At 35.3% G+C, this 71,194-nt stretch overlaps 1 protein-coding gene and 1 pseudogene across 3 annotated transcripts; both read right to left on the bottom strand.

Moving 5' to 3' along the window:
* Positions 1–16,332: 16,332 nt before the first annotated feature.
* LOC124960796 (uncharacterized) lies at positions 16,333–16,428 on the bottom strand (annotated as a pseudogene).
* Positions 16,429–17,329: 901 nt separating this feature from the next.
* Eed (embryonic ectoderm development) lies at positions 17,330–47,071 on the bottom strand. 3 transcript variants are annotated; one of them, XM_047519371.1, is made up of 13 exons: positions 46,379–46,989; positions 41,871–42,023; positions 40,012–40,104; positions 37,053–37,118; positions 35,926–36,051; positions 34,796–34,877; positions 31,221–31,312; positions 29,981–30,114; positions 28,039–28,144; positions 26,297–26,371; positions 19,648–19,806; positions 18,829–18,902; positions 17,330–18,322 (listed from the first exon to the last, which is right to left on the bottom strand). In XM_047519371.1, the coding sequence occupies exons 1-13, from the start codon at positions 46,490–46,492 to the stop codon at positions 18,196–18,198; spliced, it is 1,401 nt and encodes a 466-aa protein (XP_047375327.1). In that variant the 5' UTR covers positions 46,493–46,989; the 3' UTR covers positions 17,330–18,195. The 3 variants fall into 3 exon arrangements, with proteins under 3 accessions (XP_047375327.1, XP_047375328.1, XP_047375329.1); XM_047519373.1 differs by having other exon boundaries at positions 18,183–18,322; positions 19,737–19,806; positions 46,379–47,071; XM_047519372.1 differs by lacking the exon at positions 26,297–26,371 and having other exon boundaries at positions 46,379–46,966.
* Between the last annotated feature and the right edge of the window lie 24,123 nt (positions 47,072–71,194).

Raw genomic sequence — 71,194 nt, 5'->3', positions numbered from 1 at the left:
TATTTCATTGCTTGAAATTGATTTATTTAATTGTGTTTATCCTCCTCGTTCAGTTTAGGTAATTCATATGTCTCTAGAAACTTGTTGATGTCTTCGAGGTTTTCTGTTTTGTTGGAATATAGATTTTCAAAATAGCTTCTAATTATGTTTTGTATTTCAGTCATGTCTGTTGTGATATTTCCTTGTTCATTCCGAATTTTAGTAATTCGAGTTTTCTCCCTCTTTCTCTTTGTTAGTGTGGCTAAGGGTTTATCAATTTTGTCTATTTTTTCAAAGAACCAACTATTTATTTTGCTAATTTTTCTGATTGTTTCTTTTGTTTCAATTTCATTGATTTCGGTTCTGATTTTAACTATTTCCTGTCTTCTACTACTTTTGGTGTTGGTCTGCTCTTCTTTTTCTAGGGCTTTGAGCTGTAGTGTTAAGTCGTTTATTTGTTGATTTCTACTTCTTTTGTTGAATGCACCCCATGAAATAAATCTTCCTCTAAGTACTGCTTTCATAGTGTCCCAGAGATTTTGATATGGTGTGTCTTTGTTCTCATTTACTTCTAAGAAATTTTTATTTCCCTCCTGATGTCTTCTGTTATCCCTTCATCATATAATAGTGTATTATTTAATCTCCAGGTATTGGAGAAATTTCTGTTTTTTATTCTGTCATTTATTTCTAATTTCAATCCATTATGATCTGATAGAATACAAGGTAGTATCTCTATCTTCTTTTATTTGCTAACAGTAGCTTTGTGGCATAAAATATAGTCTATTTTAGAGAAGGATCCATGTGCTGCTGAGAAGAAAGTGTATTCGTTCTTTGTTGGATGGTATATTCTATATATGTCGGTTAAGTCTAAATTGTTGATTGTGTTATTGAGATCTATGGTTTCTTTACTCAATTTTTGTTTGGAAGATCTATCCAGTGGTGAGAGAGGTGTGTTAAAATCGCCTAGTATTATTGTGTTGTGGTCTATTTGATTTCTGGAATTGAGAAGGATTTTTTTGACGTACATGGATGAGCCAATGTTTGGGGCATAGATATTTATGATTGTTATGTCTTGCTGATTTATGCCTCCCTTAAGCAATATATAATGTCCTTCTTTATCCCTTCTGACTAGTTTTGGCTTGAAGTCCACATTATCTGAAATGAGGATGGATACTCCAGCTTTTTTGCTGTGTCCATGTGCATGGTATGTTTTTTCCCATCCTTTCACCTTTAGTCTATGGTGTCTCTTTCTATGAGATGAGTCTCTTGCAGGCAGCATATTGTTGGATTTTTCTTTTTAATCCAATCTGCCAGTCTATGTCTTTTTATTGATGAGTTCAGGCCATTAACATTCAGGATTATTATTGTGATATGATTTGTATTCCCAGTCATTTGACTCATATTTGTTTTTTGACATGATTTGGTTTCTCCTTTATTTGGCTATTCCTTTAGGCTAGTTCCTCCCTTTGCTGATTTGCATCATTGTTTTTCATCTCTTCCTCATGGAATATTTTGCTGAGAATGTTCTGCAATGACGGATCAGTTTTTGTAAATTCCTTTAGTTTTTGTTTATCATGGAAGGATCTTAATTTCATCGTCAAATCTGAAAGTAAGTTTTGCTGGGTATAAGATTCTTGGTTGGCATCCGTTTTCTTTCAGGGCTTGGTAAATGTTGTTCCAGACCCTTCTAGCTTTTAGGGTCTGGATTGAATAATCTGCTGATATTCTTATTGGTTTCCCCCTGAATGTAATTTGATTCTTTTCTCTAGTGGCCTTTAAAATTCTGTCTTTATTTTGTATGTTACGTATTTTCATTATAATGTGCCTTGGTGTGGGTCTGTTGTAATTTTGTATATTTGGAGTCCTATAAGCCTCTTGTACTTGGTTTTCCATTTCATTCTTCAGATTTGGGAAATTTTCTGATATTATTTCATTGAATAGATTGTTCATTCCTTTGGTTTGTTTCTCTGTGCCTTCCTCAATCCCAATAATTCTTAAATTTGACCTTTTCATGATATCCCATAATTCTTGTGGATTCTGTTCATGATTTTTTACCATCTTCTCTGTTCAACTTTGTTTTCAAGGTTAAATATTTTGTCTTCAATGTCTGAGGTTCTGTCTTCCAGGTGTTCTATCCTATTGGTTATGCTTTCTATGGAGTTTTTAACTTGGTTTATTGTTTCCTTCATTTCAAGGATTTCTGTTTGTTTGTTTTTTTCAGTATCTCTGACTCTTTATTGAAATGATCTCTTGCTTCCCGTATTTGGTCTTTTAACTGTTGATTGGTGTGATCATTTAATGCCTGCATTTGCTTTTTCATCTCCTTCTTCAATGCCTGCATTTGCTCTTTCATCTCCTCATTTTCTTCCCTAATTGTTTTAATTATGTACATTCGGAACTCCCTTTCTGACATTTCTTCTGCTGTGCTGTCATTGGGTTTTATTGATATAGTATCTAGGTTTGTTTGGGACATTTTCTTGCTTTGTTTTCTCATATTGGTCAGATATCAGTGGAACTCTGAGATATTGCAGATTTCCTCTGTTGGCTTATAGTGTCCCGTACATTTCCAGTATATCACCTCCCAGCCTTCAGTAGCCTGAAGTCTTGTAGGAACTTGATAATGCAGTGTTTCTGAAGAAAGCTAACCCTAGCCCACTACCGGTTCCAGGGTTTGGAGCTGGCTCTGTGCAGAAAGGCTCTCACTGGGCAACCTAACTGGAGAAGCTGGTCGCCACTGGAGGGACAGGGCTGCCTGGGGAAGACTCTAGCTGCCCTGCCCTGCTCTGAGAAGCCGCCCCTCTCCGGACCTGGTGCCCGGGCTGAACTTCACCCAGTGGGGGAGACTCACCCCATGGCTCTATGTTAGTCCAGGTCTCTCAATGCCTCCTCTTCTTGAATCCTGGGTTCTGGAGCGACAGGAGATGCAGTCACCCTCTAGTCTGCCATCCTGGATCACCCCGTGGAAGGAGCCTGCCGCCGGAGGGAGCAGGGCTGCTTGGAGAAGTTTCTGGCTGCCCTGCCCTGGTCCCAGAGGCTGCCTGCGAGCCAGAGCTCGCTGCTGGCTCTGGGACTTGGAGCTGGTTCTGTGCAGAATGGTTCTCACTGGGCGGCCTGCTCTGAGAAGCTGGCTGTGAAAGGATCCCACCACCAGAGGGAGCAGGGCTGCTTGGGGAAGTCCTTGGCTGCCCTGTCCTGGTCCCCGAAGCTGCCTGCAGGCCGGAGCTTGAGTTTACTTTTGAAATATACCAAATGATTTTTCAATTAGGACATTTGTAATGAAGTATTAGTTTCAAAGTCTGTGTATCAGAATCACCTGGAGGAGCTTTTTAAAAATTCTTAATTTTAATCTCTCAGGTTGGGATTTAAATCTGCCGTGTATCTTCCCTAAATGATTCTAGTACATTCACTTTTTTTTTTTCTCTGTACATAAGAATTGAACCCAGGGATGCTTTATCCCCAATCCTTTCTATTTTTTAAATTTTGAGACAGGGTCTGTTATAGTTTGCATGAGATGTCCCCCAAAAGCTCACTTGTGAGACAATGCAGAAAGGTTCAGAGGAGAAATGATTGGGTTGTGAGAGTCTTAACCCAATCAGTGAAATAATCTCCTGATGGGATTAATTGAAGTGGTAGGGTGTGACTGGATGAGGTTGGAATTAGGGTGTGGCTGTGTGGTATATATTTTGTATCTGGAGAGTGGAGTCTCTATCTTCTTCCTGATGATGTGAACTGCTTCCCTATGCCACACTCTTCTGCCGTGATGTTCAGCCTCACCTGGAGCCCAGAGGAATGGAGCTGGCTTTCTATGGACTAGGACCTCTGAAACCGTGAGCCCTCAAATAAATCTTTCCTCCTAAAATTATTCTGGTCAGATACTTTAGTCACAGCAGCGAAAAAGCTGACTAAAACAGGGTCTAAATTGCCCAGGTTAGCCTTGAACTTGAGATCCTCCTGCCTCAGCCACACAAGTTGCTGGGATCACAGGTGTGTGCCAACAAACCCAGTTCTGGCACATTCACTCTTTGTACATTTGAGAACCACTGCATGACAGATTTGCACAGGGGCCTATTAATGAAATGCTTTGAACACCTGGCAAATTAGATATATGCTACTGTGCACTAAATGCTTCTATGTTAAGGCAATGGTAAGAAAGTATTTTGGAGGGTCTTCATAGAGGGTTTTAACTTCCAAAAGTCACAAACTTCCTATTTCAGCCAGATTTACTCTGGGAATGAGGGGAACATGAGAACTCTTAGAGAAGTTGCTACTCAGAATTGCAATACTTTAAGCCTAATTTAATAACCAGATAGAAAAAATACACCAAACATTTTTATACTAAATTTTACATTTAAAAAGTGATTTTGCAATGAATAAATAAAATTAAATAATAGTCAATATATAGCACAGGATGTCAATTCAGTACTACATATTTCTTTTAATGATTTTCTGACAATTCCAAATTTAATGGTTTCAGAATTAAACACATGCACTCACTCATTACAGAGAAATATAACAGAATTCACCTAACATTTTTTATTCCATATCAGCCTGAGGTAACTAAAGATAGAAAGGTGAAATGAGTCTATCTCAGTCACTGGAAGTGTTCCTCTGCATTAGAAAACAGCAACAAAATACCAAAAATCTTTGTAGAAATCTACCAGCTCAATTCCAAAATGATAGTTTCCACAATTCACAACAGGGGAAACCCAGAGGTAATAACTGAAAGTAGGGAAAGTTATAAACTTTTCAGTGGTATCTGGTTAAAGAGATCACGCAGTATTTTTCATTTATGCTTTTATTTCTGACAGTATGGGTCCTGCTCCCAACGCCCTTGGAAGAAGCCATCTAGATCAATTCCCCCTAGATGGATGTGTTTCAAACTGCAGGTAGAGATCCATTAGCAGGTTTTGAAATCATTTTTTTGAATCACAAACAGCACTATGAAAAAGAAAAAAATTCAGGATGTATTATACATGGGAAGTGTATCATTTCATGGACTTTCTTTTGTGCATCTTTGTATGTATGATTGAGCTATTATGTCTTTCTTGCTGTGGGTTGCATTTGAGAAGAAAAATTTTTAAATTATTGTCCTGATGATACCTCCTCCAAGCCTGAATATGCAATTAAGCAGAATGACTGCCCCCTTTGCTTCAGATGAACATTTAAATCCTTAAGCATTTCTGGACAAGGAGACCATCAGTTTTTTACACTTCTACCCTTCTCAGGCATTTGCTTAAAGAGACCTTTAATATCATTTAATTTCTATGCAGCCCTTTTTCAACATTCTATAGTAGGATAAACCTGAAGTCACACCTTAAGCTTTTCTCACCCCATTTTTTCTTGTAAAGGCCTGAGACTTCATTTTATTTGTCATCCTTAAAATAGCAACCATCAACTCTGCCTCACAGATTCTTCTGGTCCAGGTTACTCCCACAGAGCACAATATGGCTTCCAGCTTGTCCCCTATTTCCTATTGCTGAAAAAAGGAGGAAATATGTGTTTGTATGTGTGTTGCTGGTGTGGGATGAAGATTCTTTTCTATTCATTTTACTTAAACTGACCAAAGAAACCCAGAGTCAGAGAAAGACTAATAATAAGACTTCAGGAAGTTTAGAAAAGAAACAAAAACCTATGAACAGATGTCAGTGCCAGATGGTGCTGCTGGGAAAAGGGAGGCATGGGATACCACAGGGCAGCTCTAGACAGGGTAAGCTTTCATGGGTACATGAGTAATGTAGGCAGTACAGAGCACAGAGCTCAGAAAGTCCCTATGCTTGGCTTATTTCTCTGCTGTCCCCATCTAGAAATTCTTAATGATTTTATCTTTGCTTTTGCATTTCATAAGTGAAATCTAAAGGAAAAATGTAGCATGTGTGTACATACAGGGGATACATGAAATATGAAGGCTTCCTGCTATCCCCTTTAATATACAGCACTCATAATTCCCCATGAGCACAGACTTCCAATGGACCCACAATGTGTGGAATTCAGTGAGGCTCCAAACAAGTGCAAGGTAAGCATGCTATCTCAATTTAGCAGGAAGAGGTGTTGACAGTTCCGAAAGGCCATACTTTCAGTTTGAACCAGAACTTAATTTGAATGCAGAAAGAAGATATAGCATTTTTAGTACTAGTAGAATGTGTGGTATAAAGTAAAAAACAGTTGAGCTATTTTTGAGCATCATTTCTACTGCACTGGTAAGAACAAAACACATACATGTACAAACACAATATAACTCTGTGATTTCTATGATTTTCACATAGGAGTTAGATGTTCTTATGTTTGCCTTTAAAACTGTCAAGACAATATAAAGATAGTAAACTGTGTGCTAATAACTTAACACTTAACTTTACTTAGAATGACATTAATTAACAAATTATAAGACACCATAAGTTAAGAAAGAAATTGTAGATGGTTCTAAATTGTTTTAGAACCTCTCACTTATTTTTTTTTTGTTTGTTTGTTTTTAAACAAGGGACTTGCACTTTCACTTTGTAACCTGCAAGTTATGTAGCTAGCCCTGTCTTTAGGACTAGGAATATGACCAGCAGCATCCTCTGTTCCTCCTGAATTATTCTTTCACAAATGAGCTGGGCATGGGAATCCATGAAGTTCAGGGGGCACTATAGGATGAATGCTTTCTGAAACCAATCAACAAGTCTCACTGTGCCCCTTATCCAGGCCTTGGCTCCTTTGGGGGCAAAGAACATGCTCTTGGCCTGAATGAATACTGACAGTGTAGGGGTGCTTAACACATCTGTTGTTCAGGGTACTGTTCACTTTGGAGTTGGAGGTCCAGGTGAACCACGTTGCACTTTCCAGTGTCCTCACTATCCCAGGTGCTGTTGTAATCCAGAAGGAAACCACTCCATGATGTATAACTACATGGAGAGCTAAATGGTTTTCACAGCGTTGGTACCTTTTTTTGTGTATGCATGTGTATGCTACCAATTAAACCCAGAACCTTGAGCATGCTAAGCATTTGATTGTGAACTATCTGGTTGACCTAAAACTTCAACAATTTTAGAGACCTACTTAAGAATTCTTTTGTTTTGAAAACTAGCATCCACCTCAGGGGTTATCAAACAACAGCTGGTGGACAGAAAATTGGCCCACTATCTGTCTTTATCATTGTTTTCTTGGTATACAGTCATGCCCTGTCATTTATATGTTGTCTATGGCTGCTTTCATGCTATAGGAGCAGACTCAAATAGTTATGACAGACTATATGACCTATATTTCTTATCTAGTTCTCTGCAGAACAAGTTTGTTGACACCTGACCTATAGAGATATACACTAATAAACAACAAAACTGAATTGGACACTAACATATAGTGTTGGGGCAACTATAATTTGGTACAACATTAACAGAGAAAAATCCCCTTTCATTTCAGTAACTAATTCTGATGAATGAATCTGAGGAATCAGAGACACACAAAGATTTGCATTCTGGGCTGTTAATAAAACATTATAACAAAAAAATGGAAGTAATGAATATGTCTAACACAAGGCAGTCAACAGATAATAGTGTATTCATGGATATGTATTGAAACATGCAAACAAATAAAATAATTTAATATTTGAAGAATCAGAAGCAATCTAAAACAAAGCATATAAACAACATTTTCAGTAATATCATTTGTTTAGAACTGTACACACAAAATTCCATAAATAAAAGCAATCATTTCTGCATAGTAAATTAAACAATGATTTTACTTTTTTCTTTGTTTTCTTTTTGTGGTGCTGGGGATTGAACTCTGGACCATTTGCATAATAGGCTACTCTTTATGCTTCTATACAAACTACACACGAGATTTAGAAATTTTAAACTGCAGCTGGGGATGTAGCTCAGTAGTACAGCGTTTTCTAGCCTTGAATTCAATCCCCAGGCACTGCAAAAAAAAAAGTGTGAGGATGGTATTGATTTTTTTTTTATCTTAACAAAATATAGATGAATCGACATGATGTGTTTCAAAATAATCTGGGGTGAATGTATGGACAAAACAAGATTAGCTATGTATAAATAATCTTAATACTATGATATTTTTTAAGAAATATGCTGAAAAATTATCGTGTCAAAGAAGGAACAGAGAATTAAAAAGGTATCTTGAGTCAACATACCAAAACTTACCAGATGCAGTAATAGTAGTTTTAAGAGGGAAGTTTATAGCATTAAATGCCTACTTCAAAAAAGATCTCAAACAACCTGACATTATACCTCAAAGAACAAGAAAAATAGAGAAGGTCAATAAAACTAAGAGTTTGCTTTTTAAAAAGTTAACAAGGCCAGGTGTGGTGACACAAGCTTACAATCCCAGCAACTCAAGAAGCTGAGGTAGAAAGCTTTCAGGTTCTAGGCTAGCCTTTGCAACTTAAGACCCTGTCTCAAAATAAAAAATGAAAAGAACTGGGGATGTAGGTGAGTGGTAGAGAGTCCCTGAGTTCAATCGCCAGTACTGAAAAGAATAAATAAAAATAAACAGCTGAATAAAATTGACAAACCCTTAGCTAGACTAAGAAAAAAGACAGAAGACTCATAAATAAAATCAGAAAGAAGAGACATTACACCGGAAACAGAAATGCTGAGCATCTTGAGACCACTATGAACATTTATATACCAACAAATTTGATAACCTCAAACAGATGAATTACTAGAAACTTATAACATACCAAGACTAAATTATGAAGAAACTAAAAATCTGATCAGACCAATAGTAAGATTTAATCAGTAACAGAAAGCCTCTCATGAAAAAATGCCCAGAGCCAGGCAAGGTGGTGCATGCCTGGAATCCCAGCGGCTCAGGAGGTTGAGACAGGAGGATGGAGAGTTCAAAGCCAGCCTCAGCAATGGCAAGGTGCTAAGAAACTCATTGAGACCCTGTCTCTAAATAAAATACAAAATAGGACTGGGGATGTGGTTCAGATGTCAAGTGCCCCTGAGTTCAATCCCTGGTAACCACCCCCCAACAAAAAAAAGCCCAGAATTGAATGACTTCAGTACTGAACCCCACCAGACATTTAAAGAACTAACACCAATTCTTCTCAAACTCTTCCAAAAACATGAGGAGGAGGAACTACTTCCAAACTCAGTTTACAAGGCCAGCATTAACTCTAATGCCAAAACCAGACAAGGACAAAAGGAAAAAGCCAATATCCCTAATGAACATAGATGAAAAATCCTCAACAAGACTAGTAAACCATACTCACAGAACATTAAAAAGATCATATGCAATTGTCAATTAAAAATAAAAACTACACTAAAATTAAAAGTTTAAAAATTGTCACCAGGAGCAGTGATTTGGGAGGTTGAGGAAGGAGGATCTTTAGTTTGAGGTCAGCCTAAGCAACTTAGTGATTCCCTGTATCAAAATTGAAAATGGGCTGGGAGTGTGGTCAGTGGTAGAGAACTTCTCAGTTTAATTCCCACTATGGGGACACACATACACAGCCATATGTAACTCAACAAAGGGCTACATTCTGAAGAAACTCATTGATTTTATCATTGTCCAAACATCATAGAGTGTGCTTACAGACAGCTACAATGTCACCAGGCTTTATCTTAGGGGATCACCATTATATATGTAGTCTGTTGATGTTGGTAAAGTTTTTGAGGCAAATGATCATATTTCATCTTGATCACCAGTTCCTGACCCAAGGTTCTAAAACCCTTGGAGTCAACTGAGTTTAAAAAAAATCATTTTGTATATGAGATAACTGGCAATTAGGGATTTCTGGATAGCTTCAGGATAGGACTAATCATCAGAAAACCAAGGCATAATTAGAAGGTGAGAATTTTCAGCTCTACCCCCAGACAGGGGCAGGAGATGGCCAATAATTTAACAAACTTGCTACTAATGGAACCTCCACAAAAAAAAAAAAAAAAAAAAAAAAAAAAAAACTCTAAGCAATGTGTTACAGAAAGGTTCTGGGTTGGTGAATGCACCTACATGCCCAAAGAGTGGTGCATTCTAATTCCTAGGACAGAATCTCCTTCCAGACCTCACCCAGTGTACCTTCTTCATGAGACTGTTGATCTGTAGCCTTCATAATATCCTTCATAATAAGCTGGTAGTACTAAGCAAGCTGTTTTCTTTCTTTGAGTGATTCTAGCAAACTATTAAAGCTGAGTGGCTTACAGTCAGAAGTATGGGAGATCCAGACTTAAGAATTGGCATCTAAAGTATGTGTGGTCTGGTGGGACTAAATTCCTAACCTGTGGGGTCTGATGCTCACTCCAATTCAGAACTGAATTGAATTGCTTGACACCCAGTTGGTGTCCAGACTGGTTGGTGGAGTGAAAAGCACCCACACATTTGGGGTCAGAAGTGTTGAAAATAGTTTGGTTATTGTGAATGGTGCTGCTAAAAACATGGGTATACATCTATCACTGTAGCAATATAACTTTAATCCTTCAGAGTAAATACCAAGAACTGGGTCATATGGTGGTTCTATGCCTAGTCTTTTGAGGAGATTCTGTGCTGTTTTCCGTAGCAGTTGTACCAATTTACAGTTCCACCAACAGTGTAAAAGTGTTCCTTTTTCTCCACATCCTTTCCAACATTTATTATTATTTATATTCTTTTATTTTATTTTATTTTTATTGTAAACAAATGGGATACATGTTGTTTCTGTTTGTACATGGAGTAACAGCATATCATTTGCGTAATCATACATTCACATAGGGTAATGAGGTTTGATTCATTCTGTTGTTTTTTCCTTCCCCCCACCCCTCCCACCCCTCTTTTCCCTCTATACAGTCCCTCCTTCCTCCATTCTTGGCCCCCTCCCACCCCCCATTATGTGTCATCATCTTCTTATCAGTGAGATCATTTGTCTTTTGGATTTTTGAGATTGGCTTATCTCACTTAGCATGATATTCTCCAATTTCATCCATTTGCCTGCAAATGCCATAATTTTATTGTTCTTTATAGCTGAGTAATATTCCATTGTGTGTGTGTGTGTGTGTGTATATATATATATATATATATATACATACATATATATATATATATATATATATATATATATATACCACAGTTTCTTTATCCATTCATAATTTGAAGGACATCTAAGTTGGTTCCACAATCTGGCTATTGTGAATTGAGCAGCTATGAACATTGATGTGGCTGTATCTCTGTAGTATGCTGATCTTAAGTCCTTTGGGTATAGGCCGAGGAGTGGGATAGCTGGGTCAGATGGTGGGTCCATTCCAAGTTTTCTAAGGAATCTCCACACTGCTTTCCAGAGTGGCTGCACTAATTTGCAGCCCTACCAGCAATGTATGAGTGTACCTTTTTCCCCACATCCTCTCCAACACCTATTGTTGCTTCTATTCTTGATAATCACCATTCTAATTGGGGTCAGATAGAATTTTAGTGTAGTTTTGATTTGTATTTCTCTTATTACTAAAGGTGGTGAACATTTTTTCATGTTTGTTGATTGCTTGTAGATCTTCTGTGAAGTGTCTGTTCATATCCTTAGCCCATTTGTGGATTGATTGTTTTTTCCTTCGTGTATTCTTCGTGTAGAGTTTTTTGAGTTCTTTATATAGTCTGGAAATTAGCGCTCTATCTGAGGTATGGTTGGCAAAGATATTCTCCCACTCTGTAGGCTCTCTCTTCGCATTGCTGATAGTTTCCTTTGCTGAGAGAAAGCTTTTTAGTTTGAATCTATCCCAGTTATTGATTCTTGCTTTTATTTCTTGTGCTATGGGAGTCCTGTTGAGGAAGTCTGATCCTAAGCCAACAAGGTGAAGATTTGGACCTACTTTTTCTTCTATAAGATGCAGGGTCTCTGGTCTGATTTCAAGGTCCTTGATCCATTGTGAGTTGATTTTTTGTGCAGGGTGAGAGATAGGGGTTTAGTTTCATTCTGCTGCATATGGACTTCCAGTTTTCCCAGCACCATTTGTTGAAGAGGCTATCTTTTCTCCATTGCATATTTTTGGCCCCTTTGTCTAGTACGAGAAAATTGCATTTATTCGGGTTTGTGTCCGTGTCCTCTATTCTGTACCATTGATCTACCTGTCTATTTTGGTGCGAATACCATGCCACTTTTGTTACTATTGCTTTGTAGTATAGTTGAAGTTCTGGTATTGCAATACACCTTGTTTCATTCTTCCTGCTAAGGATTGCTTTAGCTATTCTGGGTTTCTTATTCTTCCAGATGAATTTCATGATTGCTTGCTCTATTTCTGTAAGGTACATCATTGGGATTTTAATTGGAATTGCATTGAATCTGTATAGCACTTTTGATAGTATGGCCATTTTGACAATATTAATTCTGCCTGTCCAAGAACATGGGAGATCTTTCCATCTTCTAAGGTCTTCTTCAATTTCTTTCTTCAATGTTTTGAAGTTTTCATTGTAGAGGTCTTTCACCTCTTTTGTGAGATTGATTCCCAAGTATTTTTTTTTTGAGGCTATTGCAAATGGAGTTGTTTTCCTCATTTCCCTTTCAACTGTTTCGTCGCTTTCATATAAAAATGCTTTAGATTTATGCGTGTTGATTTTATAGCCTGCTATTTTGCTGAATTCATTGATGAGGTCTAGAAGTTTTCTGGAGGAGGTTTTTGCATCCTCTAAATATAGAATCATGTCATCAGCAAATAGTGACAGCTTAAGTTCTTCTTTTCCTATTCGTATTCCTTTAATTTCTTTGGTCTGCCTAATTGCTCTGACTAGAGTTTCGAGGACAATGTTGAATAGAAGTGGTGAAAGAGGACATCCCTGTTTTGTTCCCGTTTTTAAAGGGAATGGTTTCAGTTTTTCTCCATTAAGAATGATGTTGGCCATGGGCTTAGCTATTTGTATTCTTGATGATTGCCCTTCTGACTGTTATGAGATGAAATCTCAGTGTAGATTTGCATTTCCCTAATTGCTAATGATACTGAACATTTTTTCATGTATTTATTACCATTTGTATTTCTTCTTTGAGAAGTGTCTAATTAATTTGCCCATTTATTAATTAGGTTATTTGATTATTTGGTGTAAAGTTTTTTGAGTCATTTATATATTCTAGATATTAATCTTCTGTCAAAAGAGTAGCTAACAAAGATTTTCTCCCATTCTGTAGGTTCTCTCTTCACATTCCTAATTGTTTCCTTTGAGGCACAGAAGCTTTTTAGTTTGATGCCATCCCATTTTTTAACCCTTAGCACCATTTCCTGAGCTTTAGGGGGTCCTACAGAAAGTCGTTGCCTGTGCCTAAAACTGGAGTGTTGACCCTACGCTTTCTTTTGGAAGTTGCAATTTCTGGTCTAATTCCTAGGACTTTGATCCATTTTTAGTTTATTTTTGTGCAGGGTGATAAGGGTCTAGTTTCATTCTTCCACCTGTGGATAACCAGTTGTCCCAGCACCATTTGTTAAAAAGGCTCTTTTCTCCAATGTATCTTTTTGGCAACTTTGTCAAGGACCAGATGATTGTATCTGTGTGGGTTTGTCTGTCTTTTATTTTGTATCATTGGTCTATCATTGGTCTTTGTGTCTGTTTTACCAGAGCTTTGCAGTATAATTTGAAGTCAGGAATTGTTATGCCTCCAGTATTGCTTTTTTGGCTTAAAATTGCTTTGGCTATTCTGGGTCTTATATTCTTCCAAATGAATTTTAGAACTATTTTTTCTGGTTTAGTGAAGATGTCATTGGTATTTTGATAGGGATTGCATTGTATATTGCTTTTGGTATTATGGTCATTTTAATATTAATTCTGGCTATCCATGAACATAGGAGGCCTTTCCATCTTCTGAGGTCTTTTTCAATTTTTAGTGCTCTGTAGTGTTCATTGTAGAGGTCTTTCACCTCTTTGGTTAGATTTATTATTAGGTATTTTCTTTTTGTTTTGACTATTGTGAATGAAATTTTTTTCCTGATTTCTTTCTCAGAAGATTCATTTTTGATTATATGTTGATTTGTAACCTACTTTGCCAAATTTGTTTATGATATTTAGAAGTCTTTTGGTGGGGTTTAAAAATAATATTTTAGTTGTAGATGGACACAATATTTTTATGTGGCGCTTATGATCAAACCCAGGGCCTCACATATACTAGGCAAGCACTCTTTGCCATTGAGCTACAATCCCAGCAGTATACTGTTATGTTTTTAATCTTCTAATTATAGGATCATATCACCTGCAGTGATAATTTGACTTTTTCCTTTCCTATTTTTATCCCTTTTGCTTCTCTTGCCTAATGGCTAGAATTTCTATACTATATTAAATAGGAGTGGCGAGAGTAGACATTCTTGTCTTGTCCTAGATTTTAAATGCTTTCAGTTTTTCCCCATTTACTATGAGATTGGGTTTTTAACATAGTTTTATGATGTTGGGGTAGGTTCCTTCTATCCCTATTTCTTCAGTGTTTTTGTCATGAATGGGTGATGAATTTTGTCAAAGGACTTCTGTGCATCTATTGAAATCTCTAAGTGATTTTTGTCCTCAATTTCTGTTAATGTAATGAATTATTTATCGATTTACATATATAAAACTATCCTTACATCTCTGAAATAAACCCAACTTGGTTGTGGTGTACAATCTTCTAGATATGTTGAACACAGTTTACTAAATTTTAAGTATTTTTGCATCTAAGTTCATCAGGGATATTCATCTGTAGTTTTCTTTCCTTGATGTGTACTTATCTGGTTTTGGTATGAATGTGATACTGGCTTCACAAAGTGAATTTGGAAGTTTCCATCCCTATCATGGAATAATTTCAGGATTATTGGCATTAATTCTCCTGTAAAGGTTTGGTGGAATTTGGCTGAGAATCCATCTGGTCCTGGGCTTTTCTTTGTTGAAAGCCTTTTACTACTTGTGTCTTATCATAAATTATTGGCCTGTTTAGGTTTCCTACATCCTCTTGATTCAGCTTTGACAGATTGTATCCATTTCTTTTAGATTTTTCAATTTATTGGAGTGTTTTCAAAACAGTCCTAATGATATGCTGGTTTTCTAACATCTGTTTTGAGTTCTTCATCTCTAATTTTATTACGTTTGTTTTTCTCCCTTTTTCTTTCAGTTTGGCTAAGGATTTATCAATCATTTAAAAAAGAACCACTGATTCTTTGTATTTTTTAATTCTCAAGTTCATTGATTTTCAGCTCTGATCTTAATTACTTCCTTCTATTGGTTTTGAAATTGATTTTTTTCTTCCTTCTCAAGGGCCTTGAAATGCATCATTAGGTTGTTTGGGATCTTTCTGGTTTTCTTGTGGAGGTACTCATAGCTACAAACTTTCCTCTTAGAACTGCCTTCAGTGTCCCAGAAGTTCTGGTATATTGCATTTGAGTCTAAAAATTTTTTAAATTTCTCCCTTTATTACTTCTATTGCCCATTCATCCTTCAAAAGACTATTGTTCAATCTCCATATTGTTTACATAGCTTTTGTAGGGGTTGGTTGTATTGATTTCTAATTTCATCCCATCATGATCTGATAAGATGCAAAGAATTATAACATTTTTTGTATTTGGTAAGAGTTGGAGATGGTTCCATGAGCTGATGAGAAGGAAGTGTAGTTATTGTTGGATGAAATTTTCTATAGATGCCTGTTAGGTCCATTTGGCTTATATTTTTCAGGTACAGAGTCTTTACTGAGTTTACGTCCAGATGACCTATCTAATGGTGAGAGAAATTACCCAGTATTATTGGACTACGGTCTATCTGGGGCTTCAACTTGAGTGGTTCCTTTTATGTAAAAATTGCACCCACATTTGGGTTTCATTATTGTTTATCTTCTTGTTGAATTGCTCCCTTCACCAATGCAAAGTGACCCTTTTTTTTTTTTTTTGACTCTTCCAATTTTGGTGTGAAATCTGCTTTGTCATATGAAAGTACCTACTCCTGCTTGTTTGGGGCTCCATTTGCATGGTATATCAATTTCCTTTCAGTTTGTGGCTTTGATTATTTTGCAAACATATAGTTGGGTGTTGTTTTTTAATCCACTCTGCCAACTTAGTGTCTCTTAATTGGAGAGTTCAATTTGTATTCAGTGTTATTTTAGATGTTATTGTCATTTTAGTCCCATCTCTCATTTGCTTACTCTTCAAATGAGATGTTTTTTGTGAGCTCTGAAGCTTGTTTTTAAATTTGTTGTGTGTGCAGTATTTGTTAGTTCTGTAGTGCCAGTTTAGTAGACATGAATTCTTTTAGTTTCTGCTTTTCATGGAAGGTTTTTATTTCATCTTCTGTTTTGAATGATAGTTTTGCTTGATAACAGCAGTCTTGGTTGGCAGTTATATTCTTTCAGGACTTGGAACACATTGTTCCAAGCCTTCAGGGGTCGCAGAGTTTGTGCTGACAAATCAGAAGTGATTCTGATTGGCTTGCCTCTAAATGTGACCTGACCTTTTTTTCTTGAGGAAAAATATGGAAAGCTTCATGAATTTGTGTCATTCTTGCACAGGGACCATGCTAATCTAATCTCAATTTTAGTGTATGTATTGCCAAAGCAAGCACAATTTATCATTCTTCAATCTTCTTGACCACTCAAAATATGTAACCGTTTCTCAAGGTCTAAGAGGAGATGCCATCTTAGTGGTATGCTTTTAGCTTTCACTGAACAAAGTTGAGAATTCAAAATATTTCATTTTCTGCTCATGCAGAAAAAAATTGACAAGATATTTCCCAATTATTAGATGAGTCAGAAGATCAAGAGACAGACACAGCACTAGATTCCAGTGATAGTGACAAAGCTGATTGTATAAGTGAAATTTCAGTCTGTCTAGATGACCTACATCTTAGAATTTTCCCATTCAAGTAGTGAATAACATATTTCTATGAAGGGAAGATACTCTCACCCAGTCAGTCATGCAACAGGAAGGATTTCACCATGCAGTATTTTGACATAACAAACTGTACCACCTTGCTTTGCTAAGAGGATGTTACAGTATTTGTCTTTAATGTTCATGCATCAAAATTTACTTGCTTTTGGTTTGCTACTTAAGGTCATAAAAAATAAAGAAACTAAAGGATCCATTGGATGCCAAGATGGTAAATGTTGATAGTTTTCCTGTTACAGTTAAAGCACTGTATTTTCAGGGAGGTAAACCTTATTTCAGAGACAGTTTAAAAGGGGGCAGTGTCAAATACCATACAAGTATGCAATATCAAAACCAAATTTTAAAAATACAGAAAAGAAAATTTTATTAATCCTTTTAAAAACTTGACAAAATTCAGTCTTTCATATTTTACCCTGGCCTGGCTCACCTCACCTTACCTCTACCATAGCTTTATGACTACTCAGGCTTTCTTCATTCTTCATTCTTTGTTTCAAGTTAATTCTCAACATATGCTTGTGGTTCTCTTTGGGGATCCCCCCCCCCAAAAAAAAAACAAAAACAAATAAATGCAACGTGCCTTATGTCTGAGACCAAAAACCAACTACTTTCCACCTATGAGATCTACTTAATCTCTATTAGTCTGTTAGCTACCATTTTTAAAAAAGAGGCAGTAACTCACTACATGGACATATTTCCTGTATCTTTCCTTGTTTGACCAAGTACATTTAAGCAGTATGTCCTCTCCTTTGTTCTAATAACAACATTTGCACTGATTACTAATGGTCCAGTTACAATTCTAATGACAAGAAAACATATTATATGTTCTAACACTACTGAATTTTAAACATAATTACTTGTGAAACTATCACAGAAGAAATCATTAAAAATATAAAACCATAAAACACATAATATCCAATAATCATGAACAATTTAATATATTTTGGGCTTATTATTTGGCAAAAAATATTCTAAATGCCTCACATATATTAAATCATTTGATTTCATTGAGGTGGCAATATTATTCTTGTTTTACACATGAGCAAACACAGAGATGTTAGTTAACCAAAGTTACATAGTGGCAGTGCCAATATTTAAATTCAGTTTAGCTGTAGAGCCTACACTTAATCTCTAGATTTAATAGCTTTCTCCAGTCAAAAAAAGATTATCACAAAAAGCTATAATTTTATTACTTCCAACTTGCATTCATCACAATGAAAATAAAATAACACACAGTTTTACAAAAATAAATTTTTATTAAAAGCAGTAGAGTCTGAGCAGGAAGACAGTACAAAGAATGTAAACAATGTAAACATCACTACATTCAGCTCAGCCTGATTGAACGCTGAAAAACAAGTCTAAATGCTCTATGTGCCCTTGCTAGCAAGATACATTAATTCTATTTTACACAGACAACATATTCTAATTTTTATTCGGAAAAAATATTTTATCGAAGTCGATCCCAACGCCAAATACTGGCATCATCACAAACAGCTATAAGAATGCTGCTATCCCTGCTAAAACTGGTTTGTCGAATAGCAGCACCACATTTATGATGAGTCAGTGTTGTACATCTAGGGGAAAAAACATGACAAGAGGTTAAATATATTATGTGTCAGTATTTACCTTTAGAGTGAATAAGAAAATAAACAGATGTCCGTCCCAAGTCTCATAAAAAGCATTTAAAACCAAATACCTTCACTAAAAGCTCAATCTCAAATCTCATAAAATTTGGATATATTTTAAACTCAAGAGGCACCATATAATTTATATAAGAAGATAAATGTCACCACAGTGCTCATTATTATTTTTTTTGGGGGGGGGGGTGCTGGGGATCAAACTCAGGGCCTTGTGCTTACAAGGCAAGTACTCTACCGACTGAGCTATCTCCCCAGCCCCGACAGTGCTCATTATTAAAAAAAAAAAAAAAAAAAAAAGAAATATTTTAACTGTGAAACTATTAAATGTTAACCTGGTTTAAAGATGATATTGTAAGTATCAATTTTTCTTCTGTATTTGCATAAAACTTTGGGGAAAAAGGTAGAAATTTTTAACATTACAGAAATTTCCTGATACTTACTTGGCTTTATGAGGATCTTCTACTTCTAAATCCCAAACATAAAGTTTGCCAACCTGATTGCCCAATGCAAGCATCTGTGTAAACATTTTTAAAAACATCAAATTAATAAAATCACCATGCTCTAAGGCATTCAACAATCCTAAGCCCACTTTCTTACTTCAGAAAAACCTCGGCTCCAGCCTCTGACTGTGCTCTTGACTATTTCTTTGGATCTTATATTCCTGATTTGTAAATAGGAATAAGAGTAATTAATATTTCACAGGTGTCCTGAGTAAAATAAGAAGGCACTTCACAATTTTATGAAGGGCTTTACAATTTACAATGTTAGTGTGGTACTCTTTTTCTGTCTTAAAGAATTATAGAAAAAGCTGTAGAAAGCTCTTCCAAACAATTTTTTTAACAGAAATAAATACCTAGTTGTTACCATAGAATCCTAACAACAGATTTCTTTAACATTTTAAGTAACTAATATTTAATCTGTCTTCCATGCTGATTTTCCTGTTTTTCTAGAAAAAAGCTACAGAAGATTAACACTCCCATCACTAAGATATTAAATCTTAGTAACAAGTATTATGAAATGTTAACACCCAACTTCAACTACTGATACCAAACTGCCAATTTTATTTATAGCAGGCATTGCAGATGGTATACAGAACCCACAATGGTAGAATTTTTTTACATCAAAGGGCAAAGTAATCAATACAAAACATCAAATAGGGATTCTCACAGAAAAAAGAACATGGACACAACAGAAAAAGCTAGAATTACAATGGTCTTTTATAAGCCAAATAATTTCAAAATGTAAAAATATGCTGCTACCTTTTGCCAGAAATCCATAGAAAACCTCATGTACCAAATGTCACACTGGCTGTAATCAAATCGCCCAAGAATAGTCACATTAGACTCACTAGGTTTAATTTTATCTATATCATCTTCCATTTTGCCAGGTTTCCAGCATACAATGGCATTTTCACAAGACTAAAAGAGAAAATGAGAAAAACAAATATTAATCTTAGAACTGAATTTAAAAAATTAAAAACAAGCCTATTATTTTAGAATGACAGGTCAAAGACTGGTTAATCCAGGGATACACATTCTTTGGATACAGTCCATATCCATATTTGAGTATAAGAAATCTGATCAACAAAATTAAGACAATACAAAAGAATTAAGTTGTTTGTGATATCCATGTTGAAAGTCACAATTTCTCTTCCAAATCAAACCAAGTTCAGCTCTATATACTTTGGCACCCAGAGATACTTTGAAATTATATTTCAAAAGGTATAATTACAAACACATTGTATTAGAATACATGGCTTTTCACTATCTGGGCCTTCCTTATTTTACCAGTTTCCCTAATTTTTCCAATTTACTTCTAACCACAGGTGGTTCCCTTTATTGTAACTATTAATTTCTTCATCCACACAGTGCCTGTACCACCTGGCAGGTAACAGATATAATGAACTCATTCAATGGTCCTTAAAGATCAGGTTATAAGTAGGGCAAAAGGAGACAATAAAAGCAGTAGTTTAACATCAAGACACCGACATGGGGATGGGATCAAAATGGTCTATGAAGTTACACTTCCCCTATCCTGTAACACTGAATCTTTGTGAACACACTTCTACTTAGGCAGGAACTGGTACAGAATACAATGAAAAAAAAAAATTCCAAAACTGTGGGTACCTTTCATATTACTAATTGGTAGACACCAGACATGCTGCCAAACATCTTCTGATGAACAGGATAGCTCCCCACCAAATAAAATTATATAGCACAACCTCAATAACACCAGGTTAAGAAACCTTGGTGTAAGTAAACAGTGCTCCCTGGATTTTGGAGGGCAGCTTTCATAGTCGAAGGTGACAACCCTGCAGCCAGGGTCACTTAAACACTTTAACCACAGGGCCACAAGGAGTTCAGAATGGGACAAAAAAAAAAAAAAAAATGGGGGGTACTAGGGATTGAACCCAGAGGGGCTTAACAATTGAGCCACATCCCCAGCCCTTTTTTAGATTTTATTTAGAGACAGGGTGTCATTGATTTGCTAGGGCCTTACTAAGTTGCTGAGGCTATCTTTGAACTCGAAATCCTCCTGAGTCACTGGGACTACAGGCATGTGCCACCACATCCTGTGGGACAACACATTTTTTATTCTTCTTTTTCAAACTTTTAAAATATAATGCTATATGATACCTGTTACACAAGTCCTTAACTACAAAGTACCCTCAGAGATCACCTTAACTTGATGACTGTAAGTGTCCAACTAGATCAATAACTTATGGCATTTTCTCAGAAGCCTCATCGTGGCCACAATCTCAATGAATCAGAATCTCTAACGGGGAGGGGGAACAGAAGCAGAAGAATTATAAAATTGTTCTTCATGTACTTCTAAGTAACTGAGCTGGTAAAGCATATTTTCCCCCCTCTTCTGGGGGATCAAACACAAGGCCTGAGGTATGTGAAGCAAGCACTCTACCACTGAGCTACATCCCCAGTCAAGAATTTTAATTATTAGAGTCCCCCTTACAGAAAACTAAAGCAAGGGAAGGTAAAAATGATTCATTAGCTCTGGTAAATTCTTCAAAATAATCTAGGGGAGTTTTTTAGAATTAGAGATTCCTAGGTCCTTGTGCCAAATTTAGAATTTCTAGGAGATGAGGTCTAGGAATCTATTTTTTACCACATTCTTCAGTGATTTTAACACAGACCCAGATTGGAAATGACCATTATAATTTAGTCTAACCTTGCACCTAAATTCAGAAATCCTGTCCTGAGGTGTGATTACATTACCAGTACTGGGAAATGAACCCAGGGGTGCATTATCACTAAGCTATATCACTGGTCCTTTTTTGTTTTGTTTTTGTAAATCTTGAGACAGGGTCTCATTAAGTTGCTGAGGGCCTCAAACTTGTGTTGCTCCTGCCACAGCCTCCTGTGTTGCTGGGATTACAAGTATTCACCACTGTGTGTAGCTGGCCTGATTGAGTTCTAGGGTCAGAAACTTTAAAGCTACTGGCTTTTTACTGCTGCTACCAAAACACTGGAGTAGATGCACTTTTCTCTACTCATCCCACTGAATGTAACTTAAAAGACTAAATATCATCTATAAAGCAAACAATCTGAAAACTGAGAGAAGATAGACAAGTTTATTAGCCCAGGAATGTGAACCATAAGAGTGCTGAGTTCCCTGGATTTTCTTTATATCCCAGACTGGATGCTAGAGAAGGCAACAAAACAAGATGCTAACAAGTGAGGACAAGTCTCAACAAAAGCTATGTCCAGTCAAAGGACCAAGAAAGTGGCAGCCTAACAAGATAAAAATTTTCACACAAATGTTCTACTCCAGTCAAACAGCACAGAAAAATCCATGACTCATCTCCACTTAAACCTACAAAGTCCAGGTAAGGAATCATTCTTAAGTCATAACTATGCACTACTGTATGTCCACTGGTATCCCATACCCCTAGTTTTAATAAGGTGATTTTCTGGCTGGCCTAGTATCAGAGAAGGCCTAAGAGTCAGGACATTCACAACCCCTCAGTGGTAAAGATAGACGTTAACGATCCACAGAAATAGTGGAGAGTATTAGGTTAGTACTAATGAGGCATCCCAGCCCCTCCAACTAGGATGGTGTTAGCTGAAGCCTAGTAAAAAGTCTGAATTCCTACCCCCTACCTAGAAAGCAGAAGGCTGTGCTCTCCTTCCCCAGCTAAAAAGTACCAAAGGAGCATACCACAAGGGAAGATCTAAAGAAGATTGAGAGTCTCAAATATCCACAACTCAATCAGAAATTGTTGGGGATACCAAGAATCAGAAAAATCTCAACTTAAAAAATAGATAACAATACTGAAGTAACAGAAGTCAGAACTATCTGAAAAGGATTTTAAGGCAGAAATCATAAAAAACACTTCAGTGAGTACAAACACATATACTTGAACTTTAAAAAAGGTTTCAGAAATAGTAGATAGAAAATTTTGAAATGAAAAATTGTATTATAACCAAATTAAAACTTCAATGAATGGGCTGAACAGGAGAGAGGAAAGAGTTAAGAATTATAAAGAGAGGATAATAGTAATTATCCAATCTGAAAAAAATTTCTGAGTAATCAAAAGATCTAACATTTCATTAGAGTTCAAACTGGGGAGAGAGTGAAAGGTTAAAAAACTCAAATAATGGCTAAAAGGTTTCCAAATTTGGAGACAAAAGTATGTCACCAAAACAAACTTACCACAGATTTAAGACGGTAGTAAACCCTAAACAAGATAAATCCAAATAAATCCACATTAAGTCAAATCATACTCAAACCTCAGATGACAAATACATTCATGTTCAATCTAAAAACTAAAGACAAAGGAAAAAAGGTATAAGCAGAAAAAGAAAAAATGCCTTATCTACAGGGGAGAAACAGATTTCTCAACAGAAGCTACAGAGGCCACAGAGGGGGCAAACAGTTTTTCAATAGTTAAAACAAAAATCAAAAACCTGAAACCAGAAAACTGCATTCAGTGACTACATCCTTTGAGAATGAAGAAAGCAAGCCATTCTCAGATGAAGAAAAACCAAATTTTGTCAACAGCAGATCTACCTACAAGAAGTTTCCTGAAGAGAAAGGAAATGATTTAAGGAGTCATATTGGCATTATGAGTATGGAAGAACAGAAAAAGCAAAATGAGTAGTACATAATACTCTCCCTTTTTGAGTTTTCTGAATTATATTTGATGACTGAAGCAAAATTCTGATGTGGTTCTCAACATAAATACTTCAGAACTATAAATAAAAAATAAAGGAATTAAAAGTATCATACAGTCATATATTTCATTTGAACTGATAAAATACCAATAAGGATGACTGTAATTAAGTTTTAAATATATACTAAAGCAACCACCAAAAAAAGCTACACAAAGAAATATACTCAGATACAATACATAAATAAATATGGATTCTAAAAAATATATAACATACAGGAAGAAAGGAGTGGAAAAAAAACAGAAAAATGAAAAAACAAAAAACATACAAACAAAAAAACTAATCCAGCAGACTAATGTGATTACTGAAATTAAGACTTAAATATAAATACTCTAAATAAATCAAAACAAATTGGCAGAGAGGATTAACAACAAAGTAACTCAAGCATATGTCACCTGTGAGAAACTTACATAACTATAACACACAGATTTATGAAGCAAAATATTATGTAACCATAAAAGGGTCAAACCATGAAGACACAGCAATATCAAATATACATGCACCCAAAAACAGCTGCAAAACATTAATAGAACTGTCAGGAAAAAGAAAACTCCAGAATTATAGCTGGAGATTTAATCACTTGTCTCTTAGAAATTGACAAAACAGTATACATAAAATCAATAAGGAACAACACCATCATCAACCAACAGTATCTAATTTTCACTTATAGAACATTCCATTCAATACCAAAATACATATTCTTTTCAAACTCCCATGAAACATTTCTAAAATAAAGTCACAGAACTTTAAAAAAGATACGAATAAAATTGAAAATGGAAAAAGCAACAAAACAATTAAAAGTTCTTTGAAAAGATCAATATTGACAAACCTCTAGCAAATGACAAAAAAAATACAAATTTCAAGAATAAAACAGGTTTATCACTAGAGACCCAGTAGATTCAAGAAAACAGACAGAAACTAGCTAAAACTATTCATTTTATAAAGTCATTACTACAATACCAAAACCATATTAAAACAAACAAAAAAATTTTAGATCAGTATCATACCTCATGAATCAGCCACAAAAGTACTTTTAAAAAATTAGAAAACAGAATTTCACAATATAAAAGAATATAAAAGAAACAATATAAAATAAATACAGCATGACCAAGAAGGGTTTATTCCAGAGAAACAAGGCTGGATCAATACTCAAAAAACAATACAATACACTAAATTAACAGGCTAAAGAAGAAAAAACATAATTTTATCAACTGACTAAAGAAAAAGCACTCGACAAAAATGACATATAGTTGTGAAAAAACTCAAAAATTTAGGAAGAGGAGACTAATTTGACAAGGAATACCTCCCCACAAAATATATATAGCTAATAATTATGAAAGACTGTAGTCAAAATATCTGCTCTTAATACTATTATTCAACATAGGACTGATAGTTCACCAGTGTAATAAGGAAAGTAAAGGAAATAAAAGGTATACAGATCATAAAGGAACAAGTAAAACTGTCCTATTAACAGATGACAAGATGGTCTACATATTAAATCCCAAGTAATTACAAAATAAAAAAAAAAAACTTAGAAAAAGCAATTTATTTAGGTTGCAGGATTCAAGATTAATATTCAATCAACTATTTCTATATACTAGCTATGAACTCATAGAAATGGAAATATAAAATACAATTTAAATTGCTAAAAAACAAGAATAAGGAATACTTAGATGTAAATACAACAAAGCACAAGCAGGACTTGCATGCTAAAAGGCAGTAAAAGCTGATGAATAAAATAAAAAAACCTAAATAAATGAGACATACAGTGTTTGTGGATTGTAAGACTCGGCCTAAAGATATTAATGCCCCTCAAAATTACATGTAAGCTAAACATAATTCCAATCAAAATCTCCTCATCCCCAAAAAGAATCCCAGCAAGATTTTTTGTTTTTGTTTTTGTTTTCTGGTAAATGTATATGATTTATTCTAAAACTTATATGGAAAGGCGAAAGAACTAGAATAGCCAAAAACAAATTTGAAAAAGAAGAATATAGTGGGAAATAAATATATCCAATTTCAAGACTTACTACAGTGCTACAATAATGAAGACCATATATGTAGTGGTGGCATAGAGACAGACACACAGATCAATGGAACAAAGTATGTTCAAATAATTTTTGACAAGGTACAAAAGCAATTCAATGGAGGAAGCATAGTCTGAAAAAACTGGAGTAACTGGATACGTATAGGGGAAAAAACTAACTTCATCCTGAACCTCATACCTTATACAGAAACTCAAAATAGATCATACACTTGATGAAAAACAGCAAGAAAACAAATAAAACAAAAGAGAAAATCTTTAAGATCTAGGACTTAGTGAAAGGTTCTTAGACACAACATCAAAAGCACTGTCCACAAAATTTAAAAAATAATAAATTGAATTTCATAAAAATTAGACATTTAAAGACCCTGTTAAGAGGATGAAAAGCTACAGACTGGAAGAAAATATTTGCAAACTATGTATCTGACATAGGATTCATATTTAGAATATATTAAGAACTCTCAAAACTCAACAGTAAAAACAAAACAAAACCAATCCAATTAGAAAATGAGCAAAGATATGAAAAGACATCACCAAAAAGGATATATGGATGATAAATAAGCACATGAAAAAGATGTTTGACATCACTAGCCATCAGGGAATGCAAATTAAGACCACGATGAGATATCACTACACACCTATCAGAACAGCTAAAATAAAAAATAATGACAATACCAAATGCTGGCGAAGATTCGGAGACACTGGATCTCTCATACATTGCTGGTGAGAATGTAAAATGGCACGGCCACTCTGGAAAATAGTTTTGGCAGTTTCTTAAAAAACTAAACAAACTTAACCATGACCCAGCAATTGCCCTCCTAGGCATTTATCCCAGAGAAATGAAAAACAAGTCCACACAAAATCCTGTACAAAACCATTTATTAGCAGCTTTATCTGTAATAGCCCCAACTGGAAACAACCAAAACAACCTATAATACATGGTTAAATTAACTGTGATAGTATACCCATACCATGGAATGCTACTTAGCAATAAAAAAAGGAGAATTACTGATACAAGCAACAACTTGGATGCATCTCCAGGGCATTACATTGAGAGGGGAAAAAACAATCTCAAAAGGTTCCAAACTGTTACATTCTTGAAATAACAAAATTCTTGTGATTAGAATAACAAGGAACTACACACACATTATACCAGTGTCAATATCCTGGATTTGATATTGTGTTATAGTTATGTAAAATATAACCATTAGGAGAAATTGGGTATTGATCATATGGTACCTATCTTTGAAACTTCCTGTGAATCTAATTATTTCAAGATCAAAAGTTTAAGGGGGAAAAAAAAATAAAAAACAACAGTAAAACTATACCCACAGGAAAAGAAAAAAATAAATTAGGTTCCAGCTCAAGAAAACATGAATATCCTGAAATCCACATCAAGGAAAGAAACCAAATGGCAATTTTCCCCAAATATGACGATCCTAAATGTTCAAATAACAGCATCAATAACTTCTCTAAATTACTTCTTAAAGTGTGTGTGTGTGTGTGTGTGTAGTCAGCCTTCGGTATCTGTAAGGGAATGGTTCTGGGACCCCCCACAAATACCAAGTACTTTATATAAAATGACACAGTATTTGCATATAACCTACATACATCTTCCTATAGACTATTTTTTGGTAATGGGGACTGAACACAGGGGTGCTTTACCACTGAGCTACATCCCCATCCCTCCTCCCTTTTTAAAATTTAAGATAAAAGGGTCTTACTAAGCTGCTGAGGCTGACCTCAAACTTGCCATCCTCCTGCCTCAGCACCCCCCATCAATGGGATTACATGGATATGCCACTACACCCAGCATTCCCATATACTTAAAATCATCTCTAGATTATTTATAATATCTAATGCAATATAAATGTTATATAAATGATTGTTCTACTGCATTGCTTAGAAAATAATGACAAGAAAGTCTGTACATGTCCAGTATAGGTGCAGTTTTTTTTTTCCATCAATGGTAGGCTGAAACCAAGGATGTGGGACCCATGGATATGAAGGGTATACCTACATCCATCAACATGTTAGAGTAGGGTATGCAGGATGGGGCTACAGTCTATAAACCAAGCAACTCCAGCCACCTGTTTTTATAAATTAAATATTATTGATAGACACAAATGTACCAAGAAACAAAGAAACACCATTGGCTTTAGTTATTGGTTATTTTGCAACAGCATCATATATCAGAAGACACTATCACCTTATAAGCTACACTTACTGAGCACAAAGAATTGTATTTTATACCTTAAATAAGTTTTCAAATCTCCCAAAATTCAGACTTTTAAAGTCAATTTCCCATCTGGTATTAATTTTAACCAAATGAATTCACAAAGTTTCAAACACACACACACACACACACACACACACACACACTGGAAGTACAGCTTAACTGCAGTTTTTTTTCATACCTTGGAAAGTATCAAATCGCCTAACCATCGCACACAATCAACATAATTCCTATGTATGTCTCTGGTAGAAAAGTCAGGAAAGTGGATTTTCTGGGAAATAAATGGCCTGAAGGAAGAATAGAAATGTAAAAAGTTAAAAGAAAAAAATTAGTAGAAATGACACTACTTTTGATTTTTGAATTTATAAAACTCTTTTGTGGTATGAGGGACAACATCAGGGCCTCTTGTAAGTGTTCTACTATGAGCTACATCCACAGCCTGATTTATAAAACTCTTAAAAATAAAATATGACTATCAATTTCCTGTGTTTCCAGATAACTTATATTTTAATCTGCTTATTAAAGAATGAAAGTTTCCATTTTTGTTTCTCTAATTCAATCTTATTTTTGTCCTATGATAATTACCAAATAAAATTAAATTGTACTACACATAACCCCAAATTAATCCTTTTAATTCTGGGTGTCCTAACCAATGAAAAATAAGAGATCTGAGAGCAGCGGAGAAAATTTTCCATAAAAGAACACTAAACTACCTATTCAACCCTTTAAAATTCAGCATTAATGGTCTGTGAAAGTTAACATACTCAGAATATTTCAAAAGATAGCCATCCAAATGAATAAGATAAGCTGCTACCAATTCTGAAGTTAGTAGGTTTAATACTACACCCAATATTTCTAATCTAGTAAATAATTCAGTTTTATATGCTTTTGTTGTGCTACATGTAGAACCCAGGGCCTCACACATGCTAGGCAAGCACTTTACCAGTAAGTTGCTCCCCTAACCTCATAATTTGACTTTTATACTGATATTATTAAAGAATTACATGCCATAAATTGTTTTAGTCAATTCACATGTTCTCTCCTTACATTTGCCCTCATATGTAAAAAGCATGTTGGGCGCATTATCTGGAATAATGCTTCCAATTCAAATTCTTGGAATTTGTAAAACATTCAAATGTTATTAATGATTTTGATATAAAACTTTAACTGTTACAATTACATTAAATGCTTTTAAGTCAAGTACATATTAAAAATCTTACAATTAAACTCCTCTCTCCTCTCAAGAAGACCAGTACAACTCAATATTATTTTCTGTAAATTATGAAATATAATTTGTATTTATTCCAGAGCTATACAAAATAATTTTAAAATATAAATTCAACACTATATTAGTGGTGGTGTTTTAAAGTAGAATTCTGAAAGCTGTATTAATTCTTAAAGGTCAATAAGGTCTGATGAAGGTACTCAAACACTGTTTACAAATTTATTAAAAATATTGTATGCAAACCAGAAGATAAGTTCTAGCTCTTGGCTTAAACAAAAAGACAAAGTGAGTATATGTAAACATATGGTGTTTCCAGTGGAAGTATTAATGATAGCCTCATATAATGATTAAAAAAAAAGTTAACTGCATTAATAATTCAGGGATTTCTAAAACAGACATTTCAAAAATACAAGGAAGTCACAAAATTGCCCACCTCACAGTACCACGGAACAAGACCTCCAAATATGAATTTTCTCTATTTAATGAAGTGAGATTCATTTAAAGGAAAACATTATCATGAGTTAGAGCTAAAAATCCTATTTTTTAAAAATTAGTGTTTACTATCTTGAATAGAATTTACAATGTCTTTTTACTTTATTTTATTAAAATAGTTCTTTGTGTAAATTTAAAGGTCAAATATATGCGTAACTAAATAAAAATAAGTAAAATGTGCTACTAAAAGAAGACAAAAACACAATTCTAAGTGGATTGTGAAAACTGAGCCATAAGCATTAAAAATAAAAGGCTTCCACTTAAAACGGCTGAATTTTATGGCAGGTAAATTACACCTCAAACTTACTAAAAGAACTTCTAAACTTGGTGTTGGGGGCTTACTTAACAATTCAGGGAAAAAGTAAAATATCTATTCAACAGCACAATAAAGCACATTAACTGTTACCTGTTAGTTTTATTTGGGTTATAATCATAAGATTCTTTAATTGCATTCATCATTCTCTTTGAATTGATTCTCCAAAGTTTAAGCGAGTGATCCATACCACAGGACATTATCTTTTCACCCAAAAGATCATAATCCTATATATAAAACAGAAATGTTTAAATTAAGTATACAAATTACCACCCCAAATTATATTTGTCCAATTTTCACCTAATGTACAACAGTGAAAATTGTATTTCAAACCAAAATACTAACTCCATATTATTTTTCATCTATGTAGTCCATAAATCAGTTTTACTACTTCCAAGATTTAAAGTCTTAATCTGTTTGTCACCACCAAGTTACATGAGTTCTTATAATATGGAAGGCCAGAAAGTAAATCATGTGAATTTTATTTTTTCTATTTAATTATATTTAAGTATTTCTTTTGCTTGATTTTCAAGGTATATTGAATGCTAACGTAAAATAATTATCCTATGACACAAAAAGCTGGAAAGTTATACTGCTTTACTTGTCTAACTCCAATCAAAAAATTATAAACTGATATCTGAATTCTAACCTATGTGAGTCCTTAAACAGCTCAGATTTTACTTTATCTTACACTGGTACATCAGAACATTTCAAGTTATATTGGTTTTAGAGTTCACCTGTTAAGTGAAAAAAAAAGAAAATATGAGAGTTGGGAAATGGTCATCTTAAACTCAGTGTGAGCACAATAAAATACTTCCTAAAAAGTAGATAATTTACTTCAAAGAAAAAGGGAAAAATATCTTTAATTTTCTCCAGTACTGTAAAGTGAACCCAGAGGGCCCCCTGTCACTGAGCCACACACCCAGCCCTTTTAATTTTGAGATAGGTTCTCTACTAGTTGCTGAGGCTGGCCTTGAACGGGCAATCCTGTCTCAGCCTCCCTAGTTGCTGTGATAACAGGCATGCACCACAGTGCCAAACAGGAAAATGTTTCTTAGTGGCTAATAAGTTTAATGTTTTTCCTTTAGGAACTGAGAAATAGGGGGAAAAACAAACAAACAAACAACAACAACAACAAAAAAAAACCAAAGAAGTCTTGCTCTATTTCTTCACTAGTAAGATTAAAATTTTACATGTCAAATAAAAAAATTTTTAAAAATTGCCTGGCGAGTTATATGAAACTAACATATGCTTTCTATTAAGAAAAGAGTTCCATGGGGATTGTTCACAGCTTATAAACCTGAAGTTCACTGTCCTACAGCTTTCAACTTACAGCACTTAGGACTTCATCTCTGTGCCCTTCTACACCTCCAAATATTGCCACCAGAGTGTCCGTTTGGATATTCCATAATCGTAAAGCATGATCTAGTGTAAACATACAAAAAATTAAGATGAACTTTTATCATTCATTTACTGTGAACTTTCAGCATCTCCTTAGAGAAGCAAATACTGTAAAAGTTTAGACTTAAGTTACAGTAAAGACTAATAATGAAATCCATATTATATAGCAACTTAAAATATTTATACCACTTACAGAATTAACCAAATTTAAAAAATTTATGTGATCTTAAAAATATTTTAAGTTTATTCACCTCAAATAAGTTTCTTTAAATAATATTCTAATTTGATAGATACTTTTGAGATTAAAAATAGAGATCTGACATAATTTTATACTATACCACAGAATAAGTTAATAGCTCTTCCCTTCACCACACTCACATTAACTAATCAAAAGGGATGGAACAGGTTTATAAGATTTCTACAGAAAGCCAAAAATATCATTGAAAACTACATGCATTATGACACAAGTATATAGTATGATAAGTTTTCCTTTGAAAATTATGTAACTCTAATTTGAAAGACCTCTTTTCTTTCTTTTTTTGCAGTCCTGAATATCAAACCCAGGGCCTGCACATAGTAGGTCAGCCCTCTACCACTGAACTATATACCCCAAGTCCCAACTTATTCTATTAAATAATAAAGAATGTACAGCAACCACCAGTATTCCACATTATGTACAACACCACAAGAATGGAATCCTAATTAGAATAAGTCACACTCCATGTATAGTATATGTCAAAATACAGTCCACTGTCATGTGTATCTAAAAATAAAAAAATTTTAAGAATGTATAGCAAAAGAAATGTCATACAGAGCTTGAAATATAACAATATCCATACTATAAATAAATATTAGCATACTATATAATTACCACCATGGGGCAATAGTGCACTGAGATATTAACATGGCTATAAAACTGATTTCTTGACTCCAATCATGTACAAGTTTTTAAATATACAAATGTTTTTCATTTTCTTGAGTACAAAACATACACACGCGCGCACACATGCACACACACACACACAAAACCCTACCTAGGATTCCTAATTTTATGATTAATGGTTTTTAAGGAACTGTTAGATTGTTTTTCAAAGTGGTTACATTTACATTCCAACCAGCAATGTCTGAGCATGTTACAATTTCTCCACATCTCAATCAACACCTGTCTGCCTTTTTTATTATAGCCACCCTAACTTTGTGTGAAGTGGTATCTCACTGTGGTTTTGATTTGAATTTCCCTGGTGATTAATGATGGTGAACATCTTTTAATCTGCTCGTTGGTCATGTGTTTTCTATAGACGTGTTTATTGGGACTTTTGTCCATTTTTAATTGGTTTGCCTACGATTGAGCTGTAAAAGCTCTCAGTAAAAGTCCCTTATTAGATATAGGACATAAATATTTTCTCCTGTTCATAGGTTGTCTTTTCACTTTTTTGATGGCATTAATTGCAGTCAAATTTCTACTCCAGCCTGAACAAGCAAGATCAGGGATAAAAATTGTGATATTTAAAATAAGAGATGAATTACAGTCTACTCAGCAGTACAGAAATATGTGAGCTCAATTACTATCATCAGGGGACAAAAGTAATCGGCTTTTCCTAGTGGTAGTAATTTTTTTTTTTTATTTTTGGTATTGAGGATTGAACCAGGGGAGCTTAACCAGTGAGCCACATCCCCAGCCCTTTTTTATATTTTATTTTGAGACAGGTCTCACCGAGTTGCTTACGGTCTCACTAAATTGCTGAGGCTGGCTTTGAATTTGTAATCCTCCTGCCTCAGCCTTCCAAGCTGCTGGGATTACAGGCATGCGCCACCACACGTGGCCGTAGTGGTAGTAATTTTAAGTTCAGCCTCAGTAGTTACAGAAAAAAGGACAGAAATATCTTCATATGCAAGTTTGTTTCTGGGAATCAAACCCATGGCATGACACATGCTAGGCATGCCCTAATATTAGGTAGTAGCTAACAATGAGCAGTAAAATGCATGGCAAGGTTACAAGTATTCTTTAAATTTACTTTAGGGTCTTCTTTAAACTATTTCAAAGTAGATGAGAAAGCAAAGTGTGGTAATTAGTTTGTAGGAAAAAAGAAGCAAAGGAGCTAATGGGAAAATATGTCAAAAGAAAAGGATTAATGGGGCTCTTGACAGGGTCCACTGATGTAGATGTGAAACTAGGAATTATGGCTATATGTATTTCCATCTGTCTGGGAAAGAAGACTCCTTTAGTAGTGTAGGCCCAATAAGGTAACTTCTGACCAGCTATTTACCTCAGTTACATTAACATGGGATTGACTAGTAGATGAAGCCCCCCTAAACAGGATGGCCACCATGAGAGTTCCAGAGAGGACCAACTAAGGTTAAAAACTGCCACCTGAAAAAAAAAAAAAAAACAAAAAAAAACTGCCACCTGACATGAAGGAGGAGTTGAACACCTGATTGGCAGAGAGTACAAAAGGTGGTCCCTAGTTCTCCAGGTAAACATCAAACATTAATAAATATGTAGAAAGCATTGTCTCCTTTGTTGTTTTCTATTCAGAGGCACCGCAGTCTCTCTCTTAAGAGTGCTTTCTGCTTAAGTTTCACTTTGCTTTTACTTTCACCTCACTTTCTCTTTACTTTCACTTACAATAAAGTTCTCTTGCATGGCTTTTGGTGTCTGACTTTAAAATTTTCTTTTGTTGGAACACAAGAACTGAGATTCAGAGTTTCGGCTCCCTACTTTCCTGTGACACTAACACTGAGCTACATTCCCAGCCCAAGTTTTAATTTGAGGACTGACAAACCCAAGAAAAAACTTGACTAGAATAAGTAAAAGTATAATAAGAAAAGGCAATGAAGAATAGAATGTAGAAACAGAATAACCTAATTAATTTTGGAAAGCTCAGAAATGATTTAGAATGATTAAGAGTCCTGTTTAAATGCAGAATAAACTTATAATGGCAGCATAAGCATAAAGAGCAATGCAAAGCTTTCTCTTCATGGGAAATATTTCAAAAAGTTTATGCTGGAGAAATAGCATTTTAAAGAATTCTACAGAGAATCCTTTATAAAACAAATACTCTTCTAAAAAAATATGGATTGTCATATGCCATATTTATTACATGATTTGACAGAGAAATGGTAAATTTTTTTTAAAACTATCTTTAAAAACTTTTAAAAACACTAACTTTGAGCATGAGTCATTTAAAACTGACAAAACTATAATTATTCACATGAAGACAAAGTTCTAGAACTATGACAAAACCGTATGCTAAATGAGAATGGTAACACATACTTTGTTGTAAGTACCAAATATTTTATTAAAGTCTGACATCAATGAATAAGTACATTTGACTGTTCCTTTCTCTAATTCTTGGTTTGTGAAACACTAACGTAGCCTGAGATTTTCTTTACCAAAATTCATTGTTTACAAAAATTTAAATTTGGCTTTTTTTCCCCTAGAGCACTGATTATTTAAAACTATTATCTCCAAAGAAATAAGACTAAAGAAACATTTGATTCTCTTACCTTTACTTACTGACAGGAGAAGATTTGGATCTCTTGGGTGGAATTTCAGCTCATTGATAGCATTTCCATGGCCAACATAGTGCTACAATAAATTAAAAACATTTCAAATTTCACATCTCAAAATCAGTAAATTCCTTTTCATAAGTCTTAATAAAATGGAAAAGGGGCTGGAGTTGTGGCTCAGTGGCAAAGCACTTGCCTCGCATGTGTGAGGCACTGAGTTCGATTCTCAGCACCATATATAAATAAATGAGGAAAATAAAGGTCTATCAACATCTAAAAATATTTAAAAAAAAATAAAATTGAAAAATAGCTTTACTCAGTAAAGTAGTAGTTCTCAACCTTAACTACAAATTAAAATTGTCCAGCAGACTACAGAGATGGGGAAAAAAAAAAAAAAAAGATACTCAAGTCTCACTTGAAGATGTTCTGATTGGACTGGATCAGCAAAGACTCAAGTAAAAGTAGTGTTTAAGAGATCCTCAGGTAATTTAATGTGCCCCCAGGATTAAAAACAGTTAATTAAAATGATTCATAAAACCTGTCTCCATATCATATTCCTAGGCTTTACCATTCAGTTAATTACAAGGTGTCACTGAATTTACAACTCCCATTTTGGGTGTCTTGCAAAACCTGGTATTTGTTCATTTAAAGCCTCTCAAAAGAAAGGCAAGGAGAGAAATTATCTTAAAAGAAAAGCATTACAAGCCTGGTGGTGACACCCCCTGTGATCCCAGTGATTTGGGAGGCAGAAGGCTAGCAACTTTGAGGTAAGCCTCAGCAACTTTGTGAGGCCCTGAGCAATTTAACAGGAAGGGCCCTGCTTCAAGATAAAACATGAAAAGGATAGGGTATAGCTCAGGGATAAGTCACCCCTGGGTTTAATCTCTAGTGCCAAAAGAGAAAAGAAAGAAAACATTATAAATGTTAACATTTTTCCCACTTATTCCTCAATTTAATTACCCAAATGTCACAAAGGACTCAAAAAAATTTGTCTAAAGAAACAATAAACAAAGTACAAATCAGAAATTTTACAGTCACTGATTCTATTAATTTTACATTCAAAACAGTATGTTTTCACAGATGTACATTCAAAAGAAACAGACATACAATCTAACCATAAAACCCACCTTTATACATTGCATTGTTATGGGATTAATTATCCTTATTATGCCTCTTGATCCAGCTACAGCAAGCAAAGGGTGGCTTGTATTGCTATCATAGGTCCACGCACAAGTGTAAAAGTTTTCATCAGCCTAAGAAATGCCAGTTAAGAAATATAATATTTTTGAAAAATAAGTATGTTAATAATTATAGTATATGGAATCCTCCAAAAAACTGCTAAAGTTTTTGACATATTAAGTTCTGATTTTTCATTATACAACCAAATTTATACAATGGGAATTTTTGGTCTAAAATCCATGCCAAATGAGCAAACAAAACCAGTCTCTTCACCTGTGTTTATTATTTAGCTGTTTATATAACTACTCAACTCTGTCCTTGCAGTGTACTGTAGTGCCAAAACAGCCAGAGACAAAATGTTAACAGGTGGGCATGGTTGTGCACCAAGAAAATTTTATTTACAAAACTAGGAGGCCAGGTTGTAGGCTCTACTTTGCTGACCCTTATCCTGTTAGTTCTATCAGTCTCCACATAAAAATAAATATTCATTTTCCATCTTTTTCTGTGTGAGATCTTCCCAACATAGCAACACTTCTTTCCATGTCATCTAGAGAAGATTGACTGGCCTTGCCTTGCCTTGTTTGCTAAGTTTTTCAAGTGGATCTGGAAGAAGCTTTTACTGTTGTACCTAATCCTTTGCCTATTAAAATTTTCCTTTTATTCAATAACTCGGGTTTTGCAATATTTTATTTCCTAAATTGGGCATGTTAATTTTTTCCATCTAGGATTTGGTTGGTCCAATACTTGAAATGACTGACAGAATTTCTGATCAACCCAAGATTGTTATTAAAAATATGTTGAAATTTAAAAATTCTAAGTAAGATCAAAGAAACAGGAGGTTTTTGCTAGTCTCAACTAACAGTTTCTATTACTAGATTTCTAATATTCCTATCTCCAGTCAGATTCTAAGGATTACAAAAACCAGATACCAGGATTCTCTTGGGTGATAGGGACAGTGAAGGAATAACATTGGCTAAAGAAAGGATGGTAATTTCAGGGAATTAATTTAGAAAAGTTTTGGTTTACTTATTGAAAATGTCTTTAACCAAAAATACTAAAACCCAGGAAAGGATACATCAGCATCCACATAAGACTGCAATAACCGGATTTCGCCTTGTGAATGACATTCATATAATGTAACCTAATGAAAACAAAAATAAAGTAAATTTCATCTCAAGTACAGAAAGACACTCTTTAGTTTCTAAACATTCTAGTCACAATATTATCTTAAAGGCATTACAGAAACTCTTGCTTTAAAAATAGCTCCTTTAAACTTATAAATTTAAGAAAATCATTATAAAGCCTAACATGTTTTACATAATATCCAGAGTATAGTAAATATTCTAGTAATAAGTTTCTATTTTCTAATTTATAAATTATATTTATAATTGTATAATATTTTATATTCTCTTTCCCATCATTTAAATGTATTCTTCATCCTTAAAACTGCACCAACCTCTCAAAGTGAATGAAGTTGAAAACCCCAAAGTAATTGAGGCTTATCATCCTTTTATTAAATCTATAAGAAAAGTCTTTAGCACCATAAAGAAATAACAAATATTTCAGGAACAGATACATTTACCAAAAAGATTACACAATGTATACATGTACCAAGATATCATCTGACACCTGATAACTATGTATAACTTTTGTGCTGTTTTTGTATTTTTTTTTTAAACTATTTTAAAAAGACTTTGGATAGTTATAGGCTATTAACATAAAAAAATCTACAATCTGCTAACAATAAATTGCTTTTCCTTGTATGGTAGTCCTTTTCAAATATTAACTTTTCCATGTATGGTAGCCCTTTTTGTTTGTTTCATAATCCAAAATTAAAAATATACCATCATATACAATTTTTTAAAAATTTAATAAAATTCATTCCATTTTTCTTATACCTTAGTCAGTAACATCAGCAAAAATCTATTAAAATTTAATAGTATATTAAAATGCTATGAAGATCCTAAACATCATCACTATTAAGTTCATAAAATAATCTGTGAGATTAATATTCTGAAAACTAATCTTCATATGGTTGTTAATTATATCTTAAAAGAAAATTGTTTTCCCTTTCTTCCTTTTAAAGAAATCCTAACAGCAGAACTTTTACAATTCAATAAACTATATATAATACCCTTCAATGCCATTTTAAATGATTCTTTTTCTTAGATGCTCAGAACACTGCAATTAGCACACTTGAGCAGAAATTATACCAATTCTACTACTATCATGGCCAAGTTGAAGAATTATAATGGTAGGTTTACAGGGATAGCTTAAAAGTGGATTCAATTTTAATTAATGAGCTACATTTCCAATTAGAAAAAAATAACCTCAATCTTTCTTGAAACTATAACACTTTTCCTCTGATTGCTATTTTCAAAGAGTATGAGAACTAAACAACAAGAAGTAGACTACATATCACACAACCTATGCTTGGCTGAAAACCAAGAAAAGCTGTTATCCCGTGTTATCAACTTCATAGTAACTTTCAATTACTTTTTTAAATAGTAAAAGCAACCAGTCTCAATGTAATTTTAAAACTTCCTTAAGAACTGCCCAAGAAAAAAACTTCGATTCAAAATTTATGTTTTAGAAAACAAGTATTAGAAGAACTCAGCCCAGAATGACTGATATGTGTTTCTATAATTCTCAATCTATTGGGAAAAGAGAAAAAGAGCTTAGAAAAATGCTAACATTTGAAAAATACTGAACGGACCATTTCCCTGTTATCAAATTAATTAACTAGAACAGAATACCAACACAAGGAAACAAAAAATAGAGAAAACAAGTAGTGCACATTTAAAAAATCACAACTCTCAATGAATTTTAACACAATTACTAAATAAACAAAATGTTAGTTTACTCAATTAAATGACTAATGAACATCTCTCTCAGATTCACCTCTTTCCTCTTTGAGCTAGGGATAGAGGAAGTGACTTGTCAATAGCCCATATCCAATTAGTCTATTTTCTTCCTATTTCTTTTTCTGAATACATCAATCTATTTCTATGCAATTCATCTTAATTCTCACCACAATATTAATGGATAACCAAAATGTTAGCTACTTACAGACTTTAAGAGGACAATTTTTCCCTGAAATGAGCTCAATTTTAAAAGAAAACTTGTGAGGACTCCCTGGAAGCACTAGAGAATTCCTATTAGAAGTGAATGGAATGAGTACATCTTTGCAATCCACCTAATTAGCCCCTTATTTAATTAAAAAGTTAAATAATAGTTTATGTTAAAATGGGCCAACTTGGTTCTCTCCACCCATTTCTCTCAATTCAGGATACCTCTGGCTTTCTTAGAAGCAAACTCAATAGTAGAGTGCTTGCCTAGCATGCTCAAGGCCTTAGGCTGGATCCCTAGCACCACAAAATAAATAAGTAAATAAACAGCAAACTCAGATGTTTATTGCATATAATCAACACCTGCAAAACTTATTTAAATCCACTAGATTTATTCTTTCATTTGTAGAGCCATTAATTACATTATTTTTAAAAAATCAGATTTCTGATACAATTGAATTCATAATAATAAAATCACTTTTAAAAAGGAGTAAAGTAGTCAGATGTGGTGCCACAGGTCTATAAATTCCACACTCCGGAGGCTGAGGCAGGAGGACCAAAAGTCTGAGGTCTACGTAGGCAATTTAGCATGATGTTGTCATAAAATTTTAAAACAGCTGAGGACATAGCTCAGTCGTAGAGTACATGCCTACCATACATGAGGCTGTGGTTTCAATCTCCAGCACCACACACACACAGCAAGAGGGAAATCAGTTCTGCCTTCCAACCACTCAAAATACTTATGAAGAAAAATATAAAACCTGTTTGATGAACAACTTGAGTAATAAAATGTATCTTCCAGTAATGAATATTAGTTTTAACTTGACAATTTCTTGAAAGCTTCACTCTTAAATAAAAGAATCATATTGTTAAACCAGCTACACAAAATTTAGTTCAAAATCATTCATTCTATATTAACAAATCCAATAATCAAGCTGAATGCCAGAAAGACCCCATAACACTCACTCTGTTGCTTCCTACAGTTGCAAAGACTAAAGGATCTCCTTCTTTACTGTGCCAGTTAAACTGAACTCCAAACAATGGTTGGTTATGATCTTCCTATAAAATAATCATGAAATAAAAATTCATCAGTGTCTCTTAGGTTTAAAAAAAAAAAAGGTAGTGAAGTAAACTTTACCCTCTTCAGTTACTTTTGTGAATTATACATAAGCTGACTTTTGATGATAAAAGATCCTAGTTAAATGATCCTAACTAGACCAGTTTTCAAATCTTTACATATTATATATGATAAACTTTTATAACAATCAAAGACTTTGATCATAGGTTAGGTAACAACTATTTATCTATTAAAAACACTTTGGGGGCTGGGGTTGTGATTCAGTGGGTATGCACCTGCCTAGCACGTGAGGCACTGGGTTCGATCCTCAGCACCACATAAAATGAACAAATAAACAATTTGATATACACTTTTCATTTTAATTCAATCATTTTCTTCTAAATCAAAACATCTTGGGTCATAAGGACACAATTTATTTTTCCAAAAAAGAAAATTAACAAATGGCTTTATAGAGGTAATACAGCTTGTTTGGCATAATTTTTCCTTTGTAAAGTGAAACATATCAGACTCTGTTTAAATTACTGCTTTCTATTAGTCCTATATAAATAGTTTTAAATAACCTTGAATTTGGGTCTTCAAAGAAAATATTCCAGGAGTTTTATAATGAACAAAAATACCTGAACAATGCAGACTATGGGAGTGAATGGACTATACCTTCACAGACATACAGAGCATTAGATAAGGAGATTGTTCACTTTTGTTTACATGGCTATTTTTCAGTTTTAGGATTTGACTGGCAATCTCCTGGTGTTAACGCTAACTTTCAAGTTCACCTGAAGGCACTGTTTTCACTTTAAAATTTAGCAACTTTCATTTTCTTATCATTTGAAAAGCCACAGCTTTAGGCTTTTGGATTATTTAAATGGCATTTAAAAACATCTTCCAGATATAGCAACTAAAACTCTTAAGCCAATATAAGTAAATATTAACATAATATTATAATAAACACTTTGATATGCTGAGATTGATTTCTCTTTCTCACACAAAGCACTTAAGTTTTGCTACACAGACAGGAAAACAACATGTAGCCATACAGTTTCTTAAGCTTTCCTAAGACTCTACCTAAAAGTATATTTAGATACCTAGATTTAAACTTACATATGTATGAAATAATGTAATGTTTATTTTTCTTCAGGAAAAATAACCCCAAACTTAAAAAACACAAAGTGGAAATACAACAGAAAACATCTAAAATAAACATCAGTAATTCTTTTAATACAGTAAATGTTACTGAGGCAGTAATTTAAATAACCCTAACCTCTTATTTTCCCCAAATATTGACTACTGAAAAGTTTTTAAAATTTCACACTTTTTCCTTTTAAAACAATTACAAATAAAGCAAAGGACAAAAGTTAACTTAAAAAAACTACAAAGTAAGCCATCTGTTTCAATTTCTACTTCTTAGTTAATGGGTCACATTCAGCTCTTTTCAATAACTAGTGCCAGAAGTAACTCATGTTTTTTAGGTTTTACCAGAACATAAAGAGTAACATTTCCTAAAATCTTTTATTTTAAATTAACAAATAATAAAGCAAAACCAGCCTACAACACTCAGTATTATACATTTAAATTGAAATAAAACACAGTCAAAAAACTAAATATGGGAGATTACATTATTTGAACTGCAAAATATTTTTTAAAAACACAAAATGTTTTAAATTTAAGACTACCTTGAATATAAAATGCATGCCACTGAGAAATAATTCCAAAGTCTAATATTCAGCCCTAAAGATATTTCTGCACATACCTTGAGACTGTTTACACATTTGAAAGAATATTTGCATTTCTTCGACTTCCATTTTCCCTTTCCCCAACTTTTCCTTCCAGGTGCATTTGGTGTATTTGTAGGTGTATCAGGGCGTTCAGTGTTTGTGCCACTTTCTATACTGACAGCATCATCCTGTAAACAGTAAAAACACATGACAGTGATATTTATAGGCAAGTGACTTTGTACTGGAAAGATGCTAACTGACCTAAAAGTCTGGAAAAAAAATTTTTAAATGTACGCTTGCCTTCAAAGAAGGATACAAAAGTAATCTTGCTACACATGAGAATTTTTGTAGGTATTTTATATTTCAGCAAAAATGAAAACAAATAGTATTTGAAGTAATATTGCCTTTAAATAATAAGGTACTGATCTATGCCAGCTACTTTAATACACAGAACCGTTTAATCTTTAGGGCTTTTTATAGAAGGAATTATTAGATAAGGAGATGTTGAGAAAGCCTAACTCAAGAGTTGCTGGAATTCCACCCCAAAACTGACTAATAAGTCTGACTGATCTACATGTCATATTTCCTTGCCTGTTACTCAGTTTGGAGCATGGAGGTGGGTGGCCATTTGAGGCCAAAGTGTTAATGCTTCCACTTTGGATATAATTTTTAAAAGTTCTGATATTCATATGCTGTGTATTTATAACAAACCATTCAGAATTTAAAGTCTCAATGGCTACAAATGGCTATGTGTAAATGAAATATGCCTCACAGTCCTAACATAATAAAACTACATAATCAGAACTCTGGAGATTACAGTTAAAGTAAAAGCCTTCCAAATAAAGAAATGACTGTAGAAACCCTAAAAATTCTTCTAATTCATTTCTATCTCTGGTCCAGAAAACATATTAAAGGCCCTCTAATTTCAGAAGATAATTTCACTACCTTCTTTGATTTCAGATTCCAATGTCTTCTTTGGAATAAGATTTATTTAAATCTATGACCTTAGGGCAGTAATTCCTAAATTCATTCCAAGAAAAGTTTTCTTCTTTCTTTTCTTTCTTCATGAAGTGCCTATTAGCATCTGCTAGAATATTCTAAGAAACGTTGCCTTTAGAGTCTACTTCTAAATTATGGCTTCCTAAAGTTGGCTTTATGATAGAGAAAGTTAAAATTAACTGAAGTATCAAAAGGCATAGTAAAAAATCATATTAATTCATTGAAAACAACAATACAGTTCTTGGGGATTTCAAACTTCAAATGACTCCAAAATGAAATCTTTTTAAAAAAATACCCTATTTTGGAACATACTGATTATCTAGCATTAAAAAAATAAAGATTGGGCTGGGGATGTAGCTCGTTGGTAGAGTGCTTGCCTCACAAGCACAAGGCCCTGGGTTCAATCCCCAGCACTGCAAAAAAATAAAAATAAATTAAAAAAAAATAATAAAGATGGAGACAGGTGGCACAAAATGTTCAACAAATATTTGAACTGTAATTTAATGTGAGTAGAGTTAACCATTATGGAAATAGAAAATGTAAAAGTTTAAAGTTGAGTTCCTAGCTTGAAATGTTTTTTATGTCTCCCCACTTGTTAGTTGTTTTTATAGTTCAAATCCAGTGCAGAAAACAAGTCAATGTATCAATGAAAAACTATTCTTGTACTTCCAAGTTAATCAGATTACAGCCCTCCTTACTGTCTTTAAAGTACTTTGCAATTCTTTTTAAATTATAGGTAATTGCTGGACATGCAAATTTTGTCACCATAGAGTAAGTTCAATTATACTTCCCTTTCTCTTAGTGTAAAAAAAAAAAAATTTCTCCATTTGCAGCCATCTCTTCATTCCTTTATTTTATATAAATTTGTACTGTTTGGGCTTTTTTTGTTAACAGTTATAACATTTACTTAATTCCTTCAAATGAGTAAAATAAAATGTTAATAATGTTCACATACCTTTTTCTGAAAAATTACCTTTTAAGAGAAGAGAAATAAAAGAAAACAAAGTCTGGCTGGGGATGTGGCTCAGAGGTAGAGTGCTTGCCTAGCATGCATGAGGCATGCTAGTACCACAAAACAAAACAAAACAACTTCTTTATATTTAGGCTAAACATTGAACTGCCAATCAAGAGGCCATACTTACACTATCAATAACAGGGCACACTGCATATTTCACCCCTGACCATTTAACTTATCCATCTATCTCCTCCAAAGGCAAACCAAGATGGAATCAAAGGGAAACGTTATACCATCAAAATGCTTTCATTTTGTCTTTAAATTAAAATAAAATCTTTGCCATATGCATTCAGGCTGCCTTCTACCCTACTGTTTCCTTAAAGTACAATCAAGGCGCCACAGATTTAGCACTACCACCGCCATTTGCCCAACAAGAAAACAAACTCAGGAATAGTGATTTGTCCCTTGTCAAATTACTTAAGCAAAAGGCAAGCCTCCAGATTAGGCTTTCTGGTATCATTAACCACGATAACCATTAGTATTTTCTTTGACTCACTTTTTAAGAGTGTTAACTGCTCAGGTTACCTTAACTTCAACTCCAAAATACTTTCTTCTCTAACCTGTTTTTGGCCTTGTCATTATTCCCTCCCTCTAGAGTAAAATCACTAACAAGTTTTTCTGAAACTTATTTTTATACAATGTTCTCTAGTTTTGCCTTGAATGAAATTCAGAGGTTCTGTGAAGTCAAGTGGGGAAAAAAATTGCATTTTAATTTCCACCACTTTTAACTTGAAATTTTGCACTTCCTTCTATTATAATGCAGGTAACATAGATGCCAATGTTAGCATAGTTATGGCTGTGTCACTAATAAAAATTAAATATTTTATATCATACTCATTAAAGTATCCCTTATCCAAAATGTGTGGGACCAAGTGTTTTAGATTTTAGAATATTGGCACACACACACACACACACACACAAAGAATATTTGCCAGTTGAGCATTCCTAACCCAATAATGTTACAATCTCCGAAATTCTAAACATTTTGAGTGCAAATATGATACTTCAACTCAAAAACCCATTCTTCCCCCACCTGCTTTTGACCTTATCACATTATTCCTTCTCTCTAGAGTAAAACCACTACCCTTGTTAGGTTTTCTACATTTCAGATCAGGGATGCCAACCTGTAATATAGTTGCTAAGGATCTTGAAAAATATGCCTGTCACTACCCTCAAATCCAGTGCTGATTCTGTTACTTAAAGAAATATAAATTACTAAATCTGATCTTCCCCCCTAACCACCCCAATCAAACCCAGGGCCTCTCACATGCTAGGCAAGTGTTCAGTAGTAAAAAAAAAATTTTTTTGACTTTATTATACAATTTTATAATTGAGCATGTTTTGTAACTCCATATACTGTATTTTGTACATTTAAAAATGTTATTTTGCGAAGACTCCATTAGATTCATTAAGGTATCCAAGCATAAACACACAAAAAAAGTTAAAAGTCTCTGTATCCAAGCATAAACACACAAAAAAAGTTAAGTCTCTGTTCCCTATTTGGAGGAAACAAAACAAAAAGCTAATCCAATCATTTGGTTTTTGAATAGCTTCAGAAAGCACCAAATAATATATTCCCCTCAAAGGTCTGCAAAAAGAAAATAAGCTTTCACTTTATTTTGTCCCCTTTTTCCTCATTTTAAATAGGTTTCACGTTTTCATTATATTTTGCCTGATTATCAAGCATGTGGAACCGCCAGAAATATAACTCTATGATCACAAAATAAGTAACGGTAATTATTATAATAAATAACATTTGTGTAATACTTATTATGGGGCAGATACTATTTAACCACTTTACTTATATTACCTCATTTAATCCTCAACCTCCATTTATCCCTCACCTAAATATATCTGTCTTTACACCAGCAACTAAAATCTTCCAGGTTGTTCTCTTAAAAACTTCCAAAGGAGAAACTGCCCTCTCCTTCCCATTCAAAAGACGACCCTCTCAATCATGCTTTTACAGAAAAGGCGACACTCAGGCTCACCCCATCTCTACGGAAAGGGCAGAGCCAGCCATAAGATCCCCTTTAATAAAGTCACCCAAACCCCTACGTCAAAGATCTATACTTTCCATCTTGGAGTTTCTATTGGGACCTAAATGGTGGCAAAGCCCCTAAACTCCTTGAAAAGAGCCCCTAACAGACTCTGCCCACTACTTTCAACTTTCTTATGAAAACGTGTAACACGCCTTTTAAACTACTTGAATCTCAGTCCGCAATCTTCCCTATATCCTCCAAAGACTCAAACACTTCTCCATCACGTGTAAAAGGAACTCAAAACAGACCTCTCAGACTCCTGTAACCACTTAAACCCCTCTCCTTCGCCAAGTTTCTGCCCGCTCTCAGTCCCAGCTCAAAAATCCCCATAGAGACAAGTTCAATTTTCTGTACGCCCGCGTTTTCCGGAGTACAGAGTGACACCTCTCCCTCCCCCCACGGCCGCCCGCGCGCCCCCGCGCCTACAGTTTTAAAAGAACTTAAAACTTCACTCTGGAGTCCCGTGACTGCTAGGGGCTGCACTCACATTCTCGTCCCCAGAGAGGTCCGGGTTGCTGTTCTCGTCGCTGCTCAGCTTCTGCTTCTTGGCCGCAGGCATGTCTGTTCCCGCCGGCGCTGTCGACACTTCCCTCTCGGACATATTCCTCCGCCTCCCTCCAGGTTCCTGCCGCCTGGGGCGGGGCCTCCGCCACACCGCCGTCAAGCAAGCCCGGCCCGAGCTTGCCGCAAAGTTGCCACTGCCGCCGCCACCTCCACCGCTCCCCCCACTGTCGCAAATCGCGCCCAGCCGCCGAGGCGGGCGTGCGTGCGACCCCGCCACACTGCTGAAAAAGGGGCGCGCGCGCGCGCCCTCCTGCGCGGCTTTCTGGCTTCTTCCCTTTACCCACTCCCGTCTTGCTGTTTTCCCGCCGCCCTCCCGGCAGACTGCACGGAGATGTATGATCCGATGGTTTAAGAGGGCAATATTTCGTATGTCCCCTTTCCCCACCACCGCCTCGAAAAGAAGAGGCGGAACTCAAAGGGATGCTCCCTCACCCCCTTCTTCCTTCCAAAGACGTTTCAGCCGCAATTGGCTCAATCCTTCGATCTCCGACCCGCTGCAAGGGAGCGAAAGTCTGTGGAATGGACTAGACCACCAGTGTCCCAGAGGAGGGGGGGAATACAACAAGCATCTTTTGCTTTACCTGTGTATTCCAAGTGTCCTTAATATTGAACTTGGAGGATAACGTTTTCCCGTAAATCACGGAAGCGCGGACCCCCTGCTTTTGGCTTGAGAATATAAGTAGAAAAACTACACGGTTTCCCACTCAACACCCCCATCAGGCAAATGGAAGGTACTCGCCAAGAGCCGCGCATGCGCCCGGGCGTATTCTCGCGCTGGGTTGTCGGGAGCCACCTCCTCCAAGCCCCTCCCCTTTTCGAATTCTTGTTTGCTGGACCAGGTAGTCTACCGGGTGTTCAAAGCAGGGGCTGTATTTCAAAATGCTATCAGATAATAGACTGGACGTACCCTAAATTCTTGACGAATATCTTATTCTGATGAATATTTATTGCAATGAATGAATGGTTATCATCACCCAGTTGGTGCCAATATTGGTTAAGGTTTAAGTAGATAGCTTTAAATTACATTGGACTCCAGTGAGTTACAAGCGAAGTGCTCTTTGTAACCGTTAAAGGATTATCAAGGCCCTGGAAAACGCCAAAACCTGTAAATCATTGCTCATCCCCGACTGTTATGAGATTGTGAGACTTGGGCAACGGTCGGTCCTTTTTGTTTGTTTTTGTATGTCAGATAAAATAAAAATTTTAGAAAAAGGCAACAAAGTTGTTTTACGTCACTGAAATATTTGACCCTGTTGCATGTATCTGGACTCATGACAGGTGCCAAATACACCGGTGAACCTTGTGGATTTGTTGAATGAGTAATTAAGCCATATAACTGAATGAGAATCAGGAAAAGGAAAATAATGGCAAAAAATAAAATACATCCCACTCCCCTGTTTCAGAATGTAATTGATATTTCTTGTCTTTCTGGGTGTCAGTGTCCTCATCTGTAAAATGAGGGAGTAGGAAGGGACCTAACATTTCTTGAACACCCACTTGATAGTGTATATATTTTCTCTTTTAGATTTCAATGCATCTCCCAGTGGATAACCAGTCTAGAGTGCCCCATTTATAAATATTATAGCATACTTAAATTATTTCTGCATGCAGATTGCAAGTCACACTCCTTTTAGAGATAAGAGGAGAACTGGTTGAGAATGAAAAAAGGAGATAAAGCAAAGTTTTTACAATGAAGTCTCAGGAAAAATAAAGAAGCTGAAAAAAATTCAAGTTCAGGTCTTAATAATTGCACTTATTGTTGAACACTTCTAGAGAACCAAGCACTGCTATGCTCTCTTCACTTGGTAAGAGAAATGACACAAGTATAGAGCCAGTTATTGAGAAAGTAAGAAGTGCTTTAGTGTGTCGCTTTCCTGGACAGAAACGCACTCCCATTACTGGGAAAGATGTTCTACAAGTAAAGGATAATCAGCAGAAGCATTTCAGATAAAAATTGCTGTGGGTGCTGGGAAATGGGAGTCAACTTCTAGCTTTCTAGTTGAAAAGTGCTGAATATTTAAATGAAGGACACATGGCAGGAAAATATCTTTTCAGCATTCATGTTATCTGTAACGAAGCAAAAATATTTTTAGAGTCTTACTAAAGCTTGGAGGGATTATTTTTAAGTTACTAAATTATTTTTTTCTGACGAATCAGGATTGATAAATAGAAATTAATTCATGTTCTTTATTACTAATGTTAAAAACTTATTCTGAAAGTTGTTTAAATGATTAGGAAAACTACGGTCAGGACTATTTTGACAGATGTCAAACCTATCATAACTAGGGGAAAGAGATCATGCTCAACTCTAAATACAGCAAAGACAAGTGGGGATTTATAGTTAGAGTGAAGATGAGATGGAGGAATGTGGTTGAAAAATTATGAAGAGGAAGATATGGGGATTCTACCTAAACCAACTTAACAATATTGTTGCTGAAGGTAGACCAGAGTGATCAGACATCAAGGGTGGAGAATTCTCTCTGAACTGACTGACCAGAACTCTTGTACAACTGAATTAGGCAAGCTGAAGACAGAGTCCAAGGACAAGACCTAGATGAGAAGAGGGTGCAAAGATTCCTGAGTAAAGCCAAGGCGAGAGTCTTTGTCACTAACTTAAGATATGTGAAATATCACAAATATTCTATTTAAAGTACTACTTTTGTAGTATTAATATGTAAAAATCTACCCAGTTTCTCAACACTGAATTCTACTATGAAGGATTTCAGGAACCATCACAATCTGAGAAGTCTTACCTCCTATATTTTACAAATGAGGAAACTGAGGCTTAGGATAATTAAACAGTTTGTCAAAAGATAAAGCTTAAATAGCACAGCTAGAGATTGTATTCAGTTGACTAGAAAACCAAAGAAACAACAGCTCTAGACTTGTATAATTATCCTCACAGAGTTTGGTTTTTAAAACACCATCTTTTATACAGCCATCAGAGAACATCAGAAAGATCTCAGCCAGGCACTATGCACACGCCTGTAATCCCAGTGACTCAGGTTGCTGAGGCAGAAGGATTGCAAGCTCAAAGTCAGACTCAGCAATTTAGCAAGGCCATAAGCAACTTAGTGGGACCCTGTCTCCAAATGAAAAAAGGCCTGGGGACTTAGTTCAGTGGTAAAAGCACCCGTAGGTTCAATTCCTAGTACAAAAAAAAAAAAAAAAAAAAAAGCTATCTTACTTAGGACAGAAAGAGGACATAATTGGACAAACCTAGGAAATACAAACAAGTCTGGAGTATGGTTAATAGTAACATATGTATTTTAGTTTCTTAATTTTGACCTATGTACCATGATACTATGTTAATGATGAAAACTGGATGAGGAGAATCCAGGAACCCCCATTTTTGCCACTTTTCTGTAAAACTATTCCAAAAAAAGTTTTAAACTCATTTAAAATAATTCTATCCCAAGTGGCGTATTGAGAACTCAGTAAGAAATACCCTCTGGCCTGGCACAATGTCACATGCCTGTAATTCCAGAGACTCAGACTGGAAAAGGCAGGAGGATCAAAAGTTCAACATCAGCTTCAGCCACCTTAACAAGATCCTCAGCAATTTAGGGATATCCTGTCCCAAAATAAAATAAAAAGGACTAGGGGATGTAGCTCAGTGGTAAAGCACCCCTATGTTCAACTCCCAGTTACTCCTCCCCAAGAAATAAAGAAAGTAATACCCTTTGGCTTCAGGTAAATGATTGGGTGATCTTGAAAAACTTTCCAAGATCATTTAATTATATAGAAAAGAAAATTCACATCCTCCTTTGGCATTGTCTTCTATTTTCTTATAAGTTCCATATCAGGAAATGAGTTGCAAAAGCCGAATTAAATCCTTCCCATTTCCATTGAAGTCTACTTCTCATTCATTCAGTATTTTTGTCTCCTTTGCTTCATAAATAGCAGCTGTTCATCATCATTCATGCGATCTCATATGCTTGCAGATCTAGTATTCTATGAACAGAACATTATATAGCTTCTTTGAATGTTTAGAAATGAATGAGGAAAAAAGGAATGAGGAAAAATTTACTGAATGCCATTTATGTGCAAAGCGGTATGGTAATTTCAAGTATGGGGGTGCAATAAAAGGGAAGATAGGACACAGGACCTGCTTTTGAAAAGCCTAATATTCTTCTAGCATCAAAAAAAGTATCTCATGCACTTAATAAATATTTACTGAGTACCCACTGCAGGTCAAGTACTGTTCCAAATGCTGAGGAGACGTAATAATAGCAAACCAGATAGATTCTTGCTGTCAGTTTATTGTCCAGAAATAGAAACAAATAAACATTAACTAGATAATCACCAAATAGATGTAAAATTACAACTGTGATAAGTGGTATAAAGGGAAGTAGAAAGTTAGGGCTGTTGTTAGCCCATATGGTGGTGTTTTTTTTTTTTTTTTTTTTTTTTTTTCCTCCGTGCTGGGGATTGAACCCAGGGCAAGCACTTTACTGACTGAGCTATATCCCCAGCCCTGGTATCTTATTTTTAAAGAGGCATTGCCACAGGCAGAAAGAACCCAGAGAAGGTAAAGCTTGGCAAGCAGACTATGCCTTTGGTGAATCAGAAAAAGGTGCCCCTTGTATCAAAAAAGTTTGATACAGCCTTGTTCATGAGCAGGTCTTTGTGAGTGGAGCACAAACTGGATTTTAGCCCCATTCATCACTCAGGTGAGAACACAGGTTCAGATAAACAACTTGCATAAGTACACACAGCAAACCTACAAAGGTTCAAGAGACATGTGTAGCAAAGGAAGGCTTGAGAGTTTCCCTGAGGAACAGAGAGAAGAGTGGGACTTCAAGAAGAATGAGTTAACCAGGTGAAAGAGGAGAAGGACAACATTCTAAGGAGTGGTAACAGCATGTGCAAAAGATCCTGGGGGCAGGAATGAAGGGGACAAAGGTCATTGGTAAGCTGAACTGTCAGTGCTGGTGAAGGACTGGAGAAATGACAGGAATATGGTGACATATAAAGCTAGAGGAATAGGTAAGAAGTCAGACCGTGGAGGACATTGTAGATCATATTAAGATTGCCTTGTTAAAATATATCTCCTAGCTGATAAGACATATACAGAAGGAATTAGAATGGCAGTTTATTTTAACTTTGTTGGTATTTCATTTATACACAGTGAAATTCACAGGTCTTAAATATATGGTTTGACATGCATACACCCATGTAATCCATATCAACAAAGTGTGGATGCAATTTCTAGCACTTCAGAAAATTTTGTCTTTGCCTCTTCCCAAACCTTTCTTCTCCTTCTCCCCAGGCAACCCACTGTCTGTCTTCCCTATATTGGTATATTACTTTTGCTTTATATGAACTTTTCCTATTCTAGAATCTCACATAAATGGAATAATTCAGTATGTGCTCTTTTATGTCTAATTTGTTTGATTCATGTTTTTGAGATTTATAAAATGGCATTAACATATAAAGAAAAATACTGTCTAGATCACAACTCTCACATTTTAACAGGTATAAGAATCATCTGGATAGCTTGTAAAATGACAGTTGTCTGGGCCCCATTTCCAGAAATTCTGATATACCAGGTTCGGTGTAGCTGTTCAGTGTTGTCTCTAGCAAACTGACTATTCAAGTATTCAAGAAGCATACTTCAAGAACCTCTGATCTAGATGATAAAATTAGTTTCTAAGAGCTTATTTAAAAAAAAAACTTTTTAAGGATTTTGTATGTATCAGGCACTGTCTAGGTTGCTGAGATTAAAAAATAACTAACATGTCATGCCTATCCTCTAATAACTTATAGTCTATAAGAGAAGATGGGGTAAACCAAATAAGTATTTCTAGCTCTCTAAGTCTGTTCATTCAATAATGGACACAATGATAAAACCACTAAGAATAAAAATTATATAATGAATTCCATCCTAGACATAGGATTCCTTACTGCCTAGCTGACTGCAAAGATGACTGATAAGACTTTATTGAGTGTTTTCCACATGTCTGGTACTGCACAAACTGTTTTTCGTGCAACACATCATCTAATCCTCTCAATAACTCATTAAAGCTGGTGCTACATAATTCACATTTTATGGACAAGAGAACTGTAGCTCAGAGAGGGTAAGGGATTAGACAAAGACCTCAGTGAGTAAGTGGGAGAATCAGAATTCAAAGCCAGACCTGGTTAACCCAGGTACTAGTCCTTTTAAGTGCTAACTCTCAGGAAAAAAAAACAAAACAAACAACTTTATTTAGTTTTAGTGCTGAAATACTACTGAGTAACAATAGAAACATTTAACAAGAATACTGTACTATGACAGGATGGGTAGCAGAGTCACTAATTTTAACTTGGAAATAGGAGGAGGCTTCCTGAAGATGTAGGAATTAACTTGGAAAGTTTTTGTCCAAGTTAGCCTAAAATAGACGTAGAGACCAAAACAATCCAATGGATATATATGTAGTCTTCCAAACACTAGAAAGTATGTTCTATTGTAGATAAATAAAGAACTATCAGGATCAAACATAACTTGAATGAAATCTCTCTCACGATTATGTAATGCCTTTTCTTATCAAGTACAGTCCTTATGATTGCTAAGTTAGCTTTTTGGTTTCCTCCACAATTGGGAGGAAGGGTTCTAAAGAGTGAATGTTCATGTCTAGTCACTAGAGAGGTATATTCTACAACATAACTTTAACACTTTTTTTTTGGGGGGGGGGGTACTGGGGATCGAACCCAGGGCCTTGTGTTTATAAGGCAAGCACTCTACCGACTGAGCTATCTCCCCAGCCCCATAACTTTAACACTTTAGCATATGGTTCATAACAGGTCTCTTTTTAGCTTGGGAGGGGCTGATAATGAAAAGCCTGAAGCTATTGATCAATAAGGTAATAGGTAGGCAAAGAAGAGTTTTCACTTAAGAGTTCAGCAGGTAGACTGGAAGTTGGCAGATGAGCTCTGAGACTATTTTAGTACTGCAGACCTGAACTAAGGCAATAACATGGAGATGGAAAGTAAGAGATTATTTCCAAAAATGTTTAAGAAGTATAATTTATAGGACTCCATAATTCAAGGAACAAGCAGGGTGAAGGGAGAGGGAGTGTAAGATGACTCAGGTTTATAATTTGGCTGACTTACTGAATGGTGGTACCTCTAATTAAAATAGATAATAGGAGTAGATGGAATTATTAACTTTGTTGAAAAGACAGATGCAATGTAATTTAATTCCTCAAATTCAAATAGTCTCAAAGAGCAAACGAAAAGGGCAATGCTCATAAGTGAAGAATTAGCTCAAACAATGGAGATAATTCCAATGTCTCAGTCTTTCAAATGTTTTTTTGTTTTGTTTTGTTTTGTTTTTGGTGCTGGGGATTTAACCCAGGGATGTTTTACCACTGAGTTACATCCCCCAAGCCCTTTTAATTTTTATTTTGAAACAGGAGCTCATTAAGTTGCTCAGGACCTTCTTAAATTGCTGAGGCTGGCCTGGAACTTGTGATCCTCCTGCCTCAGCCTCCCAAATTGCTGGAATTACAGGAGTGAGTCAACATGTCAAAAGTGGTTTGTGTAAGCATTAAATAAGACAATATATATGGAAGAGCTAAAAACATTTATTGAAGGAAAATTCGTTGAAAAATAAATTTTGATTTTTTTAAATGAAAGTTTGCTCCTGCTTTAAAATTGCCAACCTTGACTTTAAGAATGATAGGATTTTATCTGCAATTTTCTCTTCATACAATAAAGAAAAAAGGATGCAGAAAAATATATTTGAATTAAAAGTAGCCATCTTTTTAGATTCTCAGGGCTCTTTCAAATGTGAATCCAAACTAGCCAATGTTCCCATTTTAAAATGCTAAGACAAAAAGGATTCAGAAAGTTGCATTAAGAGGTAACATTCATTGCAGGCTTGTTATATGCCAGGCACATCGTATATTTTATCTCATTTAATCTTTACAACATCCTTGCATCTGTGTTTAACAGATGAGGAAGCTGAAACAAGTCAAATTATTAACTCAGAGTCACAAAGATGATATGTGGGGTAGCAAATTTTGAGTTCACCCAGCCTATTTCTGGGACTAGATTCTTCAACCCTGCACTATGTGGCTTCCCACAGAGTTGTCAACATGGTCTTCTCTAGGTGAATGGACTTATATGTTGGTTTTTCTTTTTTCTCTTCCTTCCTTTCTTCCTTTTCTTCCTTTCTGCTTTTGTGTATTTTTTGTAAAAAGTATGTATTACTTTTGAATTGCGAGGATTGTTTTAATTTAAAAAGCAATCAGATACATTAATTAATTGTAAATTGTTCAGTTCTCATTTATTCCCTGAAAAAAGAGGAGCAGCTCTGCCTAATTTTGATTGTATGTATTAAGTGCATTGCTGCTTGAAGTCAGCGTCTTCCTGGGTGCCTGGTATCAATTACACATTTAATTCCCTGAAGACTACGATTACTGCCAGATTAATTAACTGTCATTATTTTAGAATCGGGAATATTACAAATAAATGCCCAATTCCAAAATAAAACTTTAGGAATTAAAGCTAGATAAACAGGAGTTTTGTTGTTGATGCTTAAACATTTGTAATCTTTACATGGTCTGAAAGTTTATTAATTAACCATAGGAAATTCATGATCAGTTAAAGTCAGACCCCAAACAGTTCTGAGATCTGATATTTAACTTAGAACTGTAAGACTATTTCCTTAGAAGTGTAAAACTGTATTTCCAATTTCTTCGTGAAGATTTGGTTCTACCTTTTGCTGTGTTCACATTGGTTTGTTATTATGTGATGTCTCAGGAGACTTTATCTATTGGATCAGATAGTGCTGTGTGTGCTGGAATAAGTCAATAACAGGAAAGTTTTTGTGTTAAAAGAATAATTATATAGATCAAATTACATAGACTGCAAAACAATGAGGCACTTAAAGAAAAAATAAAAATAAATACATCTGCTCTCTATAACAGGTTGCATTCAGATTCACTGACCTTGACATTAATTCACCATCAGTGCATATAACCAAAACAAGAAATATACTTAATATGCTTTAATATACCTAATATATTTTATGCAAAAATTACTTGCTGCTTGTAGTTTGTAGTTATTTATATATTTAAAAATATGCCTGGGAGAGAACATTGAATAGGATCAAAATAAGAGTTTTCCAAATGAAGATATGATAATAAAAACATATGCTTTAAAAAGAGAGACAGGGAACTAAATCAGAAATTACACATTTTGAATTTACTCCAATGTGGGTTCTTATTTTATTTCTTTGATGGAGCAAAAGATGACTTCTGGTTTTTAGAACAAAATTTTGATAGAGCTAGTTCAAGCATTCAGAAGGTACAGAGTGTCAATGAACAGATTTTGGTGAGTCAAGTGTAAATGAATCAGAAACATATGGATTATGCTCCTCTAGGTGCACATGAGTCTAAAAGTGAAGAGGGAAAACCTGCTCAACAAAATGTTCAGGGACATTCTGAAATCCAAATATTTGGAATGTTGAATTTCAACATTAGAGGCATTCACTAAATGAGGCCGTGGCTATTCATATCTGGGGTAAATGCTGGAGATTATTTTCCTTAAATTCATTTCTCTGTCTCACTTTTTCTAAATCTTATGTCCATGAATAAGGATGTGTATTTAGTCAGGGTTCTCAGGAGAAAAAGAACTACTAGGACATGTATATTTATACAGAGAGATTTATTTTAAGGAATTGGCGCATGCAATTATAGAGGCTGTAAAGTCCAAAATCTGCAGTTTTAGCCTGAAGGCAATCTGCTGGCAGAATGTTCTCTTGCTTAGGGGAAGGTCAGTCTTTTGTTCTATTCAGGCCTGCAGATGATTGAATGAGGGCCACTCACATTATGGAGGGCAATGTGCTTTCCTCAGTGCCCACTCATTTAAATGTTAATCTCATCCAAAAACCCTTGAAGAAACATCCAGAGTAATGTTTGAACAAATAGCTCTCAGTACTGTGGCCCAGAAAGTTGACTCAAAAATTAACCATCCCAGATGCCTTGTTGGTTGATATGGACCACTTACTAAATTTGATATTTAGAATACTAAAGCAAAGCCAGTTCAAAAGGATGAATAAAATTCACTAACAAACTTTTAGAGCTAGAAAGCCATTAGAAGCCCTCTAGTGGTATTTCTCAAAAGAGATGATTTTAGCATTGGGGGTGGGTTAGTTTTCAGATAAGGGGAACTGTTCTGAGTACCCTAGGACACTTAGCATCGCTGACTCAAACCCATGAATGCTAATAACTCTCTCAAACATTATGACAACCACAAAACTTTAACCGCAAAGTAGTGTGGTACAAATAATTGCATTGTTAAGTCAGTTAAAAGTTTTAAGGTAGGCCAGTACGAATAATTGCATTGTTAAGTCAGTTAAAACAATGAATCTACTAAAAATAAGATTTAAAATGTCAACTCTGAATGTTATCAAATGCTATAAAAAACTATAATGTAGAAAATTGGTAAGAATTTTAGTTATAAAACCACCACGGTTTTGGCTAACACATATGTGCAATTTTGGTATTAAACCAAAAGCATAGATAAATTACCTCCTATTCTGAAAATTTTTTGAAAAATAGGGAATATAAGTTGGGGAACCATTAATTCAAAAGAGTAAACATGAACACATTGGATGCCATTGTCTATATGGAAAGGGAGCATTTCTGAGATAGCAATTAGCTTTGGGCTGAAACTCACACTTTTAAGATAAGAGTTTGAATGTCTCTTGCTCAGGAATCCTCTCCCAACCATGCAAATGCATTTCATTGATGTTCACAGAAGACATCATTCTAGATTGTAGGGGCATTGCAGTCTCCCCTATTAAACTATATGCTCTATGAGGTCAGATACTTTGTGAAAGTTGTTTGTCTGCCTTGTACTCCTAACATTCAGCCAAATACGTGGCAATAAATATTTGCTGGGTAGGGGATTAAGGAGGGAACAGCAGAAAGAAAATTCTATCTTTACTGGAAACTTTGTGTAGGGGAGAAATGTAATTGCTTTTCTCATCCATGCAAAGTTTATGGCTAATGAATCTGGAAAATCTGGCAAAAGACAGTTTAATTAAAGAAAAGTGGGCTGGGGATATAGCTCAGTTGGTAGATGCTTGCCTTGCATGCACAAGGCCCTGAGTTCAAATCCCCAGCACTGCAAAAAAAAAAAAAAAAAGCATAGACTCTAGTTTAATACAAATTTTATGTGACATAGGAGTCATCTAAAATGGATGAAGACCCAAAAACCAGAGAAAACTGTGCATTGCAGAAGTATAATTGGAGAAGTATGATTGGAAATGCTCTAATGGTAATAAACTGAGGGGAGCTTAGCAAGGACTGTTCCAGTTCTTTTTGGCCTCCAGGTGTAGGGCAGGATCACTCCAGAATGAAGATCTTATAACCTACTTTCAGGGAAGGTAGGTCAGGGAATTTTTTTTTTTTTTTTTTTTTTTAATGGCCTGCTTCAGGGAGAAAGGTGGGAGAAGATCTGAATAACCTTCTTGCTTCGGTGTGTTTTTTTCAATTTCCTTCAGCTTAAAATATTCAGTATGCCAAGGTGTCATATTTTAGAGTAGCATTTCCTGCATCCATCACAGGCATATATCATTTTAATTATGACACCTACAGAACAGGAACCATATTTTGTTATTCATGTGTTTACCAAGTCCTTAGCATTGCACCTGGCACACATAGCATTTCTCACACTTCATTGAGGTATAATTTATATGCAATAAACTGCATTCATTTAACATGTACAGTTGATGGTTTTGAGACTAGTGACTTTTGACACCAGAGTATCTGCCAATTGAAATACAGAGCATTTCCATTATTCAAAATTTCCTTCATTCCCCTTTGCAGTTATCTTCCCTGCTTCACCCCAGACCCATGAACTACTGGTTGCCTGTCACTAGAGATTAGTTTGCAGTTTTCGGAATTTTATGTAAGTAGAATCACATAGTAGGTATTTCTTAAGATGTATCTGTGTTGCTGCACAGATACTTAGTTTGTTCCTTTTTATTGCTGAATGTTATTTCATTGTATGATTTATTTACTAATCTACCTGTTAATGAACAATAGGGTTGTTTATAGTTTTGAGCTATTGTGAATAAAGATGCTATGGTGATTCATGGACAAGTATTTGTATAGAAGTATGATTTCATTTATTTAGGCAAATACCCAGGAGTAAAATTCTGCATCAAATAGCTAGCATATGTTTAACTTAAAGTTGTCAAACCATTTTCAAGGTGGTTGTACCATTTTTCATTGCCACCAGTAATGTTTAAAAGTTCCTGTTGATCTATATCCTCCCCAGTCCACCATATCATCAGTCCTTATAATGTTAGCCATACTAGAGATTACACTGTAGTATCTCATAGTTTTAAAGTGAATTTCTCTGATGATAATGATGTTGAATGCTCAACATGTTCAACATTCCATGTATACATTCTACATATCTTTTTTTGGTGAAGTGTCTCTCCAAGTGTTCAGTCCATTCTTGTTTTTTGTTTTTTTGGTTCTAGGGATTGAATCCAGGAGCACTTAACCACTGAGCCACATCCCCAACCCTTTTTATGTTTGTATTTAGAGACAGGGTCTCATTAAGTTGCTGAGGCTGACTTTGAACTCATGATCCTCCTGCCTCAGCCTCCTGAGTTGCTGGGATTACAGGCATACACCCTACAGCCAACTCAGTCCATTTTTAAAAATTGGATATTTTACCTTTGTTTTATTGAGTTGCAGGAGTTCTTTATATATTCTAGATATAAGTCCTTTGGCTAATAGGAATTATTTATATATCTTAGATACAAATCCCTTGGCTAATATATACAAAATGTTTTCTGTGAATGTCTTTTTCTTAATGGTATCTCTTAATAGCAAGTTTTATTTTTTAATCCAAAGATCAATTTATTCTTTTTCTTTTTTCCTTTTTTATTTTGGTACTGGGGCTTGAACCTAGAGGTGCTCTACCTCTGAGTTACATTCCTAGACCTTTTTTTATTTTTTATTTTGAAATAGGATCTCACTAAGATGCTGAGGCTGACTTTGAATTTGCAATCCTCCTTCAGTCTCCTGAACTGCAGGGATTACAAACATATGCTACCATGCCCAATGAAATTAAATTTCTTTACCTGGTATTCTTGTCTTGCACAGAATTCATACATGTGATGCTCTGTGAAAGTTATACAACATGCATGTTCTATAACATCTCCATCTTTGTATTCTGATGTTTCCATTACCTGAAATATCTTGCCCCTCATTTTGGAATAAATTTTCTCCCTCCATGAAACTTTTTGTCATCTTCTTAACCAGGACTATTGTGACTTTTCTAGACCTCCTAAGATATTCTTTTTTTTTTCTTATCATAGTAATATAATAGCTTTCATGTATCTTTACTCTGTGTGAGACAGTATGCTATCTCACATGCATTATCAGTTTTACTCATCATAGAAATAGTATATGTAGATATTATTTTGTTCCAAGTGACAGATGAAGAAATCGAGACATACAGAGATTAAGTAATGAGTTCAAGATCACACAATTACCATATTTCAGAGTTAAAATTTTAAGGTGTGTTTGGACCTGTTTGGCTATGGAGTCAGTGTTCTTAACAGTTATGCTGCTGTTCTCTCTGCAGATAGGACCTATGTTACATTCTTGCATCTCTTACAAACTCTGAGATGGTATTCAAGATCATCAATAATCCTATTTGCACATGGCTGCCTGGTATATTTGGAAAGATTACTTGTGAGGTTCCAGAGACAGCAGAATTAAAAACCCTTAAACAGCAAAAAAAAAAAAAAAGGTCTTTGAAGTCTCCTTGTAATTTCTGGTGAGTGTGCCCCAGACAGGATGGGAAGTAACTTTTCACTTTGCCTCCAGATACAAGTTCTTTGAATAATGTTTTGAGTTGGCACATCTGACATGACTAAAATTGTCTTCGATTTTAACCCTTGGGGAATTTGTTGAAACTTCTTTGTCAATGAGAACTACAAATGGGAAGAGCTAAACCACTTTTTGTTTCTTCTTCTTAAAAATATAATTCGTGCCAGGCACAGTGGTGCATACCTGTACTCCAGTGGCAGGGGAGGCTGAGATAGGAGGATTGTAAGTTCAAAGCCAGGCTCAGCAACTTAGTGAGGCTCTAAGCAACTTAGAAAGACCCTGTTTCAAAATAAAATATTTAAAAATGGCTGGGGATGTGTCTCAGAGGTTAAGGACCTCCGGGTTCAATCCCCAGTACCAAAAAAAAAAAAGATATATACATACATATAAAATTTGTTCCAAATGATGAAAGTAACACTTGTGTATTTTAGATAATTTGGAAAAATGAAAAGCACAAAGAAGAAAATTCTCTTATAATTCTACTGCACTGAGATAACCATTATTAATTTTTGAATATTCTATTCTCATTTTTTTCTGTACACATAAAGTCATGATATACACATATTTGGAAAATATAATTGATAATGATAGAATTTATAAGCAATTTTACAATTGTATATGGTGAATACTTTGTTTTCCTGTAACATCATTTTAATAGCTACATAGTATTACATCATAAATATAACCATAAATTATTTAACCCCACCCTTATTGTTTGGCATTTAAGTGGTTTCTCATCTTTCATATGTATCCACATGCTCGCATGTGCATGTTTACATTGTCTGTGATTATTTCCACAGGAGTGGGAAGATAGAGAGAAGCAAAATCTCTTAATGTTCCAAGTTGCATCTCACTCTGGTAGAGTCCTGCCAGTTAATATTTTCAGTGGAGCTAGGTTACCATTGATGACTAAAAGACTGGTAATCCCTTAGGGGCCAAATTCTGAAATGATTGGCAGAATTGCAGGGTAAGATCCCTTCAGTGGGAGAAAAAGAAGAGTAATGACTGCAGGTCATAAGGAAAAAGTCCCAACCAACCATTTCAGTGTTCAGATCAGAGTGCCATCTTTGCCACATGCCACGCTGACTGATTTACACTCCCAAATTCATGGATTGACAACACAAAATATCTGTACTTTGAGTTCTTAACAGGAATGTTAGTTTTAACCCAGTTAATTAGCTGTGTCATACCCTACCTCAGGTTAACCTATTTGTGGGAAGAATTCATTTCTAATATCTATTTGTGAGCAGAATCTTCTTGATATCCACAGTGACTTCAAACTCAACAAATGTTTTATGAACGAATGAAATCAATATTGTCTTTATGCTTACCTCCTATAAAATAATAACTTCTTTAGGGAATTTAAAAGATCATGCTCTTGGAATTTGTTAACACAAAAACTGAAAGACTTATGTATAGTGAGAACAGAATTCAACCAACTGAAACAACTTTAATAGGTTAGAGTTTCTGGGCAGAGACCTCTACCACAGGCTTACTAGTCCACATAAGTAAAAAGACCTTGAAATCATCTTGTTCAAACCTGCATTTAGAATCTATACAATTGCCACACAGTTGTATAGCTCAGTTTTATAATATACATGTCATTTAAAAGGAAAAAATCCCCATTCACATCAGCAAGAAAAACATACTCTTTCAACAGGAGTTGTGTTGAAACTTGATAACCAACTTCTTTTTTTTCCCCTCAAATTCCAATAAAATGTCACAAAATGGGTTAGAGTGAAAATACATCTAAGGTTTTGTAGGTTCGTAATTATTGTTTTGCTAATATTTTTATAAATAATCTACAATCTCTAACACTCATAAATGTCATACTCATGAAAAATACATCATCCACAGACAGTATATTTGCATAAAATAAGGAATATTGTGTGAGGTAGAGGAAGGCCTTAAGAAGCTCCATAGTTCTCCCTCTAATGATTATAGGAGAGAAAAAGATATTATTTAGTCTCTTGTGCCTTTATTATGAAAATCCTGAGGGCACACACACCCCTGTGCAGAGTCAATGTCTCTTTGCCTGTGAATGATAAAGGAGGATGTCTTTTTTCCATTGTTGTAACAAACTATCTGAAACTGGGTAATTTATAAAAAAATAGAACTTTATCTGGTACATAGTCCAGGAGGCCGGGAAGTCCCAGAGTATCCAGTATTCAGTCAGCCTCTTGGGGGACTTCTTGCTATATTATAACATTGTGGAAGACATCACATAGTGAGACAGAGCAAGCATGTGTCTGCTCTGGTCTGTCTTCCTCTTTTCATAAAGCTACCAGTCCCATCATGGAGGTCCCATCCTGATCTCCTTATCTAAACTGATTACTTATATACTTTCAAGGTAAAATCAGCTGGCACCGAGGATGCTCACCCCATACAGTTCACTTAACACATCACACTCCAGTCTGCTTCAGCCCTTGCCCTGCCAACTATACTCATGGTAGGCATTTGAATTTGTCACCCTGCCACAAGTTAAGGAATAATATAATGGGCAAGTGGCCAGAACTAAAATGACCTCACTTGACCACTAACTCCTTCTGGTGTGTCTGAAAGAGTTGGTGAATGACTGGAATATATGTCACAATCTACAGGCACATATGATTTGCTGTAAAATTTTTTTGCACTTTCATCTTTATTTTATTTCTAATTCAGGGGGTTTAGTTCTTCCTATTTTTTCTTCCTTATCTTGTTCATTGCAATTCTGGTGGGTACTTCCACCAGCAGAATTTCCAATGCTTGCCACATTCATTGCATAAAACAAGGGTAGTCATAGGCTTATCAGCACTGCATATCTGCACCTGGTTAGAACTGCAGTTCTTCTTGCATTTGTCACATTAGAAAAGGTCAGTGGTGGTACCGCCGGTCTTGGCCATCTGGTGTTCACAGATGGCCTCTTGGGTCATTCCTCAACTCCTTGAGCTTGTCAATGACCATTTCCTCTACTGTCATCTTTCCAATGAGCATGCCCAAGATGGGTTGCTGATTCAGCTGACAGTACTTCATGCCCATGCTCTTGAGATCCTAGTAGATTGCAGATATCATCTGTCACAGTTGACTACATAGTCCTTGTAATCTTTACCCACCACTGTCTGTTGACAGCTTCTCCACGCACTCATCCTGAACAGAACCCCTTGTGAGAGAGCCACAGGAGGCCAGAAGGCAGATAAAGAGGCAAACATGGAGTCTGTATCTCTAACACTCATTAATATCATACTCATGAAAACTATACCAGAAGCCCTTCTGGGTGTTTGGGGGTTCTCTGCTATCTATTTGTTGCTGTTTGATAGTTCTGGAAGCTACAAGCCTAAGATCAAGGTTCTGAATGGTCAATTCAGTTCATGGGAAGGGCTTTATTCCTAGCCATCTTCTTGCTGTCATCACAAGGTGAAAAGAAGGAGCTTTCTACTACCTTGCCAGAAACAATTTTAAGCAGCAGTATATAGGTTGACATGGTCTGATTTATTTCCTTAAATTATCAACTTATTTATGATTTGTACCAGAAAGTATGTTTTAACATATTAAGTGTCCGAGAATAAGAGAAGCAAAGAAAATGCAGATCTAAACTCCTAAATCCTGTGAAGGGGCCATGGTTCTTAAAGGAATTTACCTCTGCCTTCTTAGAAAAGCTATTAAGAACAGAGCATCAGAATATTTAATTTAGCCGTACATTCTTAAGAGTATCTGTAACATCTAATTATCAATACATGATTCAGAGTAAGACAGTATTGGGGCTAGCTGAAGCAGGGAGGGGAGGATTGTAATTTGTCTATTTAAGAAGTTTGTGGGAATTGCAATGAAATGCAAGTGCAACTTCATGATTTATCATTACCTTTGAGATCTCGGTTAACACTGTTGGTGTTATCATTTCAAACTACTTATTAATTGTATATACCCCTAAATATATGCTCTTAAATTCATTGGCATTCTTTGGTATCACAGAAACCTGTTTGTCCAGGTTCCTGGCAAAGAACTTCTAAAACACTTGGAATTCCCTGACTGATAAGGTGATCGGAGCATCCTTTGTTCTCAGGAAGCAACTTTTTGCTCCCAAATAGCTTCAGGATGAGCATTGGTAGCCAGAAAGACTAAGCCCTGATTAGAAGTTTAGAATTTCAGCTCCAACTCCCAGCCTCCAGTAAAGGGACAGGGGTTGGAAACTGGCCAATGATTTATCCAGTTGTGCCTATAAGATGAAACCGCCTTAAAAAACCCTCAGCAGTGGAGTTTTGGGAGCTTCCAGGTTGGTGAACACATCAACCAGGAAGCCAGGAGGGTGGTGTTCTCCAGTTCCCCAGGGACAGAAGCTCCTGCATTTGGGACCCCTCTGGACTTCACCTTAAGCACCTCTTCATTTGGCTCTTCTTTTATCCTTTATAATAAACTGGTAAACATAAGTGAAGTGCCTTTCTGAGTTCTGCGAGTCATTCTAGCAAATGATGGAACATAAGGAGGAAGTTGTGAGAACCCCAATTCATGGCTGGATGATCCAAAGTACCGGTGGCCCAGGACTTACAAAATGGCATTTGAGGTGGGGTAGATTTTATGGGACTGAGCCTTTTAACTTGTGGAATCTGATGCTAACTCCTGGTAGATAGTGTCAGAACTGAATTGAATTGTTGAATACCCAATCTGTGTCAGAGAGTTAGAGAAGTAGTGTTGGAAAAAATATTGCATTTGGTGTCAGAAGGGGGGGGGACCCACTCATACCTGTATGAGTCCACCATTGATCATTAGTAATATTGATGAGTTACTTTAAGCAGTCTCCTTTAATCCATGTTTTCAATTTCTCTTACTCTATTGCCTTTCATGCAACCATTTTAATTTACTCTACAAATATTGAAATCCCATTATGTATCCAGCTCTATCCTAGGATATAATTGTGAGCAAAATCAGATACAAATGCCTGCCTTCATGAGCCTCCAGGTGGAAACAGACATCCATCAAAGAATCACATCTCCAGATTCATTTACAATTATGGTATGTCCTATGGATCAGAGGTATGAGATGCTACTATTATTTTTATAGGAAAGATCATGAAACACTTTTCTGAGGAAGCCAAAGTCAGAAGTATAAGGGGTTAACTAGATGAAGATGTGGGAGTGCATCTTTCAAAGATTTCTGGGACTGAAGGTTCTTCTCGTCATCCTCTTATTTCTGTACCCTCCTCCTTCTGTTTTTTCCCACCACAATTTGACTACCATTAAGAGCCTCTTAGGAATATACTTAGAGCAGCATCAGAAGAAAACACTTCAGATTAAAAGCATTAGATGTTCAATAAAGAAAGCCCTAATTTCTCACACTTGAGTACTGCTATCCTCAGTTTCCTTCTCTAGTGCCACAAGGATCCCCAACTGGTACAGCTGGCATTCACCTAGCTGAGGCCCCTGTGATTATGAAAATAACAGAACTATGAACTAAGACTGTTAGACCACAGAGAAGCAATTTACTTTGCTAATTGTAGTACAGGATGTCTTCACAGAGATTTAAAATAGGTTTTGAAGAATGGGACAGGAGGGGGGATTTCCAGTAGGATAGAACAGGACGCATAAAAGCACAGAGGGGTGACAGAACACTACATATTTGCAATAACCCTGGGTAGTTTAGAATTCCCAAAAAGAAGTCAGGAAAAACATTATAGAAAGTGAATTTTAAGTCAGCTTTTCAGAAATACAAAGAACTAAATTTCAGTTAGTTCAAAAAGTCCCATGAGTAGAAATCTTCCTTAAAAAAAAAAAAAAAAAAATTCCTGATAAATGAGTTGTTACTGGACATATTAATCTTAAGGTCTGCAGTTGTCAGAGGTTCCCAAAACTATAGTTTAATTTCCTGGGATGTGCTTATTTTCCTAACATGTCTTATTTGCATTCTTTCCCTTTTTTTAAAATATTTTTTTGGTTGTCAATGAACCTTTATTTTATTTACTTATATCTGGTACTGAGAATCAAACCCAGTGCCTCACACATGCTAGGCAAGTGCTCTACCACAGAGCCACAACCTCAGCCGATTCCTCCATTTTTGATCAGCTTCCAACTGTTTTGCCTTTCACTTTTCTCCCCCTCCCACATACCTTTCTCTTTTCTTGCTTAACTCTATGACAATCTTTGTCAAGTGATTTTCCTATTCTCCCAGACCATGATGTAACTAAGAGTTTAAGTATAGCTTTTTTTAGTTGTTTGACTTAAAAAGTAATTTATTCTTTCCCCCCTCCCCCTTTCCCTCCCATCTTCCATCCCCTCTTTCCTTCTCTTTCCTCAACTCTACTAGACTTCCTTTCACTCATCTCTTAATTCGTATTTGATTGGTTCTTAAAAAGTAATGTATATCGAAATGAAAGCTTTCCTTGAAATAGCGTATGGCAAGACCTGGAGGAAACAATATTCAGCTTAATGAAAGACTCACCCATAGAATAATTCTTCCATAAGTACTTATCAATAGAGAAAAATATGCATAATATCTTTGATCAAACAAGCTGTACAATTCTCTATAACCATATTATCAGGCAAATATTACTAAAGTGCCTCCATCTTCAATGGATAAAGGCAAACTTTTCTCTTTTTAAAAATTGAGAATGCTGTGGAATGTCTGTCTCTATTGCATGTGAAAAGAATAACATTTATTAGCATAATACCATGTCAGGCTCTGTGAAGTTGCAATCTTAATGCTATCTTGATTAATCAGCCATCAGGATACTCAAGTGGGGAGATGGTCTTACAATTTCAGCATGGTGAAAAACTTTAGAGAAGCTGAGGCTCAGAGAGTAGGTTAGTGGCTATTTAACTCATTAACAGCCAAGTGAGACTTAAGCCCAGTTTTCTGACCCTTAGTCCCTTGTTCTTTCTATTACATATTGTAATTCCCGTGACATTTGTCTTTTGATCACTTTTTTTAAAATCTCTTTCTCTCTCCACCCCCTTCCTTTTTTCTCTGTTCTTAGAAAATTGGGTGTTTGAAATTATCCTCTCAACAACTTTTTTTGGCTATATGGCACTAGGAATTGAACCCAAGGCCTTGTACACACTAGGTAAATACCACTGAGCTACATCCCCAGTCCCTTCAACAACTTAATTCAACATTTATCTAAACAATTATCAACTACATATTAAACCTTAAATACTGTGCTTGGCATTTCGTTGGGTACAATAAGATAATATGCAGAGATAACTGAAATATAAGGCGGTATATGATAAGATCTTTGTAAACAGGTCTACAGGATTTCAGAGGTGGGTGGAGGGAGGTGGCCTGTGAATTAGACTCTTAAAGAATGGAAATGGTCTTCATAAAGAGATAAGGGAAAGAATTCTATGCGAAATCAAAGGCAATAATAAGGACACAGAGGAGGGGAGCATTGCAAGTTGGAGAGATGTCAAATAGCATTGTTTGACTAACAGCATTTGCATTAGAGGGAGAAATGAAAGACAACACATGTGAAATAGGCAGTGGGGTGAGGGATCCTTCCTATTATCAAGACTAGTTTAGAAAAAATGCAGTGTGGAAGCCCCAGTTCAATATCATGGAAGCTGTAGAGATGTCATTTAGAAAAACCAGAAATGGGTAAAACTCAGCAATTCATCTGACAAAGGCTGATGCTAAGATGAAGTATGAGGAGTCAATAATCACAGTCCAAGACTTATTAGCATACTCCTACCTCTAGGGGGAGCTCGAGATTTCCATCCTTCATTCCAAGGAAAAAGATCTCTGAATTCAAGACAAAATGGAGATTTTAGAGAGGAAAAAATGATTCTGTGGGAGATTCTGTTGAAGGAATAAAGTGGTTAATAGAAGTGAGCTGGGAGAATATTTTCCTTGTCACTAATATTAAACACTAAGGCCCCCTGGCTTTGGTTAACTCTTGTAATGTTTTATCTTTTCACCTCTTCCCTGTCTTGTAATTAGTTTCTAAGACATTCTTAAGTCAGAAGGACAGAAGTGTCTTTGGGAGGGTGGGTTTGTCTTTCTTGTCCAGGTTGAGTGCTGGGAAAAGAGACCCAAAAGGATTTGGCCAAGCATGAGCTGGCAGTAAAGAAGGGCATTTGCCCAGTGTCCTTTGTACATTATTGGGTGAGAAGCTTGTGCAGCCATATGCATGATTTGGGATCCTGGCCAGATTGTTTCCAGCTTCTAATTGTATGAGATTAGCATCTGATGTGGTCATATAAGGGACTAGAAAACAGGAAGCAGAAAGTCTATGGGTAGGATCCTTGCTGAGAGGCGGAGGGTCTTTGTAAAAGCTTTAGTTAGTGATAACCAATAGGCAGAGATGAAGACCTATTTCTAGCACCAGAAAATGTATCATTAGCAGGCTGAGTCTATAAAGGCACATACCTGCACGTTTGTGAAGCTCCATTCCTCAGTGTGAGAGTGGAATCTGGGCATGGCTGCTTTTCTGGAACTACATCAATCCCACTAGCCGAAGTCTGAAATTTGATTCAAAGCCAAATGGGGACAGATATCTTCTCCACCAGACAAAGTCTGGGTTCTTGGACAGGATCAATCCTCACTTGATTTAGGAGTGAGGAACAGAATGCCAGGAACAAGGGCATGAATTCAGGATCCTGGAAAAATATTTTTTCTTTAGGAATGAAGGAAACCTGTGAATGACATAGGGAAAAAAGACAACAACATCCTAAGTTCTTAGTTTCTCTACTCTACAGTGGTGCTTAGGCACAACTTTCTGGGAGGGCAGGTATCCCTGTACGAGCCTTAGATTTATCCTAGCATATGGGTGTCAGAATGTCACAATATTAGTCTTACTTTTTTCTCTGCATACATTTGGGGAATATTTTTTAAATGCCTCTATGTTCCAGTTATAGGAATCACATTATTATTCTCACATGCCATCAGATATTTTAATATGAAGGTCTGTGTTTGACACAAATAATTTCTTATTCTGTCATTTATGTACTTCTACCTAATCTAATATTTATCTTTTAAATAACATTATAAATTCATAAATGATTAGTGTAGAATTTTTGAAAACACAAAAAAAGTAAAACAAAAATTAACCATAATTATACCATATATTAACATCTTAATACATGCACTTTCACTGTTTTTTAACTTTGTGTGTATACTTTAAAACAAAAAATATATCAAAACTTTATGTTCTCTTTTGTAGTTATTTTCCACTTAGTAATCTATTTATAGAACTATTTTAATGTCACTATATGCACTACATCACAGTGTTTTTCTCTCTTTCTCTTTCTCTCTCTCTCTCTCTCTCTCTCTCTCCTGCTTTTCGTTTTTGTTTTTATTTTTTAATAATACTAGAAATTGAACCCAGGACTCCCTGTCCTTTTTATTTTTATTTTTAATTTTAAGACAGTGTCTGGCTAAGTTGCCCATATTGACCTCAAACTTGAAATCCTCTTACCTCAGCCTCCATAGCAGCTAGGATATGAGGTGTGTGCCACCAAGACCGGCTTACAATTTTTTCTCTGTAATATACATTTTTATTTGGGCCAGGAGAGGGGGTACCAGGGATTGAACTCAGGGGCACTTGACCACTGAGCCACATCCCCAGCCCTATTTTGTATTTTATTTAGAGACAGGGTCTCAATGAGTTTCTTAGCACCTTGCCATTGCTGAGGCTGGCTTTGAACTCTCCATCCTCCTGTCTCAACCTCCTGAGCCACTGGGATTACAGATGTGCGCCACCACGCCTGGCTCTCTGTAATATTTTTTAGTATACAAGTATTACCTGTGCATTTTTTTGTGCTCAGAAAGTGGAGAAAATTTGTACCGAAGGAAATAAGTCATCTAAAATCCTAACATTCAGAGATTAATTACTTTTTGCTATCTTAGTCAATTTCCTGACAGTTTTTAAAATTTTCTTACATAGCAAATACATGTATTCTATCACAGAAATATTTTAGTCTTTTTCTTTGCTTATAATAAATAAAAAAATTTATTGTTTCTTTGAGTATAAATCTAATATGTTTATATATATTTTAAATTAAATTCAGAAAAGTATAAAAGAAGGCAAAATTACCCCCAAACCTGCCATTCAAAGGCAATACTTGTTAAAATTTTAGTAATTTTTCTTTGTCCTTACTGATAACTGATATGTTATTTCACTTAATTTTCACAACATCCCTAAGGGGTAGATACTATTATTATCCTGAATTCACAGATCAGAAACTAAGACTTAGGTGAGTTACATAATGTACCCAAGCTTCCACACCCAATAAGTGAGTACCAGTCTGTCTGATGCTGAATGTCTGGTTTGACCCATTATTTGATAGTGCCACTCACATTTGTGTACATGAGCTCATTTGACACCGGTAGTCTTGTGTAAAATTACTCTTTGTAATTTGACAATATATTGCAGAGATCCATGAATTATAAAATATTTCATTACCATTTTAACAGCTTTATAGTATTTCATTCTATAGTGTCTTAAACTTCATTTAATCAATATCCTATGTTTATATTATTTTCAGTTACTTTCTATTAAAAAATTAAGGATGCAATAAAAATTGTTGTACACTGCTAATTTGTCTGGATTGTTTTCCGAAATCCAGAATAGTAACCTAATAGTTTACTATTTTATGCAGAAATGTCAGTTAAATGTTGGTATGCATTTTGAGGTTTTTGATGTATATTGACAAATTGCCCTGTGAAAAGTCATAGTCATTTATACACCCTCTAAATAATTAAGTCTTGGCATTCTTCTTTATTTCTCTGATTATTATTTGAATTGAGTGTTATTTGAATTATTTCTGAATGTCTATATTTCTTCTTTTGTGAATCCCATGTTCATATTCATTGACTATTTTTCTATTAGAATATTTGCCTACACCTCAGAAAACTTGGAATGGACCCACCATTTGACTCAGCTGTCCCACTCCTTGGCTTATACCCACAGGACTTAAAATCAACATACC

This window comes from Sciurus carolinensis, chromosome 11 (genome assembly GCF_902686445.1).
Source record: "Sciurus carolinensis chromosome 11, mSciCar1.2, whole genome shotgun sequence".
NCBI classification, from domain to species: domain Eukaryota; kingdom Metazoa; phylum Chordata; class Mammalia; order Rodentia; family Sciuridae; genus Sciurus; species Sciurus carolinensis.
This window is presented reverse-complemented; position numbering and strand designations above follow the sequence as displayed.

Excerpts from the sequence above, each read along its gene's own strand:
- Eed (XM_047519371.1), bottom strand. The coding sequence starts at position 46,492 with ATGTCCGAGAGGGAAGTGTCGACAGCGCCGGCGGGAACAGACATGCCT. Across the intron at positions 36,052-37,052 it reads AGTCTTATGTGGATGCTGAT|GCTGATGAAAACTTTTACAC; the intron begins GTATCCTTTCCT and ends GGCATTTCTTAG. Across the intron at positions 18,903-19,647 it reads CTATGGATTTCTGGCAAAAG|ATGCTTGCATTGGGCAATCA; the intron begins GTAGCAGCATAT and ends ATGTTTACACAG.